The sequence below is a fragment of the Wyeomyia smithii genome, chromosome 2 (genome assembly GCF_029784165.1).
Source record: "Wyeomyia smithii strain HCP4-BCI-WySm-NY-G18 chromosome 2, ASM2978416v1, whole genome shotgun sequence".
Lineage (NCBI taxonomy): Eukaryota > Metazoa > Arthropoda > Insecta > Diptera > Culicidae > Wyeomyia > Wyeomyia smithii.
The window spans coordinates 86,199,088-86,271,176 of record NC_073695.1 but is presented as its reverse complement, the minus strand read 5'-3'; the positions used below and the strand labels follow the sequence as shown (position 1 = coordinate 86,271,176).

The 72,089-nt window shown below is 37.3% G+C and overlaps 2 protein-coding genes across 2 annotated transcripts; both read left to right on the top strand.

The window, feature by feature from the left end:
• The first annotated feature begins 45,852 nt into the window (after window positions 1–45,852).
• On the top strand, window positions 45,853–47,333 carry LOC129719735 (uncharacterized). Its single transcript, XM_055671131.1, has 2 exons — window positions 45,853–46,061; window positions 46,613–47,333. Exons 1-2 carry the CDS (start codon window positions 45,853–45,855, stop codon window positions 47,331–47,333), a joined length of 930 nt encoding a protein of 309 aa, XP_055527106.1.
• Window positions 47,334–58,691: 11,358 nt separating this feature from the next.
• Window positions 58,692–60,032, top strand: LOC129719733 (uncharacterized protein K02A2.6-like). Its single transcript, XM_055671130.1, has one exon. The coding sequence runs from the start codon at window positions 58,692–58,694 to the stop codon at window positions 60,030–60,032; it is 1,341 nt and encodes a 446-aa protein (XP_055527105.1).
• The last annotated feature ends 12,057 nt before the right edge of the window (window positions 60,033–72,089 follow it).

The following is a 72,089-nucleotide window of genomic DNA, read 5'->3' as shown; positions in this document are numbered from 1 at the left end:
GCTCCATAAAAAACTACGGTCGCAAAATCTGAGTCTTCGCACCAAGTGTATCCTGTACAAAACGCTAATAAGACCGGTCGTTCTCTACGGGCATGAGACGTGGACAATGCTCGAGGAGGACTTGCGAGCACTTGGAGTTTTTGAACGTCGGGTGCTAAGAACCATCTTTGGCGGTGTGCAGGAGAACGGAGTGTGGAGGCGTAGGATGAACCTCGAGCTTGCGCGCCTCTACGGTGAACCCAGTATTCAGAAAGTGGCTAAAGCTGGAAGGATACGCTGGGCAGGGCATGTAGCTAGAATGCCGGATAGCTACCCTGCAAAATTGGTGTTCGCTTCAAATCCGGCGGGAACGAGAAGGCGAGGGTCGCAACGAGCGAGATGGGTGGACCAAATGGAGCACGATCTGTAAAGTACCGGGTGCCCGCGGAACTGGAGGCAGGCAGCCATGGACCGAGTGAATTGGCGGAACCACGTTATGCAGGCCATGTCTTAGGACGTACGGCCATCTAAGTAAGTAAGTAAGTGATTAAAGAGAAAGTAAACAAAGAGAGTCTCAGCGAGACAGCGTGCTGATCGCTCTTGTTCGAAAGCATGTCGAAATAAGGAAACACTACATTTTTATCATTAATTGGACCACTATTTTTTTCAAAATTCTAAGTCTTTTTCTAGTGAAATTGATTGCTTATTTTTTAAAGACACTAATATTCTACCCGTTCATCAAAAATCTGGTAATTTTCGCTCGGAAAGTGGGATGTCAGTACAATTTTTAGTAAAGCCATTTCTTATGAAAACGTTAACGAACCATGGCGAATCAACTGTTATTAAAAGATATTTTTTACAGTTTAAATTAAGAATATTATAGTAAACGTCTGTTGCAATATTTCAGGTGAAGAACATTATTGACATTGTCAAAGAACTTATCAAGATATTTATCATGTGTCATTTGATAAAAGGTGTTCAGGTGGTCCACTAAAGGAAGTGGTCTATATTAAGCAGATCTACCCTATCACACACTTGGTCTATCGAAGCTCTCTTTAAAATAGGGTAAATTAACCTATAGTGGACCCCTTTACTATGAATTTATATTGGACCACCTGTCAGATTAACTCAATTTCCTTAGACGTATATCGGAGTTTATAAATATGTATGATGCAGATTGACTGCGAAAGATGTTTCCAGATGGTAGTTTTCTGAAAATCCCTCGAATTTGCGCACAAATTGAGTCAATCTGGTGGGTGGTTTACTATAGGAAAGGGATCCACTATAGGCTAGTTTAACAATGCCTTGGTGCTACATTCCGATTCGGAACTTGACCTTCTGTTTATTTATACACAGACTTCGCAGCCGACTGTTTAGTGCATTTTTAGTTGTGCATTTTCTTATGCAATTGATCTGGTATCAGAGTTTGGCAAACAATAATTAATGAGTAAATGTTCTAACAATCACCAATCATTCCAGAAAATATCTGACTAAATTTACCTTGTCAGCTCAGACTCAGTAAAATCATTCATAGTAAAATCATGAAATAGAATAACACTATATTCATTCCAGTAAACAGTTTAACAAAAAATACTTGGAAACTTGACATACAGCCATGTTTATATTACAAGTGCCACCATAATAATTTTCTACATTTCTAATGGTTTTTATATGAAAATTTTATTGCAATCAATGCTTAAATCTGTACAACTTTTTCAAAATTACACTTTATTGAAAATTATGTTTTCAGCCGTGAAAATATGCATGTGTTTTATAATTCATATTTTTGGATTTGTATCTACAGCCAGTTTATGATCACAAAATATAACGCGTAATGCACAAGTTTCAACAAGCCATAAAATGACAAAGTTCCAAAGATTATCACAGAAAACAAGTCTAAGTTACTGAAATGTCGTTATGCGTTTTCTATTGTTCGCTCATTTTTTTGACTATATTCTGTTGGCGAACATTTCTTTTAGTAACATTTGATTTTGAATTTTTTTAAACTATACGCAAACTTCTACTGGCACTCGGTCTTGATATACAAATAGACTTCCTGTTGCACAGTTCGCTAACGCTTATAAATTAAATAACATATCGCAGATCGCAGAGCATTGCTGCGAATTTTTTTTTCTATACAAATCGATTGAGTCAAGTTCTCTTTTCATCTTTCAACCGGAATCTATCTCCTTTCAGAAACGTTCTGCTGTTGCTCCGATGGATGTTAGTATGCTCTAACCACCCTCTGACATCCTTACGTATTCAAATGCAAAAGCGCTTCGTGGAAATCCTGTAAGTCGCCAAAGTATCATCGCCTGAAGCGACCTTTTGAACCGAGTCAGGACGGAAAATCAGCCAAAAATTGAGCTCGATTATCAACTTTGCAACGAGTTAACGTTTTGCCTTCTATTGGAATTTAGGAAGATTACGCGGGAATGCCACTTTTGGAGCTCAATTGGTTCTCTAAAAAGATGAACATCGCAGTCGAAATTCCGCTATAAAGTCGCAGTTTTCAACGAGTCCAGCGAGTAAAGATAATGTTCTTCTTCTTTCTCATCCGCAGCGTATGGATCCGCATTATGAAACTACTTAATTGAAATTCGTGCTTTATCCCATCGCTTCGAAGAAAGTTAAAATAGTAGCAGGATGAAACAGGGAACATTTGGACCAGTCTGTTGAATAGCTTAAACATGAGACTTGTTGAAATTGCCCTGGTGAAGGATAAACTTCTGAGGAAAACTTTTCCGTAGCAAACTTCTATAGAGGGTTATTATCAGTCTTGCCTGGATTATAACAAATGTGCCCCATTGACCGCAATAAATTATGAATCTATTCGAGAGAGGATATGATCTCGCTAACCGGCTCCGGAGGGTTTCACCAGTTGACATATGCTGGGGCGGCAATGACTTTCTAGTTCGTCCCAGCACCCACAACCCGTTCGGCCAGCCCAGAGCGAATCGAGTAAACTAACAATCTGCGTGGCAGCAAACTAGACGAACAAGTTTTCAGTCGGTGATGTCGTGATAATTTCATCAGCTGATAGAATGGGAATGCTAACAAGCAACAGCACGGATTGTGCACTTGCGATGAATTTTAGTGGAATGTTGGCTGGTTCTATTATATGCATATGCATAGATTCCACAAAAAAGCAACCATGTACCATAGATGAATTATTGATCTACAATCTACTGTACAGAAAATGATGTTTGATTCGGAAGAACGACTTCTACAGGTCATTGACTTACTCAGCATCATTTCAAGTAGCTATCCAATTTTCTCGTTTCATTTATTCATAAGGTTATCACAAAAAATAGCTATTAGCATCACATCTAGCTTGGTCACGTTCACGTTCAATCGGCTTCTTCACTTTACCGTACACTCCATCGAAAACATCACCACTTCGGGTCCTGCAGTCAAGTTACACTAGGAGGAACTCTATTTGTTCACCGATTGGTTTACACCAGTGCAATCGAGAACGTCTGATTGGAAAACCCTAGTTTCAAGCTTCCGTTGGCATTCCGGTGTTCCTTGAACAGTACGAGAACAAAAGCTAGCGCATTCGCTAATATTGGAGCCAGTCAAAGTTGCTGACAAGAAGCTGGAACACTTTTCATCAAAGACAAATATCGGTAATGCGTAAGCGTTTCCGTGTAATGGTTTTGATGTCAGCATTTTGTTGAAGAATTGGTTTTACTGTTTGGTTTGTGTTATAAAGAAGTTGGCCTATCACTTATCTATGGAACAAATGTTTTGAACTTTTCGAAGGAATTGTTTGTTCAAACTGAAGTTTTTTCTTATTTATAGAGCTAAGCTTAATTTGTTATTTTTTTTTTTGTTTGTGCATTCAGTGTATTAGTATATATTGATATAATAGTTGGAAATGACAAAATTTCGCAAGGTAATTAAAATATTACTATTAAAAATTATAAACTTTTTGTGCTGGTTTAATACAAAATAAATCATTCGAAAGCGACTTAATAAGCATTGATATCGAAACAAGTATCTTAGAGCTTGATTTGGCTAAGATTGTTTATTTTTTGCGTTAATAAAGTTTTGAAATAAAATATACCAAAGATTTTTTTCCACTATTCGAAAAATTCAATGATATTTTTACTCTGTACAGCCTTTAACTTCATAAGGTACGTTTTTAAATCGTATTCCAACAACGGTAGCCGAAAAATAAAACAAATTTTTCACCCAAATCAACGGCATTACATTGGCAATGAATCAGTGAAATTGTTGAAAATATGACCGATAAAAGAAATTTACGCAGCCGGCATGGGGCGATATGTTTCACACGCCCGACCGATGCTGTTCGGAGCATAAACGTGCAATAATGTTACATCGCAATCACATAAATTCCAGCCGCAAGGGCAAACAATTCATCTTTGTGAATTGTTGATGCGTTCGCTCACGTGGCGTTGCCTTCAATCGTGCTTACATAGATTGGATATTTTGCCTCGCTTCTAAAATAAAAGTAACCACACTGAGTTTTAATTTTCCTCATAATTGGTTATGTCAATTGGGAAGCTTATATCAAAGCTTGGTTTGACAAAAAAGTGCAGTAAACTTTTAAAGTATTATTCTCAGAAATTATTTGTTTAATTCAAATATCTTCTAGCTTAAGTCGTGAAAACGCTCTCAACTGTTATTCTTATACTTATGTCTCCTGCAACTGCTTATTCCCGAGCAGTGAAAATAAAAATTCGTTTCACACCGTGAACTGGGAACAATTGCAAACAATTATCAAATTTTACGACTGTCTTGATTGCACTAAGCCGAACACAAACCGCCGCTGCCGCCGCCGCCACTAGGAGTGGCAATCTCTTGAATGAGGCAACCACTTTGCATTTTTATTTCAATGCTGGAGAAAAAAAATAGAATCGCAAAGGGGTACGAGCCGGAAAAATCGCGATGCTGGCGGCACCACTTGCGCTGAAACGTATCGTAGGTATTGAAATTCAACAATGCAAAGCAGCATTTTCACCGTCATAATACGCGAGCGAAAGTTTTATCTTTCTTCCCTGCTCATGATGGCCCACTTTTGGAGCAATAGGATCAAAAATCCGAGCCGAGCAACAAAAGACGAAAAAATAATAATGAATTCTAATGGCTAGGAAACAAAAGCATAGCGACCAGTGAAAATCTGCTCGGAGAGCAGATCAATAACTACTAGAATAATTAAAGAAGGTAAGGCTAATCGGCTTAAAAACAAGGCATCTAAAGGCATCTAGAAATGTTGCTTTGAGCGGAGCAATATGATTTTATGAACATAAATTTACACGATATAAATATTAAATACTATTCTCACTAAAAATTTATCTAAATTAAAGTGCATTGAATCTATATATTTCTTAATAATGGCATATAATGAATAAAACATACCTGGCAGATTTTGTATCATTCAAGGATTAGCATTAGAATGGCATATATTTTTCATAAAAATGTACATACAGTATCACTGCAAGGCTGTGAAGGGCAAAAAAAGCTTGGTATAGCATTACCCAGACAACCAATCAACACGTATAATACAAACAGTCATCGCAACAGCTTAAATGGAAAAAAATCACAAGGGTTGTATGCAAAGCCACGACCGCAAGGTTGACGTAGAACTACATAAGGTTGTTTGTTACATTACTCGCATTGAATATGTTCAAAACTTTGAGCAAAAGAGGAGTTGAAATGCTATCGAATTTCAGTTTGCACAGACATCACTGAACAGAAATGGAACCAACAAGTTTCAACAATCAGAGTGCATGCAGAATAAAATCACATTTTATTTTTAATTCCAGCGCAAAACGAGAAAATATAAAACATTTAATAATTTGTTTGTTATTTTAAACAATTGTTGTTCAAGTTCATATACATGATATTTAGACATAATATTTATCGCATCTGTGTGCCACTCCGACAGAGGGGATTATGTATTTTTTGATAATACAATTGAAAGCTGGTTTTTCATTAAAAATTTGACGGCCCGTATATTTTGAATGCCAGCATTCCGAAACGATTGAGTGTTGTCAAAATACGGCAACTGATGCTGTCGCTCCTGCACAAAGGCAGCTTTTACTAGAGGGAGTGCCGCTGGCCAGCTGGCCCTGCCAATATCGCAGCTGATACCACTGCTGCTGCTGATGCTATCCATTGCCACAGCTGCTGCGGTTGCTATTATATAAGGACTATTGTAATCGCTGTCTAGAACTAATATGAGCAGTTTTGGCTGAAACAGGCTCCTAAATAGGCTAAATTGTATATACCGAATTACTGGGTCTATAATTCTGTCGACCGTGCTTGGGAAAGCAATCATATAACGACCAATCAGATCTTTTGAAATCTGCCTTTTAACAAGGATCGACTATTTTTAACAGAATAGCTGCTTGCATTTTTAGGCTTGACAATTTTTAAGGTTTGATTATGTGAAAACCTAATTTTTGTGCAGATAACAAAGGCTGTTGGAGGAAAAGATAATTCAGTACGTTGTGAGGCATGGAGATAAAGTCAAATTTTAAAATATTTCGTCATTTCAAGGTGTAATTAATTTATGGTGTCATATAAACCTTTTTCCTCGACAAAAAGAAAGGTCGTAATTTTTTCAAGCGTGTAGCACCTCTTTTATTGCATAAAAGTAGTAATTTTCTGGAAGTTCAGTTATTCAACAACAAAAAACATGTTTGCTCATAAGAAATGCTAATCAGTTGTGGAGTAATGGCCGTTTCCCCGAAAAACGATCATTCAACGACCGGGGAATCTAATAAGGAACATTTAAAAAAATTGATGAAGAAAACCGGTTCCGTAGTTTTACCGCAATCGTAAACACGGCAAAGTAATTTTTTGAGAAACATCATTCCGAGATAAACGCGTATAAAGTTTCAGGTTTAGCTTGAGCGTCCGTGACAAAGCGCGCTTCAAATTGCTCTAGCTTTCTCCCTGTTGCTCAGATCTCTATGAAAATTATGAACTTTAGGATAATGCAATAAATGTTTTTTCGATTTTTTGAAAAGTAAAAAAGTATATAACCCATTGAGAGAAAATATTTACTTTTCAATTGGACTTTTAATTCTTTCTGGAAAGGTCAATTTGCCCTTTAACTCAACATAGGGTGAGATGCTGATCACATCTTTGCGTTTTCACTGACAGTGCGGATAAGGTATTCCTTGTGATAGATAACACAGTGAAAAGCTATTTTAACACTCTAAACTTGACGGCTCAGGTGTTTTGAACGCCAGCTTTTCAGAACGCTAGTGTGTTGTCAAAATGAGGAAACGTTTCATTGGATGTATCTACTACTGATGCTGCTCGCTACCGCACAAAGACAGCACAAAAAAGCATATTTTCATGGAAAACTGAAAATTTTTAAACTTAAGTTTAAAATATCTCAAAAACGGATTCATCTAGATATTTCACTACCAAGAGCTTAATGATTTGAAATTACTATAAAAATCTTACTGCATCATTGGAATACATAATTGAAACTTGTGAAATAGTGTAAAACTTAACCTTTAAGTAAAAATTTGTTTTTTATTTCTCCATTCAGGTCGTCTTATCAAAAGTTTTGAAATGATGACAAGTTTAAAAAAAAAATATATTTGAAGAGAAAATTCAACTCTTTTTAGATTTAATGTATGAAAAATTTATTGTCTACAACTATCTCTCAGTTTTTCTGTACAATCAAAAGTTTCTGAGCAACAATGCACACTGGGAAAAATGTGTGTGTGTGTGTGTGTGTGTGTGTGTGTGTGTGTGTGTGTGTGTGTGTGTGTGTGTGTGGGTGTGTGGGTGTGTGGGTGTGTGGGTGTGTGGGTGTGTGTGTGTGTGTGTGTGTGCGGTGTGTGTGTGTGTGGGTGTGGGTGTGTGTGTGTGTGTGGGAACCTATTTCTAGATCCCAATGTCTGGCAGTGATGTTATGGAAAAAAGATAGTTGCAGGTATTTTTCCCTTACATTCCGGAGTCATTATCCATTCGGTAAGCCCCGCCTCAAAATAATATTAGAGTCCTATGGATTCTATTATTATTTTCAGACTTTCAATTCATTTGATACATCTGTATAAAAAAAATTGACCCATATTCAATAATTATATGTTTTATTTCTTATACAGCGGATTGGCAAAACGAGAAGAAAGCCATGCATAGATGAACAAATGAATAAATTTTTGTATATACATATGTACCAATATATAACTTTTTTTTCTAACACGTGCCAAACTAGTCATAATTATTTACGGTTATAATCAATAAAAATATCCAGATTCATTTGCTCAAAAGCTAACAATGCACACTGGGAAAAAATGAACCCAAATTCCCACTTATTAGAAGCCGCAAGGCTGGCAACCTGAAATATAGCATATTTCATGTAAAAATGGTCAATAAATCGATTGGTGATTGTTTCATCCTGTGCAGGGCACGGGAAAAGGTCTATATTTCCAAAAATACGCAAAAATAAGGTGAAAAGGGGAAAAATAGACCATTTTCGTGCCCTGCACAAAATGAAACCATCACGAATCGATTTATTGACCAATTTCACATGAGAAATGCTATATTTCAGGTTGCCAGGCTTGCGGCGATTATTTAGTGGAATAACCGGAACCCACATGTCCACTAAATAATCGCCTCTGGACTAACGTTTACGTAGATCAGACACCTACCATTCGATTTCTGAGACTTTTTTACTCAAAATAAGATACAATTTGACTACCACTTCAAGATATTAGCGAATTACCATTAATGCTCAGAAATAATCGATATTATTTTGCTTTGAGGAATATACCGTGCTGGATCGAAACCCGTATAGTATCGAAATCCGTACACCTTGACGTTTTTCTTCAATTTCAAGCATTATAAAAATAAAAATTCATATGATAGTTACATGTACATGTCCGTTGAGCTGTTGGCCTTCTGTTAAATTAAACTATGCGTCAGTAGGCCATGAAATAAAAATAATAAAAATAAAAAATCAATCGTGTATCGGTTTCAGTTGTCATTTCATTGTATCGTTAGAGAATTTACTAAGAAAACGTTCTTCAGATGAAAACGTTTTTTAAGTGGGATATACGTGTTTTACTCTGTGAATCTTCTTGAAATTGATGGAAAAGGTAAGTCTTCGTCATTTTCGAGCTGTAAGTCGTGACGTGAATAGTGAAAATTGTATTTATTCAACAAAAACTGTGCCGTACGGATTTTGATTCTTGTTAATTGCTTGAATCGAAATCCGTACAGCGTGTGTATCATGCATATATTGTTGAACTTTCTTCTTGTTTTCAGCATATAATGGAAGAAAACAAGTATAAATATACGGCAAACAATTTCGAAGGAGCTGTGACTGAGGTGCGCTAGGGAAAGTCGTACCGGGAAGCTTCGAAAGGTTCCGGCGTTCCGGTTGCTACAATAAGGGGTGCCGCAACGAAACGCTACGAAAAATTGCACTATTTCAGCTGATATAAAAAATTAAGAAAACCGTGTGAAACTTTAGGAACAAATTGATCCTCAAAATATATTTATTCGTAAATTTAAAGATAAATTATAAATAAAAGATGTTCATTTATGTACTTCTATATCTATACGGATTTTGATTTATTTCTGTATGGACTCTAATCCAGTCTATATCGCGTGTGTGCGGATTTCGATTCAAAAGTGTACGGGTTTTGATTCAAACAAAAAACTGTGTACGGATTTCGATTCAAAACATGTTCTATTAAAACATGATTTTTTCGAGTTTCAGAGTGATTTTAATCATTTTGCTTGAAAATAGTGATAAAATATTAGTAGACTTATAAGTAAACATATCAGTTTAAAGCAATATGTGATTTCTTGATTTTATATTGAGCGTCGAAGAATATCATGTACGGATTTCGGTCCAGCACGGTACTAAAGCTATGCCAAAACCGATTTCGTAGAATCACCGTTTTGAGCTCAGTTTTTGTCCGATTTATGATCTGTTTTTTTTTTTTTCAAAAGATGAGTAAAAAGATGCTAATATGTGGACAAACTTTTTAAAATTTTGATATTTGGCTTTAAAACAAAATGGCGTCGAAAAAACCACAAAAATTACCGGTTTCTCAAAAATTCAAAATGGCGCCATTGTTGCCCCTTAAGTTGAAATATGTTCAAACTCGGGGAAATTTAGTTTTGCATAAAATACACAAAAAAATTATATATAGAAGCCAAGGCAGAAAAAAAGTCAATTTTTGTTGCACTGTGTAATTAGATACCAAGATATAGCGAACTCAGAGATAATTGAAATTTAAACTCCACTGATGTAACGTAAAAAAATGTTGCATCAGTATTTTTTGTTAAAAGTGAAAGTAAATGAAAAAATCATCATTTTCATAATTTTGAGACAAATCGATTAGGCAGTTTCAAACTTTGCTACTGTAAAAGGAGATAACAATAAAATTAAAAGAAAAGGAAACCCGAAACAGAACAGTTCTGATTGAAATGAATGATTTTTGCTGTATTTTAACTAATTAACTAACATTGGATTCAGTAACCATCACAGAGAAGCTCTCTTGCATTTTTTATGCTATTCATTAAGTTTTTTTGAAAAACAGTTTTTCTTTAGCATTCTTCCAGTTTAAATAAAAATTTTATTGGCAACTCTGACCAAGGCTTGCTGTCTTAACACACTCTTGAACAAACATGTAAAACGAGTACCGCCACCACGATGCTTTTTTCCTCAAACGTATTTTGACATTTTTTTAGAAATGGGAATTACGCACGTTGAGTGCGGATATTTTGGAAATTATTTATATCATATTTATATATATTTATATCATTGATAATAATATTTCTCAACATAAACAGAGCAAAGTACCTGGACAGAAATAGGCCCAAATAACATCGCTAAACAAATGACAGTGTGCATCTCTTTGATACGCGAGTGTCGAATGGTCATCCTTTTGTTTGTTTGAGAAGCGACGGTTGTTTTACATTAACGAGCGAAAGCCTACTGGGATGCACGTTAAGGAAGCGAGAACAAATAAAAATGCTGACCGTTTTAAAGCCTGCCCATGCCAAAATGCATACGTTCTAATGGAAAACTACTCTTGAGTCTAAAAAAATCCTCCACCTGTGGAAAAACGTACTTTGCTAAGCCAAAAACGTGTGCAAAGTTTCTTTCAAATCAAAAATGGTCAATTGAATTTTAGCGAATTGCCAGATCATTTGGCATGGAAACGCTCATGTAATCTCTACTGATTGGGGTAAAATCACCCCGGAAACAACTGCTGAACTAAAATCGATGGGTGTCACACGAAGTACTAAAACTATGTGAGCCAGAAAGGTGGATAATTTTTTGCGTTTTTTTTTTTTAATTTTTTTAACATCATACATATCTCAAATGCAGAATAATTTGTTTATTTTTATTTTAAACTGGCTTGAATTGGTTTTGTTTCTATATGAATAATAATAAAGTTGTCTGAAGGCTACTAGCATCTGAAGCCCCATGCTCATTTCTCAGTGCCCATTTTTCTCAGTAAAGAGACGGTTTTCCAATATAATGAAGAAAGATTTAGTCCTACATCAAAACTGTTTTATGCACAAACGCTCACTGCATCTGTCTGTTTGCTCTATATTTATTTGCCTTTTTGTGTATTAACTTCATTTCTTCATTTCAAAAACAGGTACAGTGAAACTCTCTGATATCTGCAATAAATTATAGTCTACCATTGCTCAAATATATAAGGAAAGAGTTGTTACAACTGGTCACGTTCAGGGTCGATGATATGTGGTTGTCGGAAAAGACATGTGAAATATATTACATTGGATACTAGGTATATATAAATAAATAGAGTAGAGCGAGCATGGAGGCAATAGGTAAATAACACATGTTAATAGTTCGTTTCTCAAAATTTGAAAAAACTTCAACTAGTTTTCAGCGAGCGACTTTATTTGCAAAACCTTTCTGTGGTGAACCACTATCCACATCAAAAGAGTGCAGCATCGGACGGCATCATTTCCTCGTCCTTTGTGATGTACGTTCCTTACGGGATACAGCTCATAAAGCATGCATATGGAAAAAGGACCATTTACTTTATTTATGGTCAGTATTTGGTTGGTCGCTGAAGACCAGTTCCATACGTCATACATCCTAATTTGCAGCCCATTTAAGAAATTTATGGGCACAAATTCTGATCGAAACTTTGAACCCTGATTTCCACGACACCAGCGATGATAAAAGCCACATCATTGAAGAAGCGACAAATTCAGTTTTGTTTTGCGGTCCTAATTTTATGCGCTATAAAGCTTTGTTTGAAAATTCGTCCTAATCTAAATAAGTTATTACCTATCCACAGTTAATCTTTGCCTTCTAGACGAACGCACGTTGTGCAATAAGACATCCGAATTCCGTGATAAAAGACTGCTATACTAACAACATATATCCTGGCAATTTCCTCCTAGCTTTCACTCGTTGTCGTGAGTAAGCCAATCTGCTGGTGAAGAATCGTTAATCATTCTTCACACACCCGCACAGCTGTCAGCGCAAGAGGTTGGACTGTGCCGGGAAAACTCATATGTTAAACGACGCATACAAGAAAGAATACAAACATGTGGACGTATAGCAGCGTGCCTTAGGTGTTGACTTTAATACTGATAAAAAAAAATTATGACTCACAGAACATGTTGTATGTGAATCACCACGCGCCCCCATATATTACCATTTGCTGGAGGCGAGGTTTCCGGTAATGTGTCATACAATTCATCAGCCCTTCTGAAATAGTCCTGCCCACACAACCGTTTCTTTATTTTATGTACATGGTTGCTGCTTTCTAATTTTCGACCGCATTGCTAATGGCCATAATTCGTTATATCTCTGGTACGTTTCAACGCTTCAGCACCGACCGCAAACAGTTTGTTGTCGGGCCGCGCATAAGCTCATACACGTCAGAACATCCAGCAAAAGCTCAGCATGTTGTTTCGTGGAGAATGAGAAGTCACGAGATGGACGGTGCCAATATGGTAGTGGCGTCGGCTGCCTCGAAATTGAATTACTTCCGCTATGCTATTCTTCACACCCTGGTGAGCTAATGGCTGGAAACGAATGCGGTCCGGCTGTTGACCAGTTGGGAAAAACAACGCTTATATCTATAAGCTCGATTATCTAAAGAGCTCCAGAAATACATTGTGTCGGGAATTCGACGGTGATGGCACTCGAAGCATAGGCAATGGAAAAAACAAAATTAAGATGAACAATTATGCTAAGTCCCTTCCAGCTGCACTGTAATTGAGTAGCATGCAGGATTCCAAGCTGCACAATGAGATGCCTATCTATACGCACTAATAATTGTTTCAATACCTATCATCTGCAGATCTTACTCGAAGGAGAACAATCGGTTTAGTACAATATGAATAATTGATCAGCCAACCTATTGATTCTAGTATGGGTTATTATTCAAGCAATAAAGTATTCATAGAACAATCCACAAAGGTCAACATGGAATGTAATAACAACAAACGTTTTGAGCTGCATAAGGAAATGAACATAAATCGAGCCTACACTGAAAATATATTTTTGTTTATTCCACGAAAACGTATGTTTTATGTACAAAACCTTTTGTTGTTTTCCGCAACGAAACCAATGCGTAATAAATATGAAGGTACCGTAAACTGGGGTGACTTTGATCACTGTACCTCATTTATTAAAATGTGGTAAAAAAGCGCTCGTAGTGCTTGGGACTTGTCGCAATCTTCACTGAATGCGTGGATATATGTTCGCATTGCTACTACTCATGCATTTCCTGCTATTTCAAGAGTGTTTTTCATGCTAAAATATTAATTGAAAATAAAGTGTATTTTTGGCGATTTTTGTTGCATACAAACAATCGGTTCAAGCAGATTCAAAACAACAAGTTGCAATACGTAAAGTTTTTTATTTTGTTACCAGATTAGTTCTTAAGATGAACAAATATTATAACAATACATTTTATTGTTATTTTTGCAAGTTTTTCCTCGAAGGCAATGTTGAGTCCCAATATTCTCCACAGCGTATTACATATTTCTTCTTAACAAAAACCCAAGACGTGAAGTAACATGCAAATTTGGCCAATTTCATAAGTCATATTCCTCGTGGACTAGTTTTTGATGATTTTAGACCACCTTCTCTCTGAGTGGATAATAATTCATATATATTCTAAAAATTTTGTATGGATCTTGTACATTCGCCATTATAAACTGTTCACGTAGAATGTGAATGGCTCCCAAATTGCTTTCCATATTTATAAACTCGTTTAAGCCGTTTAAGGCTGTTCAATTTAGTGAAAGTAGCAAAGTGTTACACCAAATTCATCAAAATAATGAAGTGATCAAAGTCACCCCGGAATGATGATTGGTGTAAAATTTTTAGAGCATATTTAAAAACAGCAAAAATGTTGTTAAACTTTTGAAGTAGTGACTGAATCTTTTTCAATGCATGCCAGTTATTTATTTTAAAATATGCCAGTTACTTATTTTAAAAATATCGAATAATATTGTTTTCAGTATATTCTAAAAATATTTGAGATACTATCGAAAAAGTGATCAAAGTCACCCCAGTTTACGGTACTTTCGTCAGAACTGTCAAAACTGTTACAGATTTCTATTCGTATACGTAACGAAAGGTTTTAAAAATAAACGCAATCAATCGTACAAACAAAGGCTGCATAATGTAAATAGTACGAAAAATTAGTAAGCTCACGCAAATAATTCGTACAAAGAACGCTGCATGATGTAGATAGTACCAAAAATTAATAAGTTTTCGCAAAAAATTCGTACAAAGGACGCTGCGTAATGTAAATAGTACGCAAAATTTGTAAGCTTACGCAATAATGTATACATTATACGAAATCAAAAATAAAAGAGAGCTTGAGAGAGCTTGATTGATCATCGCCGGTTTGCCACAACGCGATTCTAGTTCTATCGATTGCGAGAGAGCGACGACGCGCGCCTTTCCCAACTTAACCCCAGAGACGTATAAATGTTTACGAAAGTTATTTCAATACGAAACCTGAGCGAAGGGTATATTTATAGAGGCGGTTCTATCGATGCGAGAGTGATGTTGTTCCAGAAGCGTGCAAACAAATGTTCTCTCGGACCAAGTGAAGGAGTGGAACTCACGACCATCTGCTTATCAAAGCGGACTCTGTAACCATGTGTCTACCAGCTCTGTTTATACAAAATCAAAAATAACAGAACACATTCAAGTAATAACTCGTTGTTATCCACGTTCATACGAAAGTACATTCGTGAGTTGGACAAATTATGCGTAAGTTGCAGTTCTATTCGGTAACTTGCAATACGAATGTTCTATAAAATCAACAAAAGTGCTGTACACTCTACGAAATCCATGTTTACGAAATTTGCGTGAGTGTAACAACGAAAAAATATTCGCAGTGTGGTATATCTTTAATGAGTATTGAATATGAAGGTACTTTCGTCCGACCTGTCAAAATCGTTGCAAATCTCTATTCGTATACGTAACGAAAGGTTCAAGAAATGAACGCAATCAATCGTACAAACAAACGCTGCATAATGTAAGTAGTACGAAAAATTAGTAAGCTCACGCAAATAATTCGTACAAAGAACGCTGCATAATGTAAACAGTACGAAAAATTATTTAGTTTACGCATATAATTCGTACAAAGAACGCTGCATAATGTAAATAGTACGAAAAATGAGTGAGCTTGCGCAATAACATATACATTATACGAAATAAAAATAACAGAACACAAAAACTTCGTTCAAGTAAATACTCGTGCTTCCTTTTTTTTGTTCGTTGTTATCCACGTTCGTATGAAAGTACATTCGTGAATTGTACAAATTATGCGTAAAGCTGCAATTCTATTCGATTACTTGCAGTACGAATGTTTTACACATCCAGCAAAAGTGCTGTACAATCTACGAATTCCATGTTTACGAAATGTGCGTGCAGAGAATAACGAAAAAATATTTTCAGTGTAGTAATAATAGACGCATGATTAAACATTATCATGAGGAAATATTAGTTATTTCACAGTGGTATCTTAATCCGGATTGATTTAAAAATTAGATTACTTGTACAACCGATGCGATCACAAATATTCCGGTGTAAGTCAGAAATGGCTTAGATACCGACAAAAACCAACTACGTAAAAATGCATGATGTCAAAAAACACACGAAGTATAATATTTTAATATAAGTATGTATCAGGATCAATTCTTAATAATACATTTCCTTCATGAAATTAAAATCAATTATACTTTGCACATATGACATTGGATTTTTAAACAACTCTGCTGCAGGTAACATTGTACATCTGCAGGGCGGAATCAACAATTGTGAAGAAAAACACGACAACAACTATGTGGGTGGGTGAACCAATCTGCATTAACCGAAAACAAGCATATGTTGTGTACCGGGGAGTTTTGATGAATAATTTCAGCATTTTATATGCATCGAGGCACTGGGGCAATATCTCTACCACAGAATGTTTATTGGTGAAACTTCACCAGAACTTTATCCAATTCGTTAATTAGTGGGAATATATATATCAAGGTTCACCGACGCTATCTTTCAGTCACCCACCGTTATTCTTTTGAGGTGTCAATTAGCCGCCAAAGTAAGTGTTAACCTCAATATTGTACCGCGATTTTGGGAGCAAAGGTAAGCAAAGATTATACATGATTTATAATCAACGACTAAAAATAAACTCCAGTGCCAACCAAAGTTCGTTTACATCAGCGACAGCTGAGCAAAAGTTTTGTATTTGAAATGGGTAACTGAAACTTCTGACAGCTCATCGAGATGAGCTTTTATACGGTTCCTAATTTTCCGCTGAACACCCACTAAAGCAAACGCTGTTGATTCGTTGTGTAACTTGCTCTACTCTCTCGTCACAGAGTTTACAACAATAGCAAACGCGCTCTACGTTGAGAAATTCTGCTCCAGACAGCTGAATCCCAAAGCACCGAAAACAAAACGGAGCACAACCACTGGCAAACAAACTTCAAGCTATGGCGTTTTGCGTTTGCAATTGCCATCTAATTAATTCTCCATGCTTCGTGCAACGCGTGCTTGAACTGACATTTGATTGGAAAACTTTTCGGAACCGACATCAATTGGGAACAAAAACCACATATTTAATTACCGCCTAGTCTAGGATTAGTGAAATGAGAAGACTTGTAATGTCGGTCAATTAAAAGTTCCATTAAAATGATATGAATTTTATGACGAGTAACATCCATTTCCAACCCAATTCTTATTGGAAACCTGACCAGAACCAGTTTAAATCCAATTTAATTCCAACTCAATCCAATCCAAATACATTCTAAAAGACTATCCTGTGTAAAAACAATATGAATGATTACAAATATTTTCAGAGCCAGAACGGTTCATTTGATTGATGTGATGTCTTCGGCAATGTTGTAGAACGTAGTTCTGTTATTCCGAATAAAATATACACTAGAAAAAATTGTTTGTTAAGAAGCCAGTTCACGCTACTTTACGAATCGATGCTGAGCAATCATTTCCGATTTCGCTGAAACTTTTCACAGTTGTTCTTTTTTGATACAGAAATCATTTTATAATATTAGTTGTTCATGTTGACTCACAACTGCTGTTTCAAAAGGACCTATCCAAAAATTTGACTGATTAATAAAACATTATACATAAGAAAAACGGTTTATTTGATTTTTTATCATCTTTCCGTTCTTTCAAACTGTCGTTAAAATATTGTACTATTGGAAATTGTCAAGCCCTTGTTGCCGTAGCGTAGTGGATAGCGGCAGTAGCAGCAGCGGGTTACACCAGTACAGCTGGCTTTCCGAATTTGCTTTCGGTTTGAACAAATCACTTGCCGGTTGGTCACATATCTCAGCAGCAGCGCGGTTCTTTTAAGTGTGTGTTGTCAGAGTGTCTTTATTCCTCCACTTGGTGGAGCAACACAAAGGTTGCAATCATCGCGGGTATACGGATTGAACAGCAAAATGCATTTTCAAGGCAAATAAACAAGTAATTGAAGGTTAATAATTTTATGGCAACAACACAAGCAAGTGTTCTGCTGAATCCTGGCAATGAAACGTGTGTGTGTGTGTATGTGTGTGTGTATGTATGTGTGTGTATGTGTGTGTGTATGTTTTTATAAGCGATGCGATCAGCATCATAATCAATTTTGAACACCAAACTGCCCTACTTAGGGTTCAAAAAAATCTATTTTTTCTAGAACTACTACTTCATTACCTAAAACTTTGCCGAAGATACTATTGAACAATTCCACAAAAAAGGGCAGCCAATTTAATCGACCATTTTTGATAAGGCTGAAACTTTGCATAGACGTTTTTATAGGCAATAGATGTCATTTTGTCCTACTGGTTGAATTTTTTTGGAACACGACTCATTTTTGAGAAGCTAATGAAAAATGCTATTTTGGGAAGGTATTGATGATTTGAAATATTTTTAGGGCCAAAACGGCTTGTTTGAGCGGTATGACGTCTTCGGCAAAGTTTTTGATAACAATTTTGTCTTTCCGAAAATAACATACAATAACAAGATAAAAAAGTATTTATCTTTTGTAAAAAAGTTGAAAGAAAATTAAAAATTGATTAACTAAAAAGCTCATTTCTTTTAAAATCTAATTTCTTTATAAAAACTACAAAAGATTACCAAAACAATGCAATATGACCGGACCGAATGCATTATTTAGGTAGTCTTTTGTAGTTTTTATATAAAAGAAATTAGATTTTTGAAAAATGAGCTTACCCTTCAGCCTCTTGTCCAGTAATTCCTATCCCTACCTTCCAGTGACACAGTGGAGAATCGCTGGCCATCAGCCAAAAAAAAATTTTACGTCAGCTGTTTCATCATATTTTTTCTTCAAGTGCTAAAATCCAAAATTCAGGCGCAGTATCATGAAATCTGATTTTTTTATGATTTTCAAAGATATCAAGCTTTGACGTTTTTTAACATATTTTTGAAAAAAAAAAGTACATTACTTTTAAAAGCTCTGCTGCTGGTTTATATGGATCTATTCGGCGTCAAATATGACCCCAAATGTGGCCTAAAGCGGTCATGAAAATAAAATCATCTCGAACATATCTGCAACTATTAGAAGTCAGAATGGTCAGAAATTTAAATGATCTAAATTCAGCAAAACTGCCTAAAAACGTAAAACAACGGAGAGGCCCCAAAAGAAATAAGTTTCAAATGAAATAGAAAACTGTTCGAATGAGCGGAGAAACGCCTCTAGAACATGAAAAACAGCTAAAAAATTGATCCCAAATTAGTATCTAGTAACTTAAGGAAAAACTATATTACGTTTAATATTAAATGCATAACACCTCTAGTAATTGTAGCTTGAAACATCTGAAAACATTTCTTTCAAATAGAAAAGATGATTACTGAATTTATTTTAAAATGATAAAGAAACGTCACTGATGTCTAGAAAAAGTCAACAATGGATATAATGGTTTATGACCCTTCTATTTAGACAGAACAGATTAAAATAAAATTTGATCATAAATTAACTAGAGTGGGCTATAAAATGTTTCGCAAGTAAAGATGAAACAGAAGAAAAAATCGTCTAAAATTTTGTTGCCTTTAGTAAATGGATAAAGCAAATCAGGTACTCCGAACTAACTTAAGAGCCAGTTCGCGAGGGACGTTGTTTCGATGTTCTCCGATTTAGCTGAAATTTTCAGCGTTTGTTTGTCTATGCAAGGTTAGAAGTTTTGCGAAATTCAAATTCAAGTGGGGTAAAACGGCCCTTGAAAATGATATGTCCAAAAACGTCTAAATGCTAAAAAGTGCAATAACTCCTGCTAGTCATGATAGATTTTTATAAAAAAAATTGTGGTATTATTCTACACTAAGAGTACTTCAAAACGTATGGTCACTATATATGGCAAAGAGGTAACATGACGAAAAAAACGCATTTTTTTTTTAAAAATTGTCAATTTTCAGGGTCCTCCTACTCTTCTCAACATCGCTAGAAAAAATATCTGAATATGACGTTTTGTAGAGCAACTCAAGAGATTTAATGTCATGTATAAGCCAAGTGTACCAAATGGGGTAAAATGGCCCTAGAAGGTTTTTTTTTTCAAAAAACCGTCAAAATCACTAAAATCACTATAGTTCCTGCTAGACTTAATAGATTTTACTGAAAATTTGGATTATCACTGAACTACCTATTTTACCAGAAGATACGCAATATGGTGTAAAACGTTCTTTGAAGATTTTTTTTTTTTCGAAAAATGCCGTCAAAATCACCAAAACTGCAAGAACTCGGGTTAGACTTAATAGATTTACTGAAAATGTAGATTATTACTCTAAGTTAATACGAACTTAAGGGCAAGATGACAAAAGTGACATGTAGATTTAATTTACATAGCGAAAAAAAAAGTTTTTCTTGAAAAATACTTGGCGAAAAGGTCCAGAACCCGCAGTTAGCAATTTATGAAACAACTAGAGCTTTTATTTGGCATAAGATCCAGATGCATCATTTGGAAACTGACCAAAAGAGATTAAAGTTTTTCTAGACCTTTTCACTAAGCTCAAGAAAAGCATCAAACAAGGTAAAAGATATTATCGATATGACGGTTGCGAAAATAAAAAATTCAAACCGAGTTCCTACTTATCCGTGGAGCAAATAAAATCGTTATTTGCACGATTCCCTGCAATATTTATGTAGGCAAAACTTAGCGTAAAGGAAGATGATGCTTTGATGAACGTTGAAGAACATCATGAGTATAAATTGTAAAACATAAGTGTTCGAAGTCGTGATTTTTTTAAATGATTGATTATTTTTATTGATACAACAGCAACAAGAGTAACATGATTTTTTTGCCAACACTCTGGGAAAAAGTGAAGAATGAGACCGATGACAATAAATTTAAAAATAATCAAATTAAAAAGATGAACATGAAACTCAAACAATAACTTACTTCATTTGCTTAACAAAACTCGAAATATTGCTGTCTTTCAACAACCGTCTCATCGATATTGTTTGATGCTTTTCTTGAAACCTAGTGAAAAAGTCGAGATCAAGTTCAGTCCTTTTTAGTCAGTTTCCAAATGATGCATCTGGATTTGATATCGAATAAAAGCTCTTTAGTTGTTTTGTAAAATGCTAACTTCGGGTTCTGGACTGTTTTCTATTGAAAAAATAGCACCCTGCATTTTTTTTCATCATGTAAATCTATTTGTCACTTTTGTCATCTTGCCCTTGTGTTCGCATTTAACTAGAGTGATGATCTAAATTTTCAGTAAATCTATCAAGTCAAACCCGAGTTCTTGCAGTTTTGATGATTTTGACGGCATTTTTCGAAAAAAAATTTCAAGAAACGTTTTACCCCAAATTGCGTAGCTTGTAGTAAAATAGGTAGTTCTGGTAAGGTAAAGTGATGATCCAAATTTTCAGTAAAATCTATTAAGTCTAGCAGGAACTTTAATGCGTTTAGTGATTTTGACGGTTTTTGAAGTAGAATACTTCTCTCAGGAAGTTCGGCTACATAGGGATGTGAAATGAAAATCTAAAACCGAAAAAAGTGAAAAACATGTCCAATTTCAAATGCTAATGAATCGGTTAGTATTCAATGGATTTCTTTCGTTTTTGCAGCAATAGATTGGAAAATCTTCTAAGATTCTTCCCAAATGAAAATAATTGTAATTTTAATATTCAAACTATTGTACTATTGAAAATAGTCAAGCCTTGTCAAAACGAAAACTTCGACCTCTGATTGGTCGTTATATGATTGCTTCCCAAGCACGGTCAACAGAATCATATACCTTGCAATTTAAAATAAGCTATTTAGCCTATATAAGAGCCTGTTTCAGTCGAAGCCGCTCATAACAGTTCTAGACAGTGACAACAGCAGTCCTCCCTTAGCAGCAGCAGTAGCAGTGCAGTGGATACCAGCGATAGCGGATAGCGGCCACAGCTGTGGCATAGTAATGGATAGCACACTAGTTGCAACGGATCCCAGCATCGATAGCAGCTGGGCCAGCTGATGCAGGGACAGCGGATACCAATGGCAGCGTATAGCGGCCACAACTGTAGCATGGCTACGGATAGCGTAGCAGTTGCAGCGGGTATCAGAATCGATAGCAGCAGATGCAGTGAGGCACTTTAGTGAAATGCAGTCTCTGTGCGATAGCGGGCACTAGTAAATGCATTCAATGAAAAGTTGACTCATTTTGTCAACACATGAGCCGTCTAGTTTTGAGTGTTAAATCAACTTTTCACTGTTTATTTTATCACAAGGAATAATTTATTCGCACTTTCAGTGATCACGCCAGGATGTGATCGTTATTTTATCCGATATTGAATTGAACAACAAATTGTCCTTTTCAGGATAAAATAAAAACCTGATGATTGAAAAGTTAATATTGCCTCTTGAGTTGATTTACATTTTTTAATTTGTAAAAATTATAAATTTTACTTTATCTCCGTGTCTCAGAACGTACTGAATTATTTTTTCCTTCAGTCATGAGCACGACATCCGAAAAAATCTGCATAAAAATTAATTTTTCGCATTTGATTAGTCAACGTTTATTTACTAGAAAAAATGAGTGACACGCAAGCAGCCGTGTTATCTTTCTTGTAAAAGTATTCTACTTCAACCTTGCGGTCGTGGCTTTGCACACAACCCTTCTGTGATTTTTTGAAAAAAACCTTCTAGGGCCGTTTAACACCATTTGGCACACTTGGCTTATACATGACATTAAAGCTCTTGAGTTGCTCTACAAAACGTCATATTCAGATATTTTTCTAGCGATGTTGAAAATAGTAGGAGGACCCTGAAAATTGACAATAGTTTAAAGAAAAATGCGTTTTTTTCGTCAGGTTACCTCTTTGCCATATATTGTGATCATGCGTTTTGAAGTACTCTTAGTGTAGAATAATACCACAATTTTATAGAAAAATCCATCAAGTCTAGCAAGAGTTATCGAACTTTTTAGTATTTGGACGTTCTTGGACATATCATTTTCAAGGGCCGTTTTGCCCCACTTAAACTGAATTAAAAAAATTGAAATTTTGCATAACTTCCTACCTTGAATAGACAAACAAACGCTGTAAATTTAAGCCCAATCGGGGAACATCAAAACAACGCTTGTGGAATGCGAAAAATAGTAGAAAAGTGGTATCCAAGACACGACCGCATAGTTAACGTAGGACTACAATAGTTTTATATTTCCTTTTGAAGCTATTTGATTTGACTGGACTGGAATATGTTCCGGTAATATAATGATCATGATCAAAGCAGTACTATGGCTCTAATTACTAGGGTGGTCATATCAAGTATCTAGGTCGTCAGCCTAAATTCATCAAGCGACACCTCAAACAACTTGTAACTAGAACTAGGTCGTTGGTGGCCATTTCTACTGTAAAGATCGTCTTCAACCACTTAAAATGTACGATCTGTCATGAAAATGAAGCCTTTCATTTTTGAAATGGTTCGATTTTGGCAATAGAAAAAATTCTGGCGTTTTGCCATAATCGAACGGGGTCTGTATTTTGATTATTTATTTGCAGCACTCTATTTTAGAAGAAAAAATATTCTCTTTAACATTGATGAATACCTTTCATTCTAATAAAGTCAATTTTCTTTAATACGCGAAAAGGCAACCTTCCATAGAATAATAAATTGAGTACGATTTAGTAGAAATTAAACTTCCTTCTATATCTATTTGTCCTGTGAAAGATGGCTCACTCACCGATCACAAAGCAAAGATGTCACTTTTTTTCCTGCAGTTACAAGCTCGTGGAAAAAATATCAATAAGGAATCATAGTTTTTAGTCAAAAATGTATATTCACAGAGAATTTTAAAATTAAAAAAATAGAATTTTATAAATATTCAGGTCAATTTGGGTCAATTTGAACAGAATCAATCAGAAAAAAATTTAATCAGTTTCAAGACACCAAAAAACAACGAGAATACCATATTTAAAGGTCATATGTCTGTTACTGTGACCGCGGGTAATTCTGCGCAGCACATTTTTCCACGCACTCTTCTTAAAAAACCATTTTTAAACAGTAAGTTTTAATAAAACATACCTTATTTCTATACTATCATAGCAGGCACATGGTGAGGCACACAAATGTTGTTTAAAAATAAACCGGGCTAGAGTGATGCACATTAGCATTAGTAATTAATGTTTGCATAGTGTTGTTCAACTACAAGTAAGGTTATGGAAAGTAATGTTTTCTCGTGGATAATGTAAATAATGCAAACAAAAAAATAATTGAAAAAAACAAATACAAATGTTGGAACTCTTATATCAAGATGAAATAAAATTAGTTTTCCTCTGTACCGCCACCGCGGGATGCAACTAGGATTGTCATATTGAATTCATTTAGCTGTCAGAACATAATCATCAGAACAGCTCGTTTAACTACCTATTCAAAGATCTATACTGAGCATTTTGGTTTTCTAGTGTCTGTTAAATACCCCATATTTAGTTATTTTAATAAATCTGAGAAAAACAGAGTGTAGAGTTCAAAATTAAACAACGCATTTTATCTGTACACTGCACCAAATTTATATACCCCGCTATCTGCCTCTACCGACACGTACAGAGTTTTGTGGTCCCCGGCGGCGTAGTTCTTCTGCACTGATAGACGATGAGTGGCCAGCGCTCTATTCATACATTGCTTTGTTGCTTGTGTCAGCATGTTTTCCTTCAATACATCAGTTTTAATAACATTCTAACAGCAGATCGTTAAACTGTCTGGCCGATAAGGTTGTTACGAACTTTCAAGACATCAAAATAGTCTAGGATCATGGAAGCAAACATTAGTTGACCTATTGGGACGGGGTGATTCTGTCAAATTTTTTTTGCCACTACTATACAGTATATCACAGCAGGCAGGCTACTCATGAAGTCTGTGCCAGGCGTGCTCGCATGTGATTGGTACATTGTTCGTGAAAATTCGACCTTGAAACTTTTATGAAATTGTCACTGTTTAACAATGAAATGATAATGATAACTGAAGAATCACAAAATCGTCTATCATTTTATCAATCCAACGACATATTGATTATTGTGATCCATTAAGTGGTTACATTAGTATTAACGTTTAAAATCTTTCATTCCGACGTTGGTTTTATTTTCACAGAATGTATCTCGATATAGTGCGGTTAGACGTAGTCCTACGTCAAAAAACTAAGAAAATTAGCTTAAATTTGGTTCAAATTAATAAATTAGTTCTATGGAGAGTAAAAGGTCAAAGAGAAAATGATTTGAATTCAGCCAAATGGTTGAAGAATAGAAACATACTGAAAGAAAAGGGCAAAGCAGAAAATGATTCCAGATTAAGCGAAAAGTGGATTGATAGATGGTTGAGGTTATAGACAAAACTTATTCCATATTGAGCTCAGCTAAAAGTGCCCCAAAGACCTCTGCTAACGAAAGAAAATGATTAAAAAAGAAATATATCTTAGAAGCCAAATTTATCACAAATACAGCTGAAAACGACTCCAACATTAGAACAACTGTAGATTTTTTATTGCAGGCCAATATGTTTTTTAGTAGATTTCTTTTTTTAGGAAATATATCGTATCCACGTAAATATTTTCATTACCCCCTCCCCCCTACCGTGGACAAGCGTGGACATCTGCGATGGTGTATAATAAATTTTATGTACTTTCCGAATCTATGAAATTACTGAAGTGTTTCTGGAAACTTTACATGTTAAAACAATGTGTCTTATGATAAATATATGAATATTGATATAAATTATTGTCATATTCGAAAGACATCTTAATTCCAGTTAGATACTGTACTCCCAATGGATTGTTGCATTATTTTGTTGCCAAGAGATAAAATTGTCTGATGGATTTTAAACAAAATAAAGTATTTTCCACCGTCGCAATCCTAAGAAATACTTAAAAAATATTCAGATAACGAATCTTTTCATCCAGTGTGAACCAAAACCCCGGCTCATGGCTTGGCACGCACTGATTTTGATTAAATTCCAATCAATCACGATTCTATGTCCCCGATGCTGATTGCTACACTGCTTTTGTCATCATTCTTATGGTGAAAATCTATTTCCGTGTCCTGTCTCTGTGTCTCACGGCAAATGTTTAATATCAAGCCTCAAACACTTGCCAACCGCAATCCCATTCTGGTTTAGTATTCCACCGAAACGGCAATTGAGTGAATTTGCATAATTTCTTTTAAACAATTGGCGATTGTCTTTCGCCTCATACCGAGTGATGGATCCAGCCTGGGAATGGATTTCTCCCAAAGACGAATCAATATAAGGCGTAGTTATTCTTCTTTGTTGATTTGGAATTCGGAATTAAGACTGAAAGCGCTGGTGAAAGCTTTGTCTGTCGCCATCCGCCAACAAGAAGGCCGGCTTTGTTGATTGTCTGCCAGATTCGGCGAGGCGGTTAATTAATTACTGTTTTTGCGCTGTTTGGCATCAACTTTATTATGTCGATTTGGATTGTAAATTTCTTGAAACTGATTTCGCTCTAGGGTTTCATGGTAGATCTCCCGAAATCGTTTTGCCGGAATTACCTGGTCCTTTCTTAGATAGAGTTTCTCGTATTGCCGTATGCAAATTACATACAGAGCAATACAACATGGATTATATATTTGAATCGAAAGCCTTGACGAAAGATTCACCCCCAGCATAAGCAGCCTGTCACAGCAAAGGACAATTTCGCTATTTCTGTTGCGTAGACACTAAACCTGGGTTTAATTGGATATAATTTAACTTGAAGGGCTCTTAACTTGAAGCTAAGTATTAGTTTCTCTACAATGTTCGTAATTTTCTAAGGTGTTATGGTATTTCAAGAAATGCTCAATAATTCAATAGCTCACTTTTACCAAAACCTGCAAACCAAATCATTGAATAACAGTTTTTCGATATTATACCACAGCACATACTGGAAGATGCCAAAAAAATATTTACACTTATAGTAATTATTTCTAGGACACTTTGGATAAATTTGAATAAACGATCTAGCCTTTTAGTTCCTACTCAATAATGCTGCTATCTATTGTGACTGCATGGCTGCATTCCTTGAAAAAAACTGCCTGTGAAATAACACGATCTATAGTGGAATTCTCGAAATTTGAATTAGGAATCATCCGAAGTGTAGTTAGAACAAAGTTACAGAACAATGCTAAATAATCGCTTGTGTTATTGACTATTAGATAGCCCTTGAACATCAACAAAAAAAATATGCCTAATTTAGATGAACTACATAAACATCTCTGCCTTTTGTTGTGCAGTGTTTCACCTTTTTAATAACCATTTTCAAAAGTCGCAGCACCAAAAACCGTGCAGCAGTTCCGCGTGTGATGCTACATCGTGGACGCTGATAACAGCACAACTACCAAGAGGAAAACCATCCTCTGCACTGCACAGGCGGCGGTTTCCCGAAAGATAAACTTTCATACTTGAGCTTACCCGCATTGAAAAGTTTCGCTTGGAAAACCGAAGAACTCCGACGCAGCGAGTCCGGAAGTTTATCGTATGGCTTACAGTCGCTCGAATTTTGTATTCATATTGTTGTTAATTTGTTCGATGCAGCAGACTCTATGTATAGTGTTACGGTTTAGTGTGCAATTTATTTCCGGCAATGTTTTACGAATTAAGTTTCACTTTCGATAGTTGAGCTTGGGAAAACTTATCACGTATATTCTAGCGTTCGTTACGTTGAATTAGTGTTGAACTGTTGGACGTAACTCAAACGGTTAATCTCAGCACAATGATTGTTTGACTTCCGAATATCAGTAAACATTGTACGTATCAACGTTTAACACAGATGAGTTTATGCGGGTATTTCCGTTCCTGAAGAGAATGTAAGAGTTTTAAGCTATTTGTCATCTGTTAATTAGTCAACATCGTTAACACGACACACTTCGTTAACCACAAAATCGAATCATCAGGTCGAGAAGCGCTACTAACAGAAGCTTCTCTAAAATATAATAATTATCCTTCTTAAATAATTCTGAAGATGATGATGGTCCCCCTTTCTACCTCTGATAGGGGAAAAAAAGAGTTTGTAGAGTTTGAACATTCCACTATTACATCGCGTGGTCATTGAATGTGGAAGTTGTTGTCTTAAAATAGTCGTACTGGGCACAATCACAACAGCGCGCTAAATCTTTGCTAAATTGTCCTCTATGAGAGTTAACTAGAACACACTTCAAGCAAAGAAACCTATATTGAACAATTTTCACTAATTACACTGATTTTTTTCGGAGCAAAATATATTTAGTTTCTGAAACTTTACGTAGAGCTAAAGTCCGAAAAAACTTCCAAGCTCGAAGTTGTATTTAAACTCTAAGCGATAATCGTAAATACACACGACATTCTATATCTTACATTATCTGCCGATACTTAATCAAGCGACGTAATTCTGAATGCCTATCACTTAGGCGTTCTCAAAATTATAGTACCTTTCAATTGAAACAAACCTGCCTGCCGCATTACGGCACAATCAAAAAGGAACGCAAACTGATGAACCAAAAAATTCAATTTCGTCAAGCAGCTACACGCCATAACATTTTTCGCTTCAATCTATATGTAAATTTCGATTTGTTTAGAATTTAGTCGAATTACTAAAACTATATGAAGGTACGGCAAGGACCGCTAAGTGAACGAGCAAGCAGTCTTGCCCGGCAGGTTTACCTTCTGCTCTGTGTAGTCACATCTTTGCAGCAGCGGTAAGTGTGCCAGGTTTCTTTCTATCAAGAAAGCAATTTCACGGGAATATCGTGTGCCGCGAAAAAGATGAGTCCCGTATTTGCGTAGCTTCTCCATCCTAATGGAGCGCCTTCACCACGTGAAGAGGGTTATTAGGGTTGGCGATGGCATGCTTCAAATTGAGCCCGATTAGCTACGGTGTGCTCTGCTTTTAAAATAGATTACACATCCTTAGTATATAAACTATACTGCCACGCAGAATGGTTTCAATCTCTGCTTACAAATAGCCGCAAACTATTTCTAGCCTTGCAAAGTGAAAAAGTTTTGCTTGAAGACTTTTTTGAGAAGTCTGTAAGACCAGATTGTAGCATACATATTTAGGTCGGTTACAATGATTAAACAAGGATTCCTTTGTATAGAAATAACTGAAGTCTCTTCCATCCAACAGAGCAAGCTATCACAAAACCTAGCCGCTTTACGCTCTAGATTTCTCCCATTCGCATAAATTCTGCGCTTAACAGTCCGGAAAACATCAGCAAGGCATATGCTATGGCATGTCAAGAAGCATTTTACTATACAGGTAATTCAATTTGGATTATGCAACCGGTGCTCGGATGTATCCTCTGCAGCAACAGAGGAACACAGTAATTCATGCAAGGTCATAAAGAAATAGCCCAAAAAAAAAAAAAACAAAAACATAAGCGCTTTTTAACTTATTGTGTTTTCTTTTTGACTCAGTGTAGACGGAGTTCGTTTCAACTAGTTTATAATATAGACAGCAATTTTTAAACTTTCCGGTTTCAAATTGCCAAACTGTCCACTCTTTGTTACTTTTATTTGAAACTCCAAACTTACCTTTAAAAACCCAAATTAATCCAGCTTGCGGTCAGACTCAGCTTTCCTCATTTGAAATTATTATTTGTTGAAATAGATTTACACGAACACTTCAACTTTCAGGAAAAAATACACCTTGATAATATTTGTTGGGTTTATTTTTCACTCTAAATAACAAATTTTTGGTAGCCAACAGTAGAACTATACCGAACATTTAAAACATAATATTCAAACACATATGAACATACATTAACACATGAATAACATGAAATAAATATGTTTTAAATATATGACGCGAAATTATTCTTTGATCGTGGTATAATTGAAACGTCACTGTACTCATATTCAGGTTGAACTTGTTTACGTAACATTCGATTAAATATCATTTTAGTTTCGATTATTTACAGTAGGATTTTTTTTTCTATTTCAAATATGACTTTCTTTTCACAACTTTCGAATCACGTGTTTAATTATTACAATTCATAAGGTAACCTTTAGCTAGCCTGTTCATCGGTTGTGTAGTTTCTGAGCTAATGAAGCTTCGTGATTTTCACATTTTGTTACGTTACAGACGAAGTTACAATCCGATTAGGCAGCTAGACCTTTTTTGACACTAATTTTGCCAAAATCGGTCAAGCTATCTCTAAGAAAAGTATGAATTTAAGTAGTCTTCGCAAAATGTTACTTTTCATAACTGGATTTCACATTTTTAAACATAACAGACAAAGTAATAGTCCGAGTGCAAAAAAAAATCAATAGGGTCATATGAGTCAGTCTAGCCATCTCTGAGAAACATGAGTGAGATTAAATAGTCTCCAGAACACTTTTCTTTCCTTAACTTTTGAACCATATGTTCAAACTTTATAAAATTCAAAAGCTAAGAGCTTCTTAGGTAGCCCGTTCATTGAAAACCAATTTTCTTCAAATCAGTGGTGTAGTTTCTTAGATAATGAACTTTCGTGATTTTCACATTTTGATAAATAACATGCAAACTAAAAACCAATTACAATAAAATTTAATAGGGTTTTATGGGGCAACTAGACCTTTCATTTGAGAATAATTTTGTGAAAATCAGTCCAGCCATTTCTGAGAAAATTGAGTGAAATTGAAAAAATGCACATACACACACATACAGAAAATGCTCAGCTCGTCGAACTGAGTCGGGTGATAGAAGACATTCGGCCCTCTGGAGAACTTTATTACCTTCGGTTTTGCCAGTGATTGCTATACCTTTCTAGGAAAGAGGCAAAATGCAAAAGATTATTACTCTGCGGCACTCTTTTTATCTTAAAAAGATTAAGAAAAACCTTTTTTTAAACCACTGTAAACAAGACCCTTTCAAACTAGATTTGATTCAAGAAACAAAGACTTTATTTCATGGTATAGACACTGTAATCATCATTAAATATTCACTACCGCTTTGTTTACATCAGATATGTATATTTATAGGCATGGAAACACTGCAGCAGAGACATTTTGTCGCAAAGAATATGTTTGTCTCAAAAATTTTAACTGGCGAAACCGACGCCCGAGAACTCAGCAGCAGTTACATTTGTATTCTTCGAGAAGGCCATTAAAGCGAAGAAACTTTCGTTCGCTACCGCATCGCACTGCGGCATATGGGCAACACGATCCCATCTCTTTTATGTCAGCGAAGTTCAACGTCGTAACAAAATAATACAATTCTAACATCTCGGTTCGATGTTCAAGCAAATTTTCCGTTCATTAGAATAAAAGATGATTTAATAACCCAAATAAGACGAATTACAGAGTGCAACAATTTTTTTGCCTTGGCTTCTATGTATGATTTTTAATGTAGTTTGATGCGAAAATAAATTTCCCCGAGTTTGGACATATTTCAACTTAAGGGTCAACAATGGCACCATTTCAAATTTTCAATGTTTTTTCGACGCTATATTGTTTTTGAGCCAAATATCCAAATTCTAAGAGTTTATCCACATATTAGCATCTTCTTACCTATCTTTTGAAAAAAAAAAAAACAGATCTTAAATAGGACAAAAACTGCGCTAAAAATGGAAAATCTACGAAACCAGTTTTGGCATGGTTTTAGTAGATTTCACAAAGCAAAATAACATCGAGTATGTAAAGCATTAATGGTAAAGCGCTAATATCTAACAAAAGGTAGTCAAATTATGTCTTATATTGAGTGAAACAGTCTCAGAAATCGATTGGTCTACGTAAAATGTCAGAAACCTGTCGATTTTGCCCCAATTTCCCTACAATACTAAAATAGGTTTATCTCGACGTTAAACTAACTTATTTGAAATCTTTTTAATGTAATTTCAAGAGCGTAAGCGATACTCAAAGATACAATAACAAATTGTCATCACATTATCCTCCTCGTTTTGTGGGGAGGGGTCTCATTTTTGGCCAGAACCGGAAAGCATAAAAATCTCACCTCAGCTATGATACTAAAACGACCAGTGATTTTCAAATTTTGTTTGAAGCATGAGAATTTCACTTTTTAAAAAAAAATACTTAGCTGCGTTAGAGCGGTGCCCCGAAACAATTTTCCTAATCCTGGAAATTGCCGACGATATATCTCGGAACTGATGGATTTAATGAATATAGAATTCTACAATTATTTGTTCAAAGTTCATGAAATGAATTCCAGGTCGGTTTTCATGGTTTTGAGTGTCTTGATGATATCCCCCGAAATTGGACCTTCCGAAATAGATTCCTTAGGAGCTTCTAGAGGCCAAAGATACAATTGAATAAAATAAGGTCAAATACCATCCAATATCGGTGTTTTCGAACCGAGGATGATGCCCAGGACTTAACAACGGCCCTCCTTTTCCCTTGTAGGAGCTTATGACCACTGCTACAATTAGTAAGATATATTGTGGTATACTCCGCGTTAATATATATGCGCTGTCAGTTCGTTCCATCACTATGAGTACCAGTGACGGTCGCTCAAGGACTTTGCATTTCCCCCTAAAAAGGAATGCACTCTTTGATGAAGTTCATTACCTTTGTTAGCTCAGCATTCCATACCTCGTTAGGCGTAAGGACATCTTTCCCAAAAATACGCTGTCTTTGCCTTTGTCTTAGCAGGATGCGGGTGATTCTATTACAAGGTGTAATGAATAGTTTAGATTATCTTGCATTGGAGGTAGCCCTCCAGTTAGAACCACTCATTATTGTTTCCCAGCCTCTGAGCTCTGAATTCAGGCAGGATGTAGAAACCCCACAGAATGGCTCCGGTCGGACGAATGTGATTGAAGAACCAATTCTTGCTAAGAGATCGTTTTTTTCATTTCATTCTATACCACAGGGACCAGGCACCCAGTGTAGATTCACATCGTTTGTTACAGTCAGTTGTGGTAGGGATAGAATACAATCCCAAACTAACTTCGACTGGCATGAGTGGGCTTCAAGTGCATTAAGAGCTGCTTGACTACCAGAGAAAATACAAATATTTGGAAGACTGTCCCATTGGAATTGATATACTAATTCCTGGTCCAGTAACCCCAGCACCCGTAGATTCACCCATTTTAGAGACCATCTGGACGAGTTTTAGGACCTCCTTCTTCCCATTCGCAGCGAGAGGATTCAATCACTTTGAAAGGAATATTAAAGTTAGTCTTGGATTCCATCCAGTCTTCATGCATTGTTACTAGGTTGTTCAGTTGAAAATCTTTAAGGAATCGTAAATGTCCTTATAGATCCCCTACCTGAAAAAGTTTAACGCGATTGAGCCTGAGAGCACCTTTTCCGCTTCAAGCCGCACATATTGATGCAAGGGTAGAAGATACAAAAGAGCTTCTAAGGCTTTGGATGGTGCACTGGCCTTCGCTCCAGTTATTGATAGGCATGCCAGACGTTGTAGCTTATCCAGCTTTTTCTGAGCAAATGTTTGTGTAGTTTCAGGCCATCACACTAATGAGGCATAAGTAATTCTGAGTCTCACTATAGCCAAGTAAATCCAATGAATCATCCTTGGTCCGAGTCCCCACTTCTTACCAAATGTATTGCTGCAAGCCCCCAGAGCATTGTTGGCTTTTGAGATTGGTCGTTCCAGTTAAGCTTATGGTCAAGCATGACACCTAGGTACTTGGTTCGCTTGGATAACTCCAACTGTATTTCTCCCAACTTATGAGTCGCAATATTATACTTTCTCTTTCTTGTGAATGAGATAATGACTATTTTAGAAGAATTAACGTTTGATCCTTTAGGACAGTTTGCCTTCTATGAGTAATAGTAGGCCCACATTTACCCCTAACTAAAATAGTAATATCATCAGCAAATCCAATGACTTCATAACCTAGGTTTGTTAAGTTGTTAAAAAGATCATCGACTACCAGAGACCACAATAAAGGAGATAAAACCCCTCCTTGCACATGTCAAAAGCCCGATTTGTCAAAGCTATCTTTATAGATTCGTGAGAAGCGTTGTCAAATGCTCTCTCAATATCAAGAAATACTGCTAGTGATGTTTCCTTAGCATCAAAGGACTTTTCTAGTTTTGAAACCAACGTGTGAAGTGCTGTTTCAGTTGATTTACCAGCTTGGTAGGCAAACTGGTATTTGTTCAATGGTCTACTGTTCAAATCTGAGAATTAGATATGTAGATTGATGATTTTTTCCATCATTTTAAAAATGACAGACGTTAGACTGATTGGTCTGTATGCTTTGGAACTCGTTCTGTCACGTTTTCCAGCCTTAGGAATAAATATGACGCGGACTTCTCCCCATTTACTAGGAATGTAGCTTAGTATCATGCTTGCCCTAAACATCTCCATCAGAAGGGGGACTATAATATCCTTACTCTTTTGTAAAAGCACTGGATAAATCCCATCCGGTCCGGACGATTCGAAGGGCTTTAAAGAATCTACTGCCCACTCAACTCTTGGCCTCGTGAAAATAACAGTGGCTATTTCTTGAACGCTAGTCTTGTCATGAATTGAGCTAGACTGAGCTATACTGCCCATAATCGCATACTTGTAACAATTGCAAAATTGGTTGTTCGAGCAAATGACTCTTTTATATTTTGACTTTAAAGGGTTTGTTCCCAATATATTATTGCAAATAGACAGTTCAACTAAACTTAGTATCATGAAGAAAGCACTACTTTACACTATGTATAAATTGAACATTACTTTTGCAGGCAAATTGGTTGAAATTTTTGCAATGATACTTTTATGCCGTCACTTTCAAGCTACTTTTGGAATATATCACAGGGAAAATAAAGTTTTTCTTGTAATCAACAAGCATGAGCTGAACATTAGAAACGGATCACCGGTGGTTGGGTTCCGGATCAGAATAACTTCCGAGTTTCAAAGGAAGCAGTTGTGGATTTGGATGGAAGCTTTTTTGTCAAAAAAAAGTTGAAAAAGTCAAGTGGTGTGACAATTATGCGGTTATTTACGCTATGTGACAAAACAACATAAAGCTATATATTAACTATAAGCGAATTTTTACATATATAAAAAGTACATACTATTTCAAGCATTACCCAATAAAAAGCACGAAATCCATAAAATGTCGAATGTTACAATTATGCGATTATGGGCAGTATATAGAAGTCCTGTGTCGTATCAGAAGTCGAATGAGTCGAGCCCGGGAAGTGTGTATCCATCATGATACTAAGTGTTTCCTGAGAATCTATTGTGAATTGACCGTTTTTATTTTTTAAACTGCCTAGTCCATTGGTGTGATCTTTAAAGAGCGCCTTGTGAAGTCTGGCTACAGCAGGCAAGCTTTCAACTTGCTCACATGTAAGCTTCCAATCCCTTCTCTTCGTAAATCGAAGAATCTCTCGATTTTATTTGGTTAGACATCTTTTACAAATGTTAATGTTGTGTGCAATTAAGTATTGAAGTAAACACTCACCTTTAACATTGATGTTGCTGCTACCCCAAACCGTGTGATGGGCGTTCGCGTCACATCCTATGAAAAGCTGTTTGTTCTCATCCCTCTAGTGCCCAAGTTAATTTTCAAATTGACTTCGAAAAAATCACTATAACACTTTGTAAACATGATTTAAATATTGATTGAAGCTTTTTAGAGGTTTCACTGAAGACCGTCTAAAGGCGGCACTGGGCACTAGAGGGTTAAGTGTGCAGTGTTGGACAAGGGCGGTAACTTCTCTGGGAGAAATCTCAACGTTGTCTTCCGGGAAATAGGTGATCTCCGTAATCCCTCGGGTCGTGGGAACCTCCAATTGTATTGCCACAATGTCTCTAATGATTAATTCTGTAAGGGGTGAAAATGTTAGATTTTCCCTTATAAGAATTGCTGCTCCAGGAGCAGTTTGTGTACTATCATGAAGAAGCTTACATTTTGATGTAGGAATTCCTAGAATTCTATTCTCATTGGACCAAGGCTCTTGGAATAAACCCAAGTCCAGGTTTTCACGGGTGAACCTGCTACATAGGACGCTGCTTGCTCTTTTTGCTTGGTGAAGGTTCACCTGAATAAATTTCGTATTATTCGGCATTGTTGTTTTGATTGACATTCTTCAGGGGCGTCAGGTGCTCCCTCTGATTGGAATGCTTTCCAAAGGTGAGTGTACTCGTTCTCAAAGCCATAGCCGGGTGTGAGGTACCTCTTCGAAAAGACATGGTTCCCATATTGTTTGACCCTGAGTTCTGTTCACCATAGTCACCATTGATGCCCTTGGTATTGCCCTCTGGATTGTGCAATTGGTCTTTTCGAGCTGTCCGAAATTGCCATTTGTCCCTTCACTGGAGACTGTCGTTCTGGGTTTTCCTTTCCAAATTTATAGTTGATGAGCATATCGCGATCAACTAGCGTCTTCATCGACGCCCCATCGACCGTGAGTGCCCACTCAATGTGTATATCATTTAACACCGAACGATTCAGGATTCTCCACGTATCAGTGTATAGGTTGTCATTTTGGCTTTCAATAATCGCAAAAAACGGCCCTTGCCGGTGTCTGAAAAACCACCATAAATAATCTAATACCACCAAATATAAACATTTTCGGAATCGAATTGGTGCTGAGATCAAAAATCAACTCCCGAGGATGTTCTGGAATTCAAAATATTGACTTCCGGTTTGTGGAAAACAGTTAAAATTGACCAAATACCACGCCATATGAGTACTCTCGGAATTGGGTAATGTCCAGAAACATTGAAACGATCCCAGATGCTAGTTTGAATTCCAAGATGGTGACCTACAATTTCCGGAGAACAACCTAAAATGACCGAATGTTACCCAATGTGGGTATTTATTAACTTCAAACGCGATTTTCAAATTCCGTAAAATGTCCAAAATTGGCCATTACCACCTCATACGTGTACTTTTGGAATCAGAACGATGTCAAGAGACCTGAAAACGACTCCATACGAAACGTAAGTCACCATCTTGAATTTGAAAATGGCATCTGAAGTCGATTTCCGGTTTCAGGGCATCATTTTAATTCCAGAAATACACATATTGAGGGGTACTCGACCATTTTAGTTTGTTTACGAGAAACCAGAAGTCGCCATCTTGGAATCCAAAATAGATTCTAGGGTCGGTTTATGGTCTCAGGGTAGCATCCCGGTTTCGGAAATACCTATATTGTCTGATATTAGGCAACATTTTGTTGTTTTCCAGAAACCGGAAATCGTCTTTTGGAATCCTCAATGGTGTTTGGGGTCATTTTCCAGTTTGTAAGCATCATCTCGATTACGAAAATACACATATTAGGAGGTTTTCGACCGATTTTAGGTTGTTTTCTAAAAACCGGAAGTCGCTATCTTGGAACTCAAAATGGTGTCTGGACCATTTTCCTATCTCTAGGCATCATCCTGGTTGCGAAAATATCTATGTTGGATGGAAAACATTTGTTTGTTACGATAACAGAAACTTAGTGCGTACTTCTGCCCCGCGATATATGCGTACTTTTGCCTTGCAATGAGTTTTTCAACTGGCTTGATTTTTATGACAAACACCAGAATATTTTCGGTAAAACAAATTCAACTTACAAACCACAATTATACAAGAGTTTTTTAGGTTCAGTTGTTTTCTAGTTTCTGTAATTTCCGAATGGGAATCGTAGTTTCCAAAACTAAGCAAATTAGATCAAAACAACTAAAAACACATTTTTCCTCATAACTTCACACCATTTAAACGGAATCGTATATGTTTACATGTGTGATCACCTGACGTTATTATGCTGCCAATTCATGCAATGTTGCCCGTTTATAGGCCCTTTTTTTAATTTTCAGTTCTGGCATCACTGTGGAGTATGAATGCGAGAGAAATATCAATAACTATCGATGACCTTGAAAGCTCAACAATTCAATCCTTAGCTGGTAACTATCGATAATTATCGATAAGTTTCCATGTCTAGCTGACCGACGTAAGCCACTTCCCAGATGGCTCACATCTCGTAAGCAGCGGGAGGTGCACAGGCCCCCAAATTAAGTGAAGTCGCTACATTCCATTCCCATCAGTCAACCGACGCAACCTTTCTTTCCATAATCTTTACAGAGTATATTTTCCATATTTCAAAGACAACTCGTAAAGCAAATAAGTAAAATAGTTGAAAAAGAAATTCTTTGTTTGAAAAATTGTAAATGACAAGAACATAGCCAAAGGCAGACTACTGATTTCTAATCGATAACAAATACAGTTAAGGGGTCCGGTGCCCACATACATGATATTATACATGTAATACATGTAATACAAACCAAAAACAATAAACTAATAAAAGAAAACAAACATGCATTAAAATAACAGAAGTGTTGTATGTAAAACCACGACCGCAAGGTTGACGTAGAACTGAATATGGTTGTTTGTTATGTTACTTCCATTCGAGAGTGATTAATAACAAACCTTTCATTTAACACTTATGGCATAACTTTCTAGAAATAATGTGATGACACTGGCTGGAAAAATTCAAAATGACAACAAGGGTAGACATTTTTTTTGTAGAATTAGACTACTGCGTTCATTGTCTAGAACTTATGTAGTAGGTCTAGGGTAGACTGACGGTCATTTTAAAATTGAAGATGTTGACTCCCGGTTCCTGGAAAACAACCGGAGAGGGCCAAATACCACCTTATATAAATATTGCAGGGACCGGGATGATATTCATACGCCATAAATCGGATTCAGTTGTTATTTAGAATTTTTTTAGAGTCACCTTATTTCCAGAAAGTCATTTTAATAATGTTGGATATAAGTCATTAACATTGATATAAAAAAGTCTATCGCATTCTAAGCGTCTATCATTCAAAGAATTCGCGAACACTTCGAAAGCATCAATGCAAGTGTTGTAACGAACAGCTTTGTGTAGTTCTTCGTCAACCATACGGTCGTGCATGCAACCCTTCAGTTATTTGCAGCGCTGCAAACCTTCATTGTCATGAAAGGACTTTCAGTTGAAATTGAAATCTTTGAATTTCAATTTTCAACGAACGAGCTGAGAATGAAAGAGAGATGTTTTATTTGTGAGAAATACATAAACACGCTGCACAGTGGGGAATCGCTGGCCAACATCCAAAAAAAATTTTTTTCGTTAGCTGTTTCATAATATTATTACTTTATTGCTATAACATTCAAGTGTCTAAATCCGAAATTGGGGCGCAATATCATGTAATCTGAATTTTTGATGACTTTTCAAAGCTTGGCGAACTGACGTTTTTTGTCTTTTTTTTTTTTAAAAAGGTACATTACTTTGAAACGCTCTGTAGCTTCAATGACAGATTTTTTTGACGTCAAAGAAAAAGTTGTTGTAAATATTGTACAAAACAAACCCTTTTCATTAGATATTGTAAAATTTGGTCATCATAGGCCTGACACTAAAAAAAATCTAAAAAAACGTGATTTTTTGTAGAAAAGTAGCTTGAAAGTTTAGTTGCCGCAGTTTGCCACGGTTGTGACTACATTCAAATTTAGGTAAAAACGTTAGCTTTCAAATGCATACTGTCCGCTGCTGCGCAAAACTGCGCAAATTGTCACTTTAGTGAAAAAAGCGATAGCGGTTTTTTTTTTCATTTTTTTTTGAGTTTGAAATTTCAGCCAGGATTAATTTTAATCATAACCATGATACCCCATTGATGGAAATTTATGATATCGAACTCAATCCGTAAGAATAAAATAAAAATTTGGGCGAAAATTACAAAATTTATCAATTAAAAGTTATAAAATAAGTGTTAAATAAGAAAATAGTAAACAAATCTTTATGAAACATTTATTTATGTCAAACTTTATCATTTTCTGCAAACTCAAAACAATATTAAAAACATTCAGCCCTTTTCAATTTATGATCATGAAATTCGCTGAACTGATTGAAGTGATAAATACTAGCAGGAAATTCATACCATCAAACTCCGGCTAACAATAGCCCGTTTGAAGATTGCTTTTGCTTCGCACTCGTTGGCATACAAAAGTAAAGCACACATTTTGCTTTATGAGAAAAAAAAACAAAGAACAGTCGTCGCCCTCCACATCTTTTCGTATTCATTTAGAACGTTGTGTCATTCCAGTGTCTTGGTTTTCAAATTCATAAATTCGTTGAATTTTATTATGGAGCCTTCAACTTCAACGGCACCACCTAATTCAATGTCTAGTAAGTTGTCAATTCATGGTGTTATACATGTATTTAAAGAGGACATTCAACCATAGAAACCGGATTAGGGAGATAACATATATATGAAACAATGAAACATCGAAAATTACTAGAAGAAATGAAAATTGCAGCGAAAGACATTTTTTCTGCTGATAAGTACAATGAACTTCAAATTTTCTGGAAACAATTCAACATGAAATTTAAGCGATCACAGCGGAAGATGATGATGCTGATGATGATTTTTTCAATTTGTAATTGGTTTGTATTACTTATGTTGTTTTAGTTTATTAAAAAAAAAAAAAAATATATATATATATATATATATATATATATATATATATATATATATATATATATATATATAGGCAAAATTTGTTCAGTTCGACGGGTCGTCCATAAATTACGTATTTTTTCAATGAAGAGGATTCCCGGTGGCACTACTGGTGGTCGAAGAATATATAATTCTATAAAAAAGGACAAAAGTGCCAAAAATATATTAAAAATTGGATTTCGTGCTTTATGGACGGCCCCAAACAAAAAATTGATGCCAAATTCGTGTTCAGCGTCCCAAAATTATGTAAATACCAAGTTTTTGTTGCATTTATCGACACATTTTTTGCTTGGCCAGCCTTTGTATGAAGTCGCCACACTGTGCGCTGGGGTTTAGGTAAAATATGCTGTTTTTCATCATTTTGCCGGTAACCTTTTTGCACTTTTCGTTTTTTTCTTGTACTCTTATAGCGCTTCTAAATAGAGTCGCTTATGTTTCATACAGTAACAAAAGTCATGAGCTATGACAATGACTAAGATTATGCTCCAACTATTAGAAATATAGCATTTTTATATATTTTATTTCGACATATTGTCGCAATTTTCTTTTTTATCAATTTCTAGTGTGTTTCAACTGGAGATTCACTCTCCAACAAAAAAAAAACCAAATATAAAACAACATAAAACGAGAAATTTCCAAAAATGTTCCAAATTCCATACAAAACGCGAAATTTTTCATAACGAGATTTGTTTGTGTGCGTGGATAGACAAAAATGTAGCATACCTTGTAGAACTGTCATCATCATTGGGGCTGTTTTAAAGCCAAAGAGGGCATTCCCCGTTAACTAGGTATGATATTCTGTCGACGGTGTTAGAGAAAGCATGCATCAAGCGACCAATCAGAGGTCAAAATCTGCATTTCAAGGCTTGACAATTTTTTAAGTACAATATTTCGAATAATCAAATTACAATTTTCTGCTACACGAAATATGATAAATTAATCTCAAATATCCATCATCTATATGTAATCCTTTGTGCAACATTACTAGCTGAGTTCCATGTGCGGTGGTTCAAGCTCAAGCTTAAACTCAATAAACGTAAAGTCGGCTTGAAAAATTTGATGATATTATTAGGAACATGGGGAATCCTGGATCTAGTATGCAGATAAATTTTTGTTTGGAAGTCATGCATTAAATCTAGCTTCGCTAGATCTATCTTTATTCGAAATAATTTAAATTTCAGAAACTGTAGAGAAGTTTTTGTTATGGTTGTTTTTGAAAAAAAATTCTGGAAAATTAAGAGTAAAAATAATAACTGTCCTCAAATATTTCTAAATGTTATATTCATAATGAGGCGAAATTCGATATTGCATTCCAGTATTTAATTGATTGTTTAAAAAATCCACAAAATTAGGTCATCTGCATCGCACGAACATTTGCGTTTGAGTTTTGCCTTTCTCCTAGAAAGGTATAGCAATCACTGGAAAAACCGAAGGTATAAAAGTGGTCCCAATGGCCGAATGTCATATACCACTCGACTACTTTCGACGAACTGAGCATTTTCTGTATGTATGTGTGTATGTGTGTGTGTGTGTGTATGTGCAACTTTTTTTTCTCACTCACTTTTCTCAGAGATGGCTGGACCGATTTTCATAAAATTAAATGCAAATGTAAGGTCTAGTTGCGCCATAGGTTGCTATTGAATTTCATTGTAATCGGATTTTTAGTTAAGAGGTTATGTATCAAAATGTAAAAATCACAAAACATCAATATCTCAGAAACCGCACAACCAATTTCAATAAAATTGGTTTCAAATGATTGGGCTGTCCCCAGAACCCTTAACTTTTGAATTTCGTTATGATTGAACATATGGTTAAAAAGTTATGTAAAGAAAAGTTATCCTGAGGTTGTTTAAACTCACTCATTTTTCTCAGTGATGGCTGAACCGATTTTCACAAAATTAGTGTCAAATGAAAGGTCTAGTTGCCCCATAGGTTGCTATTGAATTTCACTGCAATCGGATTGTAACTTTGTCCGTTGTTCATTCGACGAATCGAGCATTTCCTGCATATATGCATGTATAGGTGTTTGTGTTTGTGTGTGGGTGTGTACGTGTGTATATGCACCTTTCTTTCGCATTCACTTTTCTCGGAGATGGTCTGACCGATTCTTTCTATCTTGGTGTCAAATTTACGGTCTATTTGCCGCTTAGGTTGCTATTAAATTTCATTGTAATCAAACTTTTAGTTTTGGCGCTGCGTCAGAATGTGAAAAACGCTCTTATATCTCAGAAGCTATGAACATAGTTGAATTCAAATAAATGGGCTTTCAAACCCTTGAACAATGAATTTCATAATGTTTAAACATGTGGTTTGAAAGTTATAGAAAGAAACGAAACCCGCAGACTGTTTAAAACTATAGCTACGATCAAAATATGTGGCCTCAACATCATTTAAATTTAATATTGTACTATTTCAATGTTTGCGGCCTTGCTCGGGTTGCGGCCTTGAAGTTGAAATTAAAAGTCATTTCTATCATTTCACTTTTTGCCTTTCTCCTAGCCTAGAAAGGTATAGCAATCACTGCAAAAACTAAAGGTATAAAAGTGCTCAAAAGAGCCGAATGTCGTATACCCAGTGTTATGAAAATGACTGCAAGACAATGACAGCTAATTTTCAACTGATCCGGCTCTCATTGTATTGCACAGCTCTCACTGCTCCCCACACGTTCGGTGAACAGTTCGACAGCAACTGACGACAGTACACATGCAACTCCATACGGACTGTTTTTCTGCATGTGTGTGTGTAACGCTCTCCCAATCTCACTCGATTTTCTCAGAGATGGCTGAATGAAATCAATTGCAAATGAAAGGTCTAGTTGCCCTTTAATACCCTATTGAATTTTATTGTAATCTGATTTCTAGTTTAGAGGCTATGTATCAAAATGTAAAAATCACGAATCATCAATATCTCAGAAACTACACAACCGATTTGAACAAAATTGGTTTCAAATGAACGGGCTACCTAAAAAACTCCCAATTTTTGAATTTTATGGAATTGAACATATGGTTCAGAAGTTATGGAAAGAAACGTGTTCTGGAGACTGTTTAATCTCATCAGTGTCATATGGAAAGTCTTGTTGCCCCATGAGACCCTAATGATTTTTTTTTTGCGAACGGATTATTACTTTTCCTGTTATGTTTAAAAATGTGAAATCCTGCTATGAAATGGAACATATTCCGAAGACTACATAAACTCACTCACTTTTCTCAGAGATGGTTGACCCGATTTCTACAAAACTAGTGTCAAATGAAAGGTCTAGCTGCCTCATAACACCCTATTGAATTTTGCTGTAATCGGACTGTAACTTCGTCTGTAATGTATTGAAATGTGAAAATCACGAATCTTCATTATCTTAGAAACTACACAACCGATCTGAACAATATTGATATCAGATGAACGGGCTAGTAAGGGATATACTGATGAATTATGATTGAACACGTGGTTTCAAAGTTTGGCTCCCCCATACGTTCCCTTTTCATTTGATTGTAATCAAACTTAAGCAACCGTTATGTTTTAATTTGTAAAACAACGAAAGTCTATTATCTCAAGTATTACACGACTTATTTGAACATAACTAGTGTCATACAAACGAGTCATCTCTCAAACTTACAAATAACAAACTTCATAAAAATTTGATATACTGCTCAAAAGTTTTGTAAAGAAAAGAAATTCAAAGACTATTCAACACTATAGCTGCTTTGATCAATATATATGACCTCAACATGATTTAAATGTGGTATCGTACTATTTGAACGTTTCCGGTATCGCTCGTGATTAAATTGTTCGAAATTAAGAGTCATTTCTTATATTTCGCTATTTCTGAAGCACTAACATTACGTCAAATTTCATATTTTATACTTCAATTACAACATCAATATTTTAGAACCCAAAGAGTGAATATACCTTTTTGGATTTAAGTATTCATGTGATAGATTCACTCAGATTATTTTGCAAATAATAAGTTTGAATGAGAAAGGCTGAGTCTGACCGCTAGGTGGATTAATTTAGGTTTTTCACTATTTAATTCACAATTTACAAACTGCCTACATTTACATCACAGGTGCTAGGAAAGTATAACTATTCCAGTAACATGGATATACACTTGCCAAAAGCTGAGCAAAAATAGAAATTTTAAGCTTAGGTGGATCAGGTGTAAATCTGCATCCATTTCATTTGATGGCTTATCTTAATATAAAAGCACCGGTAAAATAAATTCATTATCCTGCCCCATGTTCGCGAATCGAGTTTCCCGATAAATTAGTAGCCATTTAGAGCAAATTTTGGCCCCTGTGACTAAATTTCTGTCTAGCAATCATGATGAACAAACCCCTCTCCGTAGGGGCATACCCTTTCTGGTATAAAAGTTATTTGCTTGCTACCCTTGCGTACGGTACCCGAAAGCAGCAGCAGAACCGCTTTCCGTGAGAATTACGGACACTTTCGCACTCCCATTGGTTTCTTCCGGTCCGAACGAGGCGGTATCGCCCATTACTCTAGATTTAACTCTCCGCAATTTTCGTTACGAAACGAACAAGTTTTCCTTTGAGCTTGCTTACCACACCATGTCGAATTGCGATTCGGGAAAACTTTTCCAGCTGGCTGCTACTGTACTGAAGTTAACCAGTCAAATTTATGTTCTACCTACGGACTTTATAGTGGAAACTTTCTATAGCACACGCCAGACTGGTAGGAAAATATATGAACCGGTAGAATTTAACTACCATATTTTCGATGATTTTTCTTCAATTTTTATTTTCAACACTTGTCATGATACTGCAGAGGACTGGAGCACACAGAATCGACTGGAAGGTAAAGCTCATCGCGTACTGAATCGTACGGAATTGAAATTCCATCATCGACTAATGACTAAAAGCTGATGAATTTTAGAGTTTTTTTTTGTTTCATCAAAGAGTCATATAGATATTGCTATTAATACTTATTACGAAAAAAAGTTTTCATTAGGACGAGAACCGAGACAATACTTTAAAGCCGTCAAAGTTAATATTTTTGACCAGTCTAGCTAGTATATTTGGTTATTCTGTACTGAATGCTAGTTCATGTTATGATCAACCTTCTGGAACACATAAGTACGTAAGTGTAACACTGAATTACAGGTAATCAAAATTAATAAAGGGAAACAGTTATAACGTCAATGGATACGGAATATGGAACTGACCAGGGAAAACTCCACAATTCCCAAACTTTTCATGGGTATAACCGTGGATGAAAGAATAAGTTTTCATATTTGCGGCTTTACAACCATTAACGACGTCCATGTAGAATAAGAGAGCATTATTAGTTGTAATATGGAAAGAAAAACAAAATAAAGCGAAACAGTTTTCATTGAAAAAAAAAGAAATCTCAAGACAAATTTGCTTTCCCCTTTATGCGGTTTTCTCCTTCGTATATTATTGCATGCTGGGCGTGGCATTTACTTTCCCCTCATGCGGTTTTCCCCTTCGGTTGAGAGATGTGAATGCTCAGCTATAAAAGAACGAGTGTCTCGCTGACAAGCTCATTCTTTAGTCGAACGCCGTAGACGACACAACAGGATGGAAACCGGAAAGCAGCAGATCGAGGAAGACGAACAGCGACAGCGGAGCGAGCTCACTTCGGCGATTACCCGCTTCATGCGGCGGGTGCCGAAGAGAGCTCACATTGAAGAGCAGCACGAACCCGGCAGATTCGTTCGACCGCTATCTCCAATTCACGACAATGGCGCAGCTGGTAGTGATGCCGAACTTCCAGAAACTTCGCACAAGTAAGTATATGTAAATTCTAGTGAATATGATATATGAGAGACCCTGGTTGAAAAGACAGTGGTCGACGGATGGTAATAATGTATCAGTACATGTGGTAGTTAATTATAATTAGTGGATCCCGATTGGAAAGGCGGTGATCCTTGAGATTTTCTATACCCTGTTAGAAAAGGCAGAGGTATATGTCACAGACACTGGGTCGAAAGACAGTGGTTGACAAATAAGAATTATGTACACTGAGAGAAAAAGAATTAGTGGATCCCGATTGGAAAGGCGGTGATCCCTATATATGTTATACCCTGAAAGAAAAGGCAGAGGTAAGCAAACTGGACCCCGATAGAGAAGGCGGTGGTCACTAATGCAGAATATAGCCAGAGGAAGAAAATCTGTGATATCTTATGAACCTCGATAATGAAGGCGGGGGCCATAATAATTGAATAATCCAATTTAAAAAAAAAATCATTTTCGAACCTGTTTAAATTTTAAAACCTTATTAAATAAAAGAATTATTAATGATTATAGAAAGATAAATAACATTACTTGTTTTTTTTAGGGTTATTAATCGGAAAGTTACGGAGAAACTTACAAATGAGTTATCCAGAGTGAAAGCAGAACTTGAAATGATGCGATTGGAGAAAGAGAAGCTATGTCAGATTTTGGCTAATAGAGGTCATGAAGAAAACGAGTTCTATACAGCTAGATCGAGTACGATGCGTGAGGAACAAGCTACCACAAACGAGACATTCCTCACAACGATGAGTTATATGTCCCGGAGTACTCTAAATATACCCGAATGTGCTCCAATAGCTGGCGAGACGGAACTAAACAAGCGATCAAACGACCATTGGAAAAACGTGTTGAATGCATCCATGAACCTTATTCAAGCTACCGATGAGTCAACTAAGATGAATTTGTTTCGTATCAAAGCTGGTCCTCTACTACTTGAACTACTTGATGGTACCAACAAACAAGACGGAATGCCAGATGAGAAACAAGATCCATTCTTGAACGCAATTGCCCGGTTGGATGCGCATTTTGCTTCAAGAGCATACGGACTGTCTCAGCGAAGTAAGTTGGCCAATATGGTACAAAGCAATGGAGAATCGAACATCCAATATGTACAACGGGTTGCGGCGGCATCAAAATTATGCAATTATAAACAGGATGAAGAATTCGAAGCAATTTCTAGAACAGTGACCAGAGGGTCGACAGATAGTCGTATTAGAACTTTTGCCTACCGAGTATTAATCAATGGAGGCTCCCTAACGATTTGATGGACCGGGTTCGTAGCCGAGAAGTGGAGTTACAAAATGAGAATGATTATTGCAGATTGCACCAGAAGCAATCTGCTACAGTAGCAGCCGTTACACGCTTTAATAATGTGCCACGTCAGCGTGCATCATTCGAAACGTATAAAGGATACAACAATCGTGGTAGAGGATCATTCAATCATGGTTAAATGAGAAATCAAAGACGTTCTCAAGCATGTTGGAGGTGTTTAAGCGCGTACCATACACCCGAGGATTTTTTCCACGTCAACAAAATATGTCGCAGTTGCAACCGCCGCGGTCACATGGCTAGAGCATGCTCTACACAAGGTAAACAGGAACTAAGCAAGAGACGCTGGATAGGAGAAGCATCTGAATCACCGGTCAAAATTGCAGCTATAGACGAAAAGGAACATAAATTGGAGGCAACGGAGGTAACTGAAGTTGAAAATATTTGAATTTTGGCATTGTTATAACTTTAACAAATAAATAATAAAAGTGATATGTTGAAATTATAAAAAAAAAAAAAAAAAAACAAACGAATAGTGATTTAATGTAAATTTTTCAGATGACACAAAGCATTGGAAAAGAAAAAGCAGATACGGTCGAATCTAGTAATCATGACGACATGGCAGCGTATGTCGTTGCATATGTTGCAGGAATAAAAGTGCTTTTTTATATTGACTCTGGTGCACAAGTCAATACAATTACATCAGAATCCTTCAGTTTCATTCTTCAGGATGAATCTGCTAGAGGAAACCTATATGAAGTAAATTACGGATCAGACAAAGTACTACGTGGATATGCTTCAAAAGCAAATATTGAAGTAGTGGCTACATTCTCAGCGGAGCTTTTTGTTTCGGACGAAAGACCTGCAACAATTGAAAAGTTTTACGTGGTGCGCGAATCCAGAGCACTGTTGGGATACAACACTGCAATTAGATATAGTTTGCTGGCAATAGGCCTTGAGGTACCAGTGAAAGAAAAAGCAACCTCGGAATGGCGATGTGAGTTCATACTGCACAGTGTACAGGCATTCTTGGAAACTCAAGAGTTTCCAAAGTTTAACGTTCCTGCTGTAAAGCTGAACTATGACAAATCCATGCCTCCCTCGAGAAATGTATACACACACATTCCAGCCGCTTTTAAGGAATTGACAAAGCAAAAGTTGAATGAGTTACAGGCAACCGGCATCATTAAAAAAGTGACGAATGATATGGATAAGAGTTTTTGCTCTTCCTTGTTGGTTATTCCGAAGGGTAAATCCGATATCCGTCTGGTAATCGATCTGAGGGGCCCTAACAAAAGCATCTACAGGACACCTTTCAAGATGCCAACATTTGAGTCGATTTTACTGCAATTGCATGGAGCAACATATTTTTCTACGATTGATTTAAAGAACGCATTTATTCACATAGAACTGGAAGAGTCTTCACGACACCTTACAAATTTTTTTGCCGGTGAAGACTGTACAGATGTTGTCGGTTGCCGTTCGGACTAACAAATGCTCCTGATATTTTTCAAGAAGTCATGCAAACAGTAATATTATTAGAATGCGAAGGAACCGTCAATTATCTGGACGATATCTTGATGTTTGGATCAACGAAAGAAGAACATGATCGAAATCTTCAAAAAGTATTAAAGAAGTTGAAAGAGCATAATGTCAGAATAAACAACGATGAATGTTAAGGAAGTTAAGTTTCTGGGCTTCAACGTGTCAAGTGAAGGCTGGCAAGTTGAAAATGAGAAAATTAATGCAATCATGGATGCAAGGCGACCTCAGTCCTCAGCAGAAGTGAAAAGTTTTCTTGGACTTGTCACATTTGTTACTGACTTCTTTACTCTATAGTCTGTACCGGGAAAGCTCAGTAGCAAGAGACCCTGTGACGATGGTCCCAGGATCGGCTTACTACTGGGTAATCAGCGGGGCTTCGCGATCAACGGTGCGGACTACTTTCACCTTGCTATTTGGGCTATTGTATTCTGATTTATATTTAAAATGCACTTAATTATGTAAAGGAAACTATTTTATTGAAAAGAACTATTTTTGAACGAGAATATTGAGTGATTTATTAATATTTTCTATTGTGAGTGTGTTTGTGTGTGGGTGTGGGGATGGCTGATGATCGGTACGTACCGCTGCTTAAGATGACGCTGCTGCTGCTCGGTGTGGGCGACGCTGCTGCCGTTGCGGTGGCGTAATGCTCTGCTTCGTTGCTGCTGAGGGTTGACGCTGCTGTGGTTATCGACGAAGGCGGGGAGCGGGGAGGTAGCCAACTCAAACGTAGTCTGCTGGTGTTTCTCTCTGGTCTTCCCTCGTTGACGTAGATCGACAGGCCCAGGACGATACCGGAGTGACCGTGCCGAGAGGGGTAAGTCCTCCTTTGCGGTGATGGCTCTAAGCCAGAGGACTGTCGCTGGTCCTTTACGGGTTAGACGTAGCGTGCATCCAGGGCTCGCTAGGCCGGTCGTGTGCTGCTTTAACCGTATGCCACGGTCTAAACTACGTTCGCTTGGCCAATTACGGGCCGCAACAACTCCTGTTGCCACTGACAACTCGTACAAGAACTCTTCTAATTTTCTAGATTTCAACGTTATGCACACGACTACCAGATACTATCTGATGATGGCTGGTAATTTGGGCTAGCAAGAAGGCTCTTCGCGCTCTTTTTTCCGCCAATCTTTCTCGATGGATGCGCGATATTTCGCGCCTTAATGAATTTGACACCCATCTGTATAACAGCTTTCCTCTCCCTTGACAAATCTGTCATACTGGATGGGTGCTGCCCATTTTACCACCCACTTGTACCCACTGTGTGATGTTTATATTGTTCAGTGTGCTTACAATTATTGGTATTTTTACTTATTTTATTTTGATTAACCCTACTAACCTATTTTTTTACAAACAACATCAACATACCAATACATTTTACTAACCCTACTTATAATAACCCTTGAATATTAACGTGAAAGTATGACTAAACATTTAAGCACAAATAAAAATCATACTGGATTCTGTAACCGACGGTTACACTATCCCTCCACCTCAGCAAAATAAATGTTAGAACTCTATTCTTGACATTTATTTTATATTCTCTACACACTACGTACTTCTAAAACTTACAAGACGTTACCATTGATAAATAACATATATTGAAAATTTACACGTATTTTACACAGTTGAATAGACAAATATACTAAGTGAGCAACTAAACACCTTCGGAAATCGTGATTGACTAAAAGCTAATTTTAATTTCAAATTTGCCATAATTTCACACATGTGATTTCCCTCCTATGCTTAGGCAACACGGTGCACACCATTGGTAAAATCTAGTACTGCCATTCATTGTTTAATCGATTCTCATATCGGGTAATTCGGTCGACGTTTGGTGAAACAATTCAGTCTACCTACAATTTGATCGCGTGCGGATGGAAACGTGTGGATCATTGAGTGAAATGAATTTACTTTACTCTATCTTGATTTATAAAGATTAAGAAAGTATGTCAGCGGTATTTCAGTGACTTAAGTGATTTAAGAGAAAGGTTGTTTTTTTTTTAAGGTATTTGTTCTTTTGTTTTAGGCGTATCAAAACGTTTTTGTTCCAAGGTTTATTCCCCCAGTTGGCCACCTGGGGATCTACAGGAATAACTCCTGAAACAATGTGGTTTCGAGGTTATTCAATAAAGGTTTGTGCGATCAAATACGATGCAGCTTCGTTTTTTTTTTAGTTTTCCCTAATCATTTAGGGGTTTTCTCTTATTCAAATTTTCTTTAGTTGTGCACTATCTAAAGGAAATTATATTTTTATTTCAAGGTTACGAAGCTTCATTCCACATGGCATTCATTTGAGCTAAGCTGTAGTGATTCATCTGTACATAAATTATTCACCATCTCTACTGTATTAACCACTCACATGATGATCAGACATATCATGAGTGAGACGATGAGAGGTGAAGAATCGCATCTAAAGTTCTGTGAGTTGAATACCTCATACACTACGAAGAACATCATGGTAGTTTATTTATTGGTGAGTTGAATTTATGTCGTTTATTTTACTTTGTACCGGGTCGAATATCCTGTGCTGAAAAAATTCCAAGATTTTTCCCTTGCTCGTCAGCCAATTCATAGGAACTACTACCCCGTTTTGCAACAACGATACATGGTGTGAAAAGCGGTCCATACTTCGCGTTAAAATTATCAGCTGCCGAGGAAACACGAAAATTCTTCTTGTAGACTTTCTGTCCGACTTGGTAAGTCGGTGCAAACTTTTTATGTCTCAAGTTATACACTCTACGATGTTTTTCGTGACTCTTCTCTAGATTATTGATTACCGTCTGCAAAATATTTCCCCCAACTTCTCTCCTGTGCTGATCTCTTACATCGATGGGTAATTCTCCTTCATCCCGCTCCAACCGATGTTCCTCGCCTTTCACTACTTTCTCGTGCCCATACAGTATACGATAGGGAGTATAGCCAGTGGATGCATGGATTGTAGTGTTCATCATCTCTTCTATTTCAGCGACTCTAGTATCCCATATTCGCTGATCTGTCTGCATATACGTTCTTAGACAGGCGTTTATTGTCCGGTTAGTTCTCTCCACCGGATTCGCCTGACTATGGTGCCTCGAATTAGGCCAATGTTTGACTCCTCGGTGGCTTAAGAGTGCTTGGAATTCTTTTCCCTGGAATGTGGTTGCATTATCGCTTATAACCACTTCCGGGGTTCCATAGCGCCTCATCCACTGGTCCTCCATTATTCTGCAAACAGATTTTGCATCAATCCTTTTCACCGGCACGAGCATTGTCCATTTAGAAAAACAATCCAACAGGACTAACAAATGGCAATTTCCTGTCCGGCTTCTAGGCAAATTTTGGATGAAATCCAGAGCCACGATCTGAAACGGGCGATCAGTTAACCTTTGCTTTCCCATGGGTGGAACCACTGGGGAAGACGAAGGTTTACATTGCTTGCAAATGTCGCAGGCCTGAATATAACGCTTGGTATCTGCTGCCATTCTGGGCCAGTAGTACCGAATCTTCAAGCGATGTAATGTTTTTTCATATCCAGGGTGCAAGCAGTCATCGTGCTCCTGTTTTAACACAATTTTTCGCAGTTTTTCTGGCAGGCAAAGTTTCCAGTCGTACGTATAGTCTAAAACATCAGAGATTCCAGACACCAACTTGTACAACTTTTCCTCCTCAATTTTAAAGTCCGCGAAACTATCTGGTTCATTTTCGACTTTTCTATACAGGTTAGCATACCAGCAGTCAGAAGTAGTTAAATCCACAGATTCGACTGCCCTGGAAAGTGCATCGGCAACCACGTTTTCCGATCCCTTTCGGTGCTGCACCTGCATGTCGTATTGCTGTAGAAGAATACTCCAGCGGCTGAGCTTCGAAGAAGGCTTCCATTTAGTGTTCATAATGAACGAAAGAGCTGATGAGTCCGTCACGAGAGTAAACCTTGTCCCTTCGACATAGGGACGAAATTTCTCTATCGCTTCCAATGCCGCTAACCCTTCCTTTTCAGCTGCCTTCCATGATCGCTGAGATGTAGTGAGCTTTCGGGAAAAGTACGCTATTACGTGTTCTTTGTCGGCAAGTTCTTGTGTAAGAACCCCAGCTATAGCAATGTCACTCGCATCTGTTTGAATTCTAAATGGTAATTCAAAATTAGGATTGGCCAGAATGGGTGCTGTGATAAGTTTTTCCTTCAATCTGTTGAAAGCCTTTTCTGCTATTTCGCTCCATGCTACCATTTTTGGCTTCCCTTTTAACAAGTCTGTTAAAGGGCCTGTCATTTCACTAAAGTTTTCTATAAAGCGACGATAATAATTTACCATGCCTAGAAAACGCCTCAGTGATCTTACGGAAGACGGTCGTTCAAAGTTAACGATTGCCTCCACTTTTGCGGGGTTTGGTCTCATGCCGTTTTCGGACAAGATAAAGCCCAGATATGGTAACTCTGGCACGCAAAATTTCGATTTTTCTACATTAATCGACAAATTTGCGCCCCTCAGACGTTTTGCCACCTCTTGAAGGTGACGAATATGCTCTTCAAATGTGTTGCTTGCGACCACGATGTCATCAAGGTACACAAACACATTTGGTTCTAGCTCCCCGTAGCCCAACACTTGGTCCATTAGCCTGGACAATGTTGCCGGGCTATTGACTAAACCGAATGGCAAACGGGTAAATTGAAAAAGCCCACGGCCAAATACACGGAAAGCAGTAAATTTCCGTGAGGCAGGATCAAGAGGAATCTGCCAGAATGCTTTGGACAAATCGATGGTAGACAAGTATTTTGCCGAACCTAATCTTCCCAGTATCCTATCCTGGTGAGGCAACGGGTAAGCATCTTTCCTTGTCCTCTCGTTTAACTTACGTGCGTCCAAACACATTCTCACCTTCACTTTTCCTTCACCGTCATCTCCATCGGCTTTCTTCATCACTGGCACAATAAGCAATGCCCAGTCGCTGGTTGACCGTTCAACCACTCCGGAAGCAATCCATTTTTCAAGTTCCTCGTTGACATTTTTCTGTACCTCCGGCGACCACGGATACGGATTTAAGCGAACCGGGGGGGCATCTTTGAAGTCGTCGGAAAGTTCTATTTTGTGGGAGAGTAATGGTGTTGTTTCCAATTTTTCACCTTCCACAAACTACTTAAACTGTAGCTTTACCCGTTCTAGTTGTTCCATTTGTTCTTGTGTTAGCAGATCTTGTTTTTCTTGCTCATCAACATTCAGTTCTAAAGCTTCTGCCGCGTTTAACGAAGGTCTTTTAACTGTGGGTTCTATGTCGAATAGCCGCCAGAAATTGATTCCGAGAATCAATCGGCGTTTCAGTCCTGGTGCTATTAAGGTGGTTACAATTTTCGTAATTCCGTTAAAGGTTACTGGCAGATTTACGTACCCAATGACTTTTAATTCATTACCTCCAGCGGACGACAGCTTTGTCTTGGTGTCGAAAACTTTTAACCTCAAGGCGTCAAGCAGCTTTTCGCCACCTTTCCCTAAAATAGACACCTGTGCTCCACTATCCAATAGCCCTATCATTTTTATTCCCATCGCCGACACTTCGACAAACGGTCTATCATCGTTTTCTAAATTTAATTTTAGCTCACCCACTTCTGAGTTGTACGGAACAAAAACTGTCGAAGGCTTTTTGACTACAATTCGACGACCTTCTACGCCGACTTCTGTCCGTTTTTTGTACAATAGGGACAGTTGTCGGTTCTAAAGTCGTAGAATCCGCAAACCGTGCAGAAAAGTTCCCTCTCTCTCAGGCAGGACTTGTAGTGGTGGAACTTTCCTCTGCAGTTGAAGCAGACAAGTTTATCAGGAATTTTGTAGTTTGTTAATCTGCGCTCTAAATCTCCTCTACTTGAGCTTGGCTGTGCATTGTCCTTGAAAGGATACGCTTTCACAGGCAATGGTGTTTTAAACGGTTCGGGTTTCTGCTGCCAATTCAACCTCTCCCCGCTAGCAGGAGGGTTCCATGGTTTCCCATCTGGCTTATTTGCTCTTTGGTTGCTAATGTAATTTACCTCGTGTACCTGAGTGAACTTTGGTTGCTTATCCTTAGCTCGGTACATCGGCATGTTAACGGAGTCCAATTTCCTTCCCCATTGCTTCAGCGATTTCAGGTTTCTTACGCCCTTTACTACTAAAGCATTTTTATAATCGGAGCGTAGGTTCCTGAAAATGATATCAAATTTGCGTTGCTCACTAGGTTGAACAGCCATGCACTGAAAAATTTCTATGACTGCATTATAGTAGTCTTGAAATTTTTCAGACTGCTTCTGCCATCGGTGAGTCGCTTGTTGTTCGTAATGGAAGTCCATGTCTGGAGGTTGAAACTCTAGCTTCAACTCCGTCACTAACTCTGTCCAATTTTGAAAATCTTTATTACTTTTTCCCTCAATGTACCAAGCCCTAGCATCTCCAATGAAAAGATGAATTGCTTCATTGAACAAGGCTCGCTTGCTCATGTTTTCCGCTTCAGCCATGAATTCGACTTCTGCGATAAATTTATTCAACCTTTTTCCTTCATCTTTACCATCATACTTCATTCTCCAGTCCGCTACTGATCGTGGAGAGCGTCTGGGAGCATACGATCTGTCGCTATCCTCACTGGAGGAGCTACTCAAACTGGAACTAATTTCTGTTTCTGCGTTGTATTTTGTTCTACTATTTTGCCTTTCCGTATTCTTATTCTGTTTTCCTTTCTTTACCTCTTTCTTGTTTTCCACAGCATTTCCCTGATGTTCATCCTTCAAACAACTTTTTCCTTTTTCTTTTAAGTCGTAACTGCTTAGTTTAGACTCTATAAAACCTTCCAAGTGTTTCAACATTTTGTTCATAATTTCCTCTGTTTGTTTTCCTCTCACTGTTCGTTTTCTTTTCGGTTTGGGGGTGCTGGCTTTTCCTATCACTTTCCTGGTTGCTTTTCTATTTCGTTTTGGCACAGACTCTAGAATACTTTCATCATCACTACTGTCTGCCCTTTCCATTTCCGATTCTTCTTCCCTAATGCTCAAATTGCTCATTTCGGCCCTAATCTGTTCTTCCGTTCGTCTTCTTGCATCTGGATCTACAGATAGCAAGGTGAAATGAACGTTCAGCATTTTCATCGCAACCATTTCCAATCCTTCCGTGTCAAAGTTCTTTTTCAACCTGTCCAACCTGAATAGCAGGTGGATTAACCTAGTCTTCAATACGGGAAGTTCAGTTTTTTTAGGTTTTCTATTTTCCAATTGGTCACGAATTTTCGCTAGTTTTTCATCCACACGATTCAGTTCATCGACGCAATCCGCTTGTGTCTCAAAATACGCAACCGTGAAAACATTAGTTTCACGTTGCTCTTTCAATTTGTTACGCAATTTCCTTTTCTTAGCATCACTGGAATCACTAGTTTTAAATGTTACTTTTCGAATTAGCAACTCATGCTCAATCTCATCCGTAAGCAGATGTTCTACGTTCATGGAACGATATTGCAACATGAATTCTGAATTCATTTTTGAATTGTTTATCAATAAATAATTTTTGACAAATAAAAAGTTTTGAAATAGTCGAACAATAATGTTATTTTTAAAATAGAGAATCAATTGAACAATGTATGGCAAATAATATGAATAAAAATTTTCTGATTTTGTGTTTTCGTGTGCTTATTTACTATTACTTTCAAATAATTCAGGACCTTTTTCTGTATTTTCACTCGGACACTGTCCAAGTTTTTATAATTTGAATCAATCTGCTATATCCGAAAATATCGTTGTTGTTCTCTTTAAATTTTGAATTTTCAACTGTTTTTCTGAACATTAATCAACCGCGATCTCTTTACAATGGCCAGCGTCTAGTGTAAGTATTCAAAAGTAAGTATTGCGCAATGAAATACTTGAGTGGTTGCTTAAGGATCCTACACAATCGGGTTGTGTACTCTCCCGCCGCCTAGGAAAAAATCCACCGATTTTTATATACTACTCGTTTCCGCTGATTACCTTTCGTGTGTTGTAGTTGGGCGCCAAGTGTTACTGACTTCTTTACTCTATAGTCTGTACCGGGAAAGCTCAGTAGCAAGAGACCCTGTGACGATGGTCCCAGGATCGGCTTACTACTGGGTAATCAGCGGGGCTTCGCGATCAACGGTGCGGACTACTTTCACCTTGCTATTTGGGCTATTGTATTCTGATTTATATTTAAAATGCACTTAATTATGTAAAGGAAACTATTTTATTGAAAAGAACTATTTTTGAACGAGAATATTGAGTGATTTATTAATATTTTCTATTGTGAGTGTGTTTGTGTGTGGGTGTGGGGATGGCTGATGATCGGTACGTACCGCTGCTTAAGATGACGCTGCTGCTGCTCGGTGTGGGCGACGCTGCTGCCGTTGCGGTGGCGTAATGCTCTGCTTCGTTGCTGCTGAGGGTTGACGCTGCTGTGGTTATCGACGAAGGCGGGGAGCGGGGAGGTAGCCAACTCAAACGTAGTCTGCTGGTGTTTCTCTCTGGTCTTCCCTCGTTGACGTAGATCGACAGGCCCAGGACGATACCGGAGTGACCGTGCCGAGAGGGGTAAGTCCTCCTTTGCGGTGATGGCTCTAAGCCAGAGGACTGTCGCTGGTCCTTTACGGGTTAGACGTAGCGTGCATCCAGGGCTCGCTAGGCCGGTCGTGTGCTGCTTTAACCGTATGCCACGGTCTAAACTACGTTCGCTTGGCCGATTACGGGCCGCAACAACTCCTGTTGCCACTGACAACTCGTACAAGAACTCTTCTAATTTTCTAGATTTCAACGTTATGCACACGACTACCAGATACTATCTGATGATGGCTGGTAATTTGGGCTAGCAAGAAGGCTCTTCGCGCTCTTTTTTCCGCCAATCTTTCTCGATGGATGCGCGATATTTCGCGCCTTAATGAATTTGACACCCATCTGTATAACAGCTTTCCTCTCCCTTGACAAATCTGTCATACTGGATGGGTGCTGCCCATTTTACCACCCACTTGTACCCACTGTGTGATGTTTATATTGTTCAGTGTGCTTACAATTATTGGTATTTTTACTTATTTTATTTTGATTAACCCTACTAACCTATTTTTTTACAAACAACATCAACATACCAATACATTTTACTAACCCTACTTATAATAACCCTTGAATATTAACGTGAAAGTATGACTAAACATTTAAGCACAAATAAAAATCATACTGGATTCTGTAACCGACGGTTACACATTCATCGACAGATTCATCTTGCAAAGGGCGGACAGGACACGTCACTTGAGAGCTTTGTCCAATGCTCAAATGTTTTACTGGGATCAGGATCTTGAAAACGAGTTTTGCTACTTGAAGACTAAGGCGTGGAAACATATCAATACTCTAGGATATTTTAGCCAGAATGATGAGACTGAATTGTACGTGGATGCTTCACCTCACGGGCTAGGAGCAGTTTTAGTACAGTATGGCCCTGATTCGAGACCTCGGATTATTTCGTGTTCATCAAAGGCATTGACAGCGGCAGAAAATAAATATCCACAGACGCAAAAGGAAGCCCTTGCCATGGTGTGGGGTGTTGAGCGATTCTCAGTGTATCTTTTAAACATAGCATTCACCATACGAACAGATGCGGAATCTAACGAATTTATTTTTGAAGGTACGCACAGAATAGGTGAGAGAGCAGTTTCACGAGCTGAGTCGTGGGCCCTTAGACTACAGCCGTATAACTTTAAGGTAGTTCGGGTGCCAGGTGAAATGAATATGGCCGATGCATTATCTCGATTGGTGAATGAATCACAGTCTACAGAATCCTTCGACGATTCAAACGAGACATCTTTTGTATTTTTTGGATACCGGCACAATGGAAATTACCTGGGACGATATCGAAGTTAAAGCAGAAAAAGATCAGGAACAGACTCTGGTTCGAGAAACGATAAAAACCAATCAATGGAATAAAACTCTGAAAAGATATGAATCAGAGGCACGGAACTTGAGAGTACTTGGAGCTCTTATCTTTATAAACAATCGAGTAATTTTACCTTATACTCTTCGCGATAGAGCACTAACTTCGGCTCACCATGGGCACATGGGTGCAGTTTCTATGAAAAAGATTTTAAGAAACTACTTCTGGTGGCCAGGAATGTCCAAGCAAGTGGAAAATTTTGTTAAAGGTTGTGAAACTTGCTTTCGTCTGTCCAAGAAAAATCCACCTATTCCCCTGACTAATCGGGAGCTGCCAGAGGGGCCGTGGGAAATCCTTCAAATCGATTTTTTCACATTCAAAGGTTGTGGCTCTGGAGAATTCCTGGTGGTCGTAGATACATATTCACGATATCTACACGTTGTTGAGATGAAAAACACTGACGCAGAGCACACAAATGCTGCACTGAACCAAATTTCTCAGACCTGGGGTTATGCTATGGCAATTCACAGCGACAATGGCCCTCCCTTTCAAAGCGAAAAGTTTGTGAAGAAATGGGAAGAAAGAGGTGTGAGAATAAGAAAAGCAATACCATTAAGCGCGCAATCGAATGGAGCTGTAGAGTGCCAAAATAAAGGGTTAAAAGATGTCATGACGGCTGCTAAATTGGATAACGTTAATTGGAAAATGGCTTTGGAACAGTATTTGCATATGCATAATAAAGTGAGACCACTGTCGAGACTTGGTGTAACGCCATTTGAATTGCTTGTTGGCTGGAGATTCAGGGGAACGTTCCCGTTTCTATGGGAAACGCTACCAGTAAACCAAATGGATAGAATGGATATACGCGAAAAAGATAATCTAACTAAACTGGATAGTAAGCAGTATGCCGATGGGGTCAGAGGAGCAAAGAGTTCAGAGATTGCGGTTGGAGATAAGGTACTCTTGGCTAATCATCATACAAAACAGAAAGGAGAACCAATCTTTTCAGGAGAACGTTATACCGTACTTACCAGAGACGGTGCAAAAGTTGTGGTTCAAAGTGACAGAGGTGTGCAATATTCAAGAAACGTACAAGATGTTAAGAAGATTCCAATCATGCTGCGCGAAAATAAGAATGCAGAACAATCATTTCGTGATGAATTTTCGTCGGAGATTCGACTTCCAGATTTTGATGAAGATGTTCCAACAGAAAATCAAACCGAACAAGAGAGACCCAAACGACTAAGAAAAAAACCCTCCCGCTTCAATGATATGGTTTTGTTCTGTGTATTTGATTAGAGTGTAGAGTAGTAGAGTATTGTAGAATAAGAGAGCATTATTAGTTGTAATAAAAGAAAGAAAAACAAAATAAAGCGAAACAGTTTTCATTGAAAAAAAAAAGAAATCTCAAGACAAATTTGCTTTCCCCTTTATGCGGTTTTCCCCTTCGTATATTATTGCATGATGGGCGTGGCATTTACTTTCCCCTCATGCGGTTTTCCCCTTCGGTTGAGAGATGTGAATGCTCAGCTATAAAAGAACGAGTGTCTCGCTGACAAGCTCATTCTTTAGTCGAACGCCGTAGACGACACAACAGGATGGAAACCGGAAAGCAGCAGATCGAAGAAGACGAACAGCGACAGCGGAGCGAGCTCACTTCGGCGATTAACCGCTTCATGCGGCGGGTGCCGAAGAGAGCTCACATTGAAGAGCAGCACGAACCCGGCAGATTCGTTCGACCGCTATCTCCAATTCACGACAGTCCAGACTGTGCTTATTTTTTTTTTTTCGCATTTGCATAAGTAAACTAACCAAGTAAGATAAAAATGAGCTCGTCTAAACTTTTTGCGGCTTGAGTTTCCAGAAAAAGCTTGCAAATATAATTCAACGAACCACGAGAAACGCTTACTACCTGAATGTCACTCACTTAACAACAGCGTTTCCAATGAACCTTGTCCCTTTAAATTCAATTTCCGCTTGAAGTTGTCTTTGCACACCGACCAAATTGAAAAAGTTTTCCATCCACCTTTGCTTCGATCGGTGCTCGCTTCTACATAGGCCGAAAGCATTGCAATACCGGTGTGTGACGCGAAATGCGCCACGATGAATGGCTGAAGAAAGGTAAACAAACGGTGCGAATGAGGGCAGGATTTTGATTCATTTTTTGCGATAACTTTGGGTCAGGAAGCAAACAATCAGAAGAACGACTGTTTTGATGAAAAAAAAAACTTTTCTGCTTAATGACGCTGAACAAACAACATTTTGGATGCTATTCTTAGGTTCATATCGACCGCGTTTCGGAAACTGTTTCTGTGCTCATGCTATATTCGTTCTTCTAACCAGCTGTGAAAATTAACAATAGGAATCAGTGTTACGAAAATAAGTCATTTTATTCAGGCGATGTAAGCGAAAAATGTACAGATTAAACTACAAATTTTCACGAAATCATTGAAAAAATTAACAAAATTGTCTTGGCTTCTCTTTTGTAACATTACAATTTATAATAAAAAAAACAAATTCACAACAAACGGCCAGAAACTAAATGGAGTGAAAATAAGAATGATTTCCGGTTGCTAAATATCGTTCCGAATTTGGCAAAACTCATTTCAGTGGTGTTTGAATATTTTAGGAAGCAGAAGCCGCCATCTTGAATTTTGAAGAAGTATCTGGAATTGATCTCCGGCCCTCCGGCATTATTCCGGTTCCGAAAATATCAATTTTGGATGATATTCACCAATTCTAGGTTATTTCTCAGAAACGAAAAGCCGCCATCTTAAATATCAAAAACGATGTTTCTCAGCAAGATTGTTAAATTATATTTTTGTTAACTAGCTTAGCTTTACTTAGTTCTGACTGTACATATCATTTGCTACTCCGTGATGGGTCCGAGCCACTCAAGATGCACAATGAATCAACTGAAAGAACGACTGGGAGTGATAATTCCTTCTCACTTTGCATCATTCAATGACCCGATTTTCTATAGACCAATGACGGCGGCGGCCACGTCCTTACAGTCAGATGGGGATATCGTCGATTTCATGCAACACCGGTACAACTCACAATATTTCCATTTCGAAATTTTGATGTCAAATGATGCCAAATACGGTTCAGTTTTATTTCACAAAGATATGTTTCCAGATTTACTGAAAACCTGAGTTTTGAGCTGATGTGTCTTTGGAATCAAATACATGCTCCAAAGTTGATAAAAAAGAGATTTTAACTTGCTCATTGTTTTCGTGGATGTGATAATAGTAATTTTTAACGCTAATATTTCCATCCGGTTTCTCTTGGAACTAGGAATTGTACTAGTGCCGCATGAAACCTACAATAAGGAAAAAATGTTAGAATGTAGTCTTTGCTTTGTTAGAGACCGAGTATACCTCTGCATCCTTACAAAGACAACGGAAGGGAGTTTTTGTTAGTTGGGTGGGTTTTTGATCATGATTCACTTTGATGACTGATATGACCATGATTTTATTAGATTAATGTAACAATATTGATATGATCATGTACATATAATGTGAGATTAAGAAAAATGAATTATAAAATACAATAAAAAGTATTAAAGCAAGTAAAAAAGTTCTCGGTTGGCTGTCTTCCATAGCTGAAACATTCAAATTGTTAGTAAAAAATGTTAATAAAAATAGATTCGAAAAACATATAGAAAGTGTCCGTTATGTTGTGCTAAAAATAGATTAACTTATATTAGACTAATTCATGACATATCAATAATTGTTATTGTGCTGCTGTCGGCGACTGAAACGTAAATTGCATTGAGTTATTACTACAGCATTGCAACGCAACCATTCACCGTATAAAGTCATCTAAGCAATGATCATGAACATATAATGTGAGATTAATAAAAATGGATAATGAAATACTTTAAAAAATATTAGGGCATGTAAAGAACATCTCGGTTGGATGCCTTCTACAGCTGAAGTTTTCTAATTTTTAACGCAGAAAACGCAAAAAAAACTGATTCGAAAAACATATGGAAAGTGTCGGTTTTATTGTGTTCCCGAAAAAACACTGAAAATATATTTTAGTTTATTCCACGAAAACGTGTGTATAATATACAAAACCTTTTGTAGTTTTCTTAAACGAAACCAACGCGTAATGAATATGAGGGTATTTTCGTCAGAACTGTCAAAGCACGTATTCGTATACGTAATGAAAGGTTTTAAAAACATACGCAATCATTCGTACAAACAAACGCTGCATAATGTAAATAGTACGAAAAATTGGAAAGCCTACCCAATAACATATGGGTCATTCCGTATGAAGTGTACATGCCACATGGACACGACCATCAGAGATTTTTCTCAAAGTTGGGGGAATTATTTATCTACTGTTTCTTTGGAAAAATCCCAATTTTGGTATCGATTGGAATACCCCCCGCTCTCTAGGACCGAAATTCAGAACTGTTTTGGTAAAAATGCTATATCTCGAGATAGGCTCATATTACCTCAGGATGATAGTTGTTTCTTATGTGAAATTTCACAGAAAACACGATGAAATTTAAAATAAAATGGCTGTATTTGTCAAAAAATGTAAATTTAGTTTTAAAATACAAAAATAATGCATCTGGCAACACTTCCGGTCAAAACTAATATTTTTTCTGAATTCCTTGGTTTATTTTCTTCAAAATTCATCTATCACTATTTTTCGGGTGTCTTACATCCATAAATTGTAAAAAAATTAATTACGAAGTTTACAACCTTTTTCGTAAAATTGTTATATCTCGAGATTGGCTCATATTACCTCGGAATGATAGTTGTTTCTTTTGCGAAATTTTCCAAGGAACACGATGAAATTATAAAATTTAAAATCAAAATGACTGCATTTGCCGAAAAATGTAAATTTACTTTTCAAATACAAAAATACACTTCCGGTCAAAACTTAAATTTTTCCTTGGTTTATTTTCTTCAAAAATAATCTATCAGTATTTTTCGGACATCTTACGTCTATGAGTTGTAAAAAAAAGAAAAAAGAGATTTTGAACAAAAAATGCGTGACTGTGCAATAAACAGGGGGGTCCCACAGAGCGAGGGGTATTCCACTCGACACCAAATTTGGGATTTTTCGAAAGTGACAGTAGATGAATAATTCCCCCAACTTTGAGCAAAATCAGTGATGGTCGTGTCCAAGTTTGTGCTTTTTCGTGGTCACTTCGTATGGAATGACCCATATACATTATACGAAATCAAAAATAACAGAGCACAAAAGTTTCGTTAAAGTAAATACTCGTGCTTTCGTTTTTTTTGTTCGTTGTTATCCACGTTCTTACGAGAGTACATTTGTGAATTGTACAAATTAAACGTAATGTTGCAATTCTATTCAATAACTTGCAATACGAATATTCTACACAATCAACAAAAGTGCTGTAAAATCTATGAATTCCATGTTTACGAAACGTGCATGCAGAGAATAACGAAAAAATATTTTCAGTGAAGTGATGAACTTTTTTAAGACCAATTCACGACATATCAATAGTTGTTATTGTGCTGCTTTCAGCGGCTATAAACATGAATTAAAATAAGTTATTACAACAACATTGCAGCGCCTGCACAGACGTGTCGCTTCTTTTTACAATCGCATTCACCGCATAAAGTCATTCAAACAGATAATACACACGTTCACACAAAAAATTGGCATTCATTTCGTTTATTGGCAAGAGCGTGTTATTTTTTTCAGTGTATGATGAAGATCGAAAAAAATCAGAACTCGAAATCAGTTGTGAAAAAGTATATGAAAAAAAAACAGCAAAAACAGTTAAAAGTAACAATGCAAGTTATCTATATGAGAAGGGTTTTGAGACTACCATTTACGAGGCATAATTTGTGGTTGCCAAAATATTTAAATTTTGTTTACCATATCATCGAAGTAAATGCCGTTAGCTTCGTGCTGTGCTAAGACAAAACCTAAGTTAATTAATTAGAATAACTCTCTCATCCCGAAAGTTTTACAACTGGCCGAACTCTAACCTTTTGAATGAACAATTCTATCCACGTTCGAAACAAGAAGAGCATCGCGTGTAGAACTAACATTTGAATGTGTCGCTAAGCATCCGCTTCAAGCAGTTTCAATTGATTGACTGGAACGAATATGTATCTCTTGATATCACAATCAAATTGATCAAATTGATTTCAGCGTTTATGACCACCATAAGCTGTGTTAATTGTAAAACCAATTAATGTTGGTTATAAGGCTCCGGTTTTGAGGATTTGCTATCATTAATCGGATTTACCATCGAATATATCATCTCAGGTCTCACGAGCGGAAACCATACTTATAGTCGAATTCTAGTTTACGTGTTGTGATCCTATTCATTTATCTCAATGTAATCAATATGGAACAGTTCAGTTTTCACGCAGCAAACATACTTAATTGAACTAGGTAGAATAACAGACCTTTGGTAGCTCAGCTTTAATGCTATGTCATGTCAATTAAAAATATTCCGACAATGGATATATTTTCTTCTTCGCTATTTGAACGATGTTGAGCTCAAAACAAAGAGCCTTAAAACGTGTACTATATAAATCATTTTGAGTTGAAATTAAATATTATGTGGAATGAAAAAATTACATATAACGGTCAAGAATTTGCTGGCAGACCGGCCCAAATCCCTGAGAGGTTATAATCTCAAATAAAATATCCCACATCAAAGCCAACCTGACTAATTGCATTTCACTGCTACCAGCGAAAGCAGCATTCTGTATTCTCGCTTAGCAACCTGCTAAGCCCCGAAGGAGTTTTCCTCTCACTACCTTTTGCTCACTAACTCTTATTCCGTTATAACTTTTGCAACAGCGCTGCCCATCGCCCGCCTGGTGCCTAGGTAAACCTACGTCAATATTTACACACCCACGAAATTGAGAAAGTTGCAGGGAAACAATGCTTGCCCTTTTATAGTTTGGTCGCACTGCTCGACGGTAAACTGTCAATAAAAAGTGTACTAAATAGTTCTTGTTTGACGAGAAAAATGGAGGCTTGTTCCAGTTGTTGAAGATAGTATGACCCTAACACTAGCCACATAACACTGGTGCACTCCAAAAGCTTAAACCGGAAAAAATAGAGATTATAGCTATTCAACCATTGAATGTAGGTGTCGCTAGCCACTAACTTCTCTTAAATGAATTTTCTCGTAAACTTAACGTTGAAGCGACCCGGTGAGCAATTACTATGCGAACCCTCACGTGAGTTGACGTATTTTGGTAATGGCTAGAGACATCAAAATTCATAGGAATGATTGAATAGCTATAATCTTTTATATTTCTCCGGTTTGAGCTTTTGGAATGCACTTTTTTTATTTTGTCGACCAGTGTAATTGTCGGCACACTATCAAAATGACCCAAATCCGATACATATAAAAAATTTTCGTTACCCTTACTGACTGTTCCCTAAACGAGTTTATTCCGACGTCACTTAATAAGTTCACGTTTTGAGCAAAAACAGACTCAACCTTCAAATTTTCCAAAGTGGCAATTTTACATCCCACACAAAAATGAACAGACAGTTCTGCTTACGAGGATGGCTGCTTGAAACGATGCTGTTTTGGGATTTCCTTGGCACTTAGCGTACGATGTCGGTAACCCGATATCCTTACTAATTAATGAAGAGTACTGTGGTTTTTGCAGGTTTAATCACTGAACAGCTGAGCTTGTGCGGTTTAGAATCTTAACACAAAACCATGGCTTATACTGAGAACCGTGTTGATAACCTCAGACTGGTTTCGGTTTTCACCCAAACGAATGGCTGAAAAACGGGGCCAATATTGAAAGTTCATCGAGAGACTGTTTAATTAGTATCACGAGAATAAGCCTCTCGCTGCTCAATTGCAAATAACGGAAACGAAAGGAATCCGAGTCATTAATTTTTGAACAGAGAATTTCTCGCGTTCATTACGTTACTCCTGCCAAGACAAAACATGAGCATTTTCTTCCATTATAATGACGAGCGTCTCATTTCCATATTCAGGCATTCTTCCAGAAAATAGCAGTAACTCAACTCTAATGGTGCCCCTGCCAATTGGAAAATGCAAACCACTTTTTCGCTGTCATTTAATGCTCTCTAAAATGCAATTTCCTTTCACACGATTATTGACTGACAGGCGCGTTAATTTGTAATTTACCATAGACATATCGTCGTAAATTGAATTATCGTAGTGGTTCGAACAACCCGGTGGCATCGGCCTTGTTTCCTGAAGCTGCCGTAAAAGACAGTGGCGCTAGTCTCATCTATGTTATTGAAGGTTTGTTCACACAGAAGTGTAAGCATGACGAACGAAGCATAATATATGTTGTACAGAGTTATGCGCTCGAATCAATTCAAACATTTAAAAAAAAGGTCAACATAGCTTTGTAAATGTTCAATAGTAGCGTTGATATTTTATCTAATTTACACATTCGTTGAGATGTTAATCATTAAATCATCGCGCGATATCAGCTGCCTGCAAGAAACACCGCCGTTCGAAATCTGCAGGAATAAATGTTGTGTACATTCTATAATAATGCAACGCGTTCATTTTTTGTTTCATCAAGCAAAGCACTCGACGTTATGTGCAATAAATACATCACCCGAAAACAACATATAAACACACTGCCGCTGAACACCGATACTGTATGCGCGTATGAACACTGCTTTTTTTCGTGTTTCGATGAATCAGCTGTCAAATTGCATGTAAAATTGATCCAGTGATCCAGCCAATGCTGGCTTCACTTATGTTGTACGTTAACGTCAGTGATGCCACCGGGTTGGGTTCGAAGCGATGACACTGTCACATTATCTAGTATTTAGCCATCAACACCATCGGTGGAAGAGATTTCTGCAGTAGCAACAGCACCAGCGACCTGCGCAAGTAGTGCATTAGAGTGAAGATTCAATTATCTTCATGCTGAATGGAACGCGAGTGCAATAAGGGATAGACAGAGAGAGAGGGATGATTTGTGATTTCCACTGTTTGGATGATGGGATTTACTATAATGCAGTCCGGTGTCCGATAACAAATAACGTTCACTCTTTCGTTGAAATCTGGTTCGTGTTGATGGCTGCAATAATGTTGATATGGCTCTGAATGCAATACAATGCTAAACTACATGTTATTTCCGTTTTTACCACTAACGGCAGCATAGGAGCGTTCAAACTGCTTTACATTTAGTCTTGTCATCACTTGATTTACAGTGAATTATTTTCAACAAGACTGGTACAAACAAATTTTATTTCACATAACAATATATATAATTTTATAAAGGGTGTCACCGTGAATGTGATACCCACAATTGAACGCCTCTTTTCGCATCGGAAGGCTTAATTTGTTAATCAGCTGTCTTTGTTGCAATGGATTCAAGTAGAGATCAAATCATGATTTTGTATCTTGCTAGAATGACCAACGTACAGAACGAAGCTTTCACATCTGTATTTGAGCAAATTAAGGAATTTGAACAGACATAAGCAAAGCGAAGCCTTGGTGCTACATTCCGATTCGAAACTCGACCTTCGGTTTATTATACACAGACTTAGCAGCCAACTGTTCTTGTTTTTACAGTGTATACATTTTTTATAGATTTTTTTTTACAGTGTATACATATTTTATAGAACCGCAATTTTATTACCTTATAACTTTGCTTAAGACACCATGTCAATCAATCAGCCATTTAACTGATATAGAAATTTTTATCCATTAGTCACCATGTTGAATAGGCCCTTTTGAAACAGCAGTCGCGAGTCAACAGCGAACAGTAATTATGGAGGCTGATGAGTACCACGAAAAAATGGGTAACCTGCTCGCGGACGAAACACGTATAGAAAACTTACAAAAAATACAATTAACAAAATCATCAATAAAATCAACAGCTTCATCCGACGGATGGCACAGCAAAGGATACATCGACTTTCAGACACAAAAGAGCATGAAGGAATCCAGTTGCAATCCACCACGCATTTACGGATTACCGAAAATACATAAGGACAACCGACCCCAACCGACCATATAACATTGCCAGGTATCTTGCCGGAATAATTGCCAAGGTAGTAGGAAAAACGGACTACCATGTCCGTAATAGTTTTGATTTTGCCGAGGAGATAACAGGAGTCCAGACGAATGAAGGAAAAGTGCTGTTTTCATTTTGGACGTGGTCCCTATACACCAACGTACCAACCCTAGTAACAATATTGGTTTTATCAAAGTTTTATAGCGCCTAATACAGCCAAAACAGCGCTATAAAACGTTGATAAAACCAGTTTTGTTACTTGGAAGTGGACTACGCATTGGGATGCTTGGAGGAGATATGGGAAGAGGTGGAACACCATACGAAGATCGACAAGGAGAGCTTCGTCGAAGCAGTGAAAATAGTGCTTGAGTCAACCTTCTTCGTGTATCAGGGAACCATGTATGATCAGACATTCGGTGTACCTATGGGTTCGCCGTTATCACCAGTGATTGCCAATGAGTCATGGAAAAACTAGAGCAGGAGTGCATAAGGAAACTGGAGGCCAATCAGATACAAATGAAATTTTACAAGCGGTACGTAGACGATTGCATGTGTGTGGCAGGTGTTGAACACATTCAGATGATCATAGACACGTTCAACAGTTTTTTTCGTTTGCAGTTCACGGTGGAAATGGAGGTGGGGGGTAAAATTAAATTCCTAGACATGACACTAGAACGCGGAAACAATCGAATTATCACAGCATGGCTACCCAAACAGCAGATTGAACGGTATCCAGATTATACATATAAAAGCCCCTTCCAACACAAACATAACACGGCGATCGCACTTTTTGATCGGGCTATAGAATAGTCTTGTGAGGGAAAACGGAGAGAGACCCTCAATCATGCAAGTGAGGTTATGAGAAAATATAACTATCCATCATGGTTTACGATAGAGTAAAAAGGAACAGGATACACAAACACTATAACACATTGAAAACACGAAACAGAACAACACAGCCACCAAAATTCATATCAGCCCCCTACATACCGTGTCTAAGTGAGAAAATTAGAAAAATATTGCTACGTCATGATATGACTCTAACCTCACGACCGCAAAACAAGAACATAAAATTTTTAGCAAAATGAAGGACCAAATGAGCCGTTGAGAGCAAAAGTGGTACATGTGCCATTTTTACTCTTTTTTGGTTTTTTGCATAAATTGATGCAGAACGCAATAATGCTCTAGAATGTCTAAGAAAAACCGAGATCTGATAACCTAAACCAAAGTTATAGCCAACGCAATTTTTGGTAATGAACATAATCGCCATTTCGTTGAGAGCAAAAGTGGTACATCTCCAGTCTGTGCATGTTAGATGAATTGTAAGTCGAGGATCATAGGATATGAAACAAACATGTCTTCAGCAGAGTTGGTCAAGTGATTGAGTACTTTCAGATGGAGATCTGTCTGCTTTGGAATTTTCTCATTACATGGCGCTATTTTGTAACAGAAAGCATTTTACCTATTTCAGTTTCAACTCGTATACTGGCACCAAATACATATACACTAGCGCCACGAAGAGGCAGAATTCCTTAACAAACATCATCATTCTATAGTACTCAACCACTAAGACAATTCTGCTAAAGACATGAATGTTCTATGTCCTAAGATTAGAGAGCTATAATGCATCACTGGACATGTACCACTTTTGCTCTCAACGATTTTTGGTTGTCATTATTTTTCCTATAGATCAAAAGTGGTACATGTTTTTCCATTGAAGTTTGGGTAAGTTTCTCAACCAGAACTTGTTATGTTTTCATGTACTGTCTTTTGAAACCTTTCCAGCAATGATTTAGTGCAGTTATGTTGGAAAAAATTGTTGAAAATAATTTACTGTTTGAGTGTTTTTTTTTCGTTTATCGCGTCTCCTGAAAAATTTACTCAATGGCACATGTACCACTTTTGCTCTCAACGGCTCAAATACCACCAGCAATCAGAAGAACGTGGAGACTCCATACCATGTGGAACGAACGACGGTAAAACGTACATCGGTCAGATGAAACGCATGCTGGAGGTAAGGATAGCGGAACACAAGAACGACTGTAGAAACAAGAACCCGAAATCTGGACTAGCCACACACACACAATAGAGGAAGGACATGTGTTCGATTTCGACAACACAAAACCGCAATTCTAGAACGCATAGATGACCCGGTGACCAGAATGATTGCAGAGGTATTTCACATCAAGAAACAAGGCGAAAGGCGAACGGTTAACGTACAGCGTGAGTGTGGAAATTAAAACACCACCCACAACGGACTATTGGCTCGGCTAAGTAGAGAGCCGAAAACGCGAATACGAACGAATGTTACCGATGACGAAGTAGGCGACATAAAGGTGCCGCCACACGGACGCTAATTCCCAACCCGGTGGCATCACTGACGTTTACGTACAACATAAGTGAAGCCAGCATTAGCTGGATTACTGGATCAATTTCACATGCAATTTGACAGCTGATTCATCGAAACACGGGAAAAAGCAGTGTTCATACGTGCATACAGTGTCGGTGTTCAGCTGCAATGTGTTTATGTGTTGTTTTCGGTTGATGTATTTATTGCACATAACGTCGAGTGCTTTGCTTGATGAAACAAAAAATGAATGCGTTGCATCATTATAGAATGTACACAACGTTTATTCTTGCCGATTTCGAACGGCGGTGTTTCTTGCAGGCGGCTGACATCGCGCGATGATTTAGGGATTAACATCTCAACGTATATGTAAATGAGATAGTATATCAACGCTACCTTCAAACATTAACAAGGTTAAGCTAAGCTTTCATTTACATGAATAAATTGATTCGAGGGCATAATTCTGTACAACATATATTATGCTTGGGTCTCCTACGAAAGGCAGAAAATCAAAAGGCAGAATCACGAAAGGCAGAATCACGAAAAGCAGAATTACGAAAGGCAGAATATTTCATAAGGCAGAATAACGAATGACAGAATCACAAAGAGCACGAATGGCAAAATCAAAAAACACACACTCGCGGCCTTTGGCCGACTCTTTTGTCCAAGTGTATGCTGTCCTTACTCGCTACCGCTCGTTCGGACTTTACTAAGCGAAAGAAAACCTGTATGAATATTCCTAGAAAACCAGTAGATCAGTTGTTAGTATGCGAGAGGCCGCCGCTTCCGACGGCGGGTCGGCGGCCGGCTCGGACCGCGGAAACCACGGCGGCTTTGTGCCGCCTCGGTTCTTTGCCCTCGATTATGCGTCTTCGCCGCATGAGTTGTTTTATGTTGATTATAATCAACAAACCGTTGATACTAGTGTAAGTTATACCTAACATCGAAAAATTACTATCCGAGATGCCGTGAGAGTCTTTAGAACCTGAGCCAAACCAGTTTGCGCGTTTCGGATCTAAT

What these genes read in the sequence shown, in the direction of transcription:
- LOC129719733 (XM_055671130.1), top strand. Translation starts at nt 58,692, where the DNA reads ATGGAAATTACCTGGGACGATATCGAAGTTAAAGCAGAAAAAGATCAG.
- LOC129719735 (XM_055671131.1), top strand. Translation starts at nt 45,853, where the DNA reads ATGGAAACCGGAAAGCAGCAGATCGAGGAAGACGAACAGCGACAGCGG. An exon ending in CTTCCAGAAACTTCGCACAA is followed by an intron (nt 46,062 to 46,612) that starts GTAAGTATATGT and finishes TGTTTTTTTTAG; the next exon opens with GGTTATTAATCGGAAAGTTA.